Genomic DNA, 72,089 nt, shown 5'->3' on the forward strand with positions numbered 1-72,089 from the left:
CCTCGAGGTCATCTCGTAATCCACACGGTCGTCAGAGGAAAGGGCAACTCTTCCCCATAAGCAATTTGAGCAAGGGCCCCTGGCATACCCTCTAATAGGCAGGACAGCCCAGGGACTGGAGAAGGGGCTTCACGAGAATTATAAGAATTGTAAAAACCGGGGAGGAGAGAGCACAGCCAACAGATTAGAAGTCACAGCCAACAACGGTAGCATGACTCCCCCGTGCCTTTCCCCTGCAAGATGTGGCACGCTCTCTGCCCTGGAAGTTGCGTAGCAGCTGGCGTGCTGAGTGGGTGGCGAGGGACTGGAGAGTCACAGACTATTAGGATACTGTGGCAAGAGTTTCAGGCAGTGGTGCTGAAATGGAGAAGCGTGTGTGACTGTTGAGGAGGAAATCTAGGAGTCTGATGGGCCTTGAGATCTGGGACTTCATACAAGTGCAGAGAGCCAACACAAGAAAAGGCCTCAGCGGAAGCAGTGTGAGCTGTGCCCCAGAAATCAGATACCCAGTTTGGCCAGGGTATAGGTTAGCTGAAGACACAGTAAAAGAAAGCCCTGGAAAGGTAAGTGGGCCGTGCCATGTGCCAGCGCTACATTTTGCATGTGGCTGTGGCCATCGTAGATTTTGGAGTGAGCACAGGCTTCTACAGTTCATGAAGGTTTAAGAGCCCATGATGAATGCGTCATGACAGGGCCGGTAGGACTACCAGTAAATCGCACATTTTACTGTCAGTTACTCCACTGTCCGAGAATTGGCTTCCTCCTCCTTCTCTTCCCTTCAACCATCCCCAGTCCAGGGACTTGATAATACCTGATAAGACAAGGTCTCAACTCCCGGTTTTGGTAAAGTTGCTTACAGCAGAGGGGAAGCTGAAATAAATTACATGTACATGAAACCTCCCGAACTTGACAAACAGTGGTCTCTGGTCTCCGGCCCAGTGGAAAGGTCAAGGGAATGCTCAGTAGGCAGCAGCTCGAGGGTTTTCTGGAGGCAACCAGCCTTAGGCCACGTGACTCTTTGGTGTTTTCAGTTAGTCCGTATGAAAAATATGACTAAATACCAAGCGCCTGGCTTACAAGTGAGGCAATGTTTACACTGCTTGTCGGGATGCTTGGGCAAAAGCTGCTGGTCCACACGGGAGGCCTGATGACCACAGGGGTCAAGGAGGTGGCGGAAGGATGTTGGGAAAACCTCCAGTCCCCACCCACAGGATTCTCGCCTCCTTAGTAACCTGCTCACGGTCCAGGCTTGCCTTTTGGCCAACTTCAGCAGAGTTGTTCAGTTGAAAGTACTGTCAGGAACATGTACAGAAAAACTGGCATTTTACAATCCCGGGTAGAATAGTGGGAGATGAGAAAACAGGCCTATCAGACAAGGGTATGTATCACAGATCACATGCACTATTTTAAATGTCTCGTATCACCAAATAATAAGCCTTTGAGGCAGAAATTATTTTTCCTCCACCATATAATACTTAGCTTTTAAATTTAGCTACCACATTAGTGTCAGTCACCTTGCAGTCTTAAGTAATTATTACTTCCAAGTTAGTTTTATAAAGTGAGAAACTATAGACCAATCTCTCCCATGAATGTTGTTGCAAAATTCAAAGTTTTAGCAAACTGAGTCCAGTGACACATAGTAAGTGGTCTGTTGTATTATTTTCCACAAAATATTGTGGTGCCTATCCCTTTGCAGTGCCCTCCTCTATGAGAAGATTATATATCCCTGCTTTGAACTTAGGTGTCACCCTGTGGCTTGTTTTGGCCAATGAATTTGTGAGTGGAAGTGACAGGCAAGACTTCTGAGTAGAAGCTTTAAGTGCCAGCCCTTGGTTCCCCATGTCCTCTTTTCCCTCTTCCCTAAAATCAGTAATGTTCTGGACTGCAGCTACTTCAGGGGCTTAGGTCCTGGAGTGAAGATACGTATGTAAAAGAGCTTATAGCTGACGCACAGTGAGACAGGCAGCATGAACGAGAAATAACCATCATAAGCCCCTAAAATCAGGGGCCATTTCTGCATCAGCTTAATCTAGCCTATTGTAATTGTTAACATTGACTAAGAGAGATTTATTTCAGGAATGCAAGATGGTTCAATAGATTAATAGAGCTAAGGAGGAAAATTATGATACTTTTATAGATATGGGAAGGCACTGACATAGTAAAAACAATTAAATGAGAATCGAGAGTTCCTCTCGCAAAGGGGAATGCATGCACATACGCGTATTCCCCAAAGCCAGCATCTTACTCAATTGGAAAACAACCAGAGGTTTTTTCCATTCAAGTCAGAAACAAGATAAGGATACACCATATCCCCTATTGTTTAACATTGTGTTGTATCCAATGTAGTTAGGCAAAAAATAAATGAAAAAAGCAAGAGGCCTAAAAACTAGGAAGAGTAAAGCAGGTGCTGTTTTTGTAGATGAGATGATTATGTATCTGCAAAACCCAAAAGAATCTGTGGAAAACTACAGAGTATTTAGTAGAGGATGTAAGATTAATATATAGAAACAATCTTCTTCACATATACAAATAATAACCAGTTAGAAGAAATAATGGAGATCAGACCCTATCTATGGTAGCAAAAACCAAATTATTTAGGAAAAAAACTTAGCAAGAAATCTGCCAAATTTACATGAGAAGTGCTAGAACACTACTGACAGATACAAAAGTACAACTGGACAGGTGGAAAGACCCTACCACATTCATGGATAGCAAGGTTCTTCATCAGAAAGATGCCAGTCCTCTCGGAGTAAAATTTTAATGTGATACTGATAAAAATAACATTAGGGATTTTTTAAAGTTAGATAAGCTAGTTAGTTGTAAACGCATTAGGAAGAATAAGCAAGGTAGCCAGGAAATCCCTGCAAAGAGCAAGAGCAAGGAGGGAGGGCTTGTCTTGTCAGACAAAACATACTTAGAAATGAATAATGCAATCCTGACACACGAAGAGACGGTGCGGTCCAAGTGCACATGGAAACCTGGTTATGATAATAGGTAGCATCCAAGTCAGGGGAGGAGTGGAAGACATCTGAAAAATGATGATAGTTGATAGCTAGATGCAAAAGATAAAAACCTGATCGCTATGCAAAAAGATAACCTCAGATCCGTTGTTCACCATACAAATTCCAATTAGATCAAAGATCTAAATGTAAAAATGAAACCATCTAGATACTAGCAAAAATACAGGTAACTCTTAGAACCTGGAAGTAGAGAAACTTTTCCAACCATGAGTCACCATCTACAGGTGATAAGGGAAATTAATAAACTTGACTATATAAAAACAGATTTCTGCATGTCTAGAAATAAAACAAAAAGCAAGTGATAAACTGGGGGAAATATTTACATTTTTTTAAAAGATGTATTTATTTGAGAGAGGGAGAGTGGGGGGGGTTAGGGGCAGAAGGAGAGGGAGAGAGAATCTCAAGCAGACTCCCCGGTAAGCACGGAGCCTGAAACGGGGCTCCATCCTGCGACCCCACGTGACCTGAGGGGAAACCAAGAGCCAGACACTCAACCAACTGAGCCACCCAGGTGCCCCAATATTTACAATTTAAATCACAAAAGTTAATATCCCTAATTTGTAAAGAGCAAAAGTAGAGAAAAACAGTAACCCAGTAGAAAAAGGAGCAAAGGATACTAATGAATTCACAGAAAAGAAACAAATGAATTTTAAACATATTAAAAAAAAATGCTCAACCTCATTCTTAAAAAGAATGCAAATTAAAACTAATGATACCATTTTTCTTCGAGCAAATTGGCAATAATCCCTAAGTTTGAGAACCTACTTTCTTGAAAGGCTGTGAGGAAACAGGCTCTCTTAAATTGCTGGTGGGAACACAGTGATACGAGTCTGTGGAGGGGAGCTTGACAATATCTAGAAAAACGTTACGTGCCTTCACCATTCGACCCCCAACCCCCTTTCTGAGACCGTATGCTAAAACGAAGCTGGCAAAAATACAAAATGCTATTTACATCCTATTATTTAATGAATACGATTTGTAATAGCAAAAAACTATAGCGACAAATCTAACCAAATATAACCAGAATATCCACCAACAAACTTTGAAACCTTTGATACTTTCACGTAATTGAGTATATATGTATATGCATATTGTAAATGTGTGTTTATGTTTACATTAGCTTCTACTTTAAAAGAAACAGTGGAGGGCGCCTCGGTGGCTCAGTCGTTAAGCGTCTGCCTTCGGCTCAGGTCATGATCCCAGGGTCCTGGGATCGAGCCCTGCATCGGGCTCCCTGCTCAGCGGGAAGCCTGCATCTCCCTCTCCCACTCCCCCTGCTTGTGTTCCTGCTCTTGCTATCCCTCTGTCAAATAAATAAATAAAATCTTTAAAAAAAAAAAAAAGAAACAGTGGAGGGGCGGCTTTTTTTTTTTATTTAAAGATTTTATTTATTTATTTAACAGAGAGAGACACAGTGAGAGAGGGAACACAAGCAGGGGGAGTGGCAGAGGGAGAAGCAGGCTTCCCGCTGAGCAGGGAGTCCAATGCGGGGCTCGATCCCAGGATGCTGGGATCATGACCTGAGCCGAATGCAGACGCTTAATGACTGAGCCACCCAGGCGCCCCTCAAGTGACTTTTAAGACACTTCTGACTCAGCATCCTTGGTGGGATATATTGTAATGGCAAAAAGTAACCCCAAGAAATCTTCAATTGCATTCAGTGGGCTATGTTAGCACACATACATAGGTACATTTTATTCACACACACACACACACACAAACATACTTGAGACTTCTTCCTTTCCACATCTGTAACTTCCATCTCCAGCAGAAAGAAACTGGGCTCTCATTATCCTGGTATATTTACTAATTTGCTCAAGTCTAGAGCATACAAAGGGAGTTCCAGTATTGCTAACTTTAAAAAGCAAAAAAATCCCTACTAACTACAGAGTTTCACTTTTTTTTTTTTTTACATTTATAAAGGTAAGTTTTACAGTGAGATGCACACATCTTAAAGTGTACAATTCCATGGATTTTTACAAATGCGTGCACTCATGTAATCCATATTCTGTGAAATAGTGATCATTTCCATCACCTGGGAAAATTCCCTTGGGCTCCCCTCTAGTCAATTTCCTGCTTCTGCTGTGACCCCAGAGAAAGCCATGTATTGATTTTTTCACATAAATTTATTTTGGGTGCTTGAGATGTGCTTTAAAATACCCCAGTCATCAATGAATCTAGATTACAAAATTGTGATTGTTGAATGTTATTGGTTGATGAGTACATAGGGCTTTATTTTACCGTTTTTTCTATTTTTATGAATTTTTGAAATTGTCAATTTTTATGTTAAGTAGTATTTCAGTGTTTGTTCAGGGGTAGTCTCTTTTCCTGAATATTAAGGCCACTAAAACTCTCTTTATGCTCTTTCATGAATGCTTACCATAAACCATGAGTTTTCAAAGTAAGTGATAAATTAGGTATCATAACATCTCAGGCAAAACACCTTTCTTCTCCCAGTATCCACTGTCCCTCCCTAGTTTTCTCATAAAGCAAGTGATTTCATCTAAGTCAGGGTGGACATTATGGCAGGGATTTGCTTTAATATGGTGTTTATACAAAATATTAGAGACATTAGATCAGCAAGATTTACTCGTAACAGCTCAAAGGAAGAGGCTTTTAATATTGACCATTTCATTTCTAGTATACTAAAACCAAACTACTGTCCCAAAAGTCTACACTTGTTTACCAAAGAATCCCTTATCAAGCTGGGGGGCAGATTTTTTACATAGGGCAGTTTTTTAGGTCCCAATTTCAGTGGGATGATTTAAATGGAGGTAAGAAACAACATAATCAAGGATACTTTAAAAGGAAACATCTAAGAGAATTATCCCACTCTGAAAAGATAACTTAAAGGCCGTGAGCATCTCAAAGGGAAAGGCAGTGTTGCTTGCTGCTTCTATTAAACACGGGGGATAAGCAAGACAGCTAAGTTCATCGCAAAATTAAAACTGTTAAAACTTCCCTCGGTCCCTAGAAAAGGAACTTGGAAGCAAAGTAGAGTGAAGTACTTGACTGAAATTTTAATATTAAAGATGATCCTATTGTGTTGGGTTTCTTTATCTACACAAAGAATTCACTGTGGAGAAAACGAAGCAAAAGCTGAAAGCTTTGGGAGCGCATCAAGGGTTCTGTATTCGGGACGCATGTTGCGAGGCAGTCCAGGGACCTTGCTCTGGAAAGCCCTAGTTATTTAAGACCTCACATGGGGCCTGGTGGGAAAGTCTTGTAGGATGGTTGTTAGAATCTTGTGTTGGTTTTGTTTAACCAGCAAAAAAGCATTTTTAAAAAGTGAAATCACTGAATTTCTCTTCCATTGCTGTATTGGTTGGCATAAAAGTTACATTACTTGCATTCTAATTTCATTCCCCACATGAAACTAGAAACTTAAGTGTCTTCCTTGAAAAAGATTCATGAAGTTTTCACTATGTAATATTAAGAAGCTGAAAGAAGGAAAATCTCGGATTTGTCTATTGCCATCCAACTGGGAAAAAAATAATGTACTCTTTTCTATAATATATTTAATGCACTTTTTGCTAATTTTATATCTCATTTGTGTGGTCCTCATTGATTTAGTTTTTATAGCCCAGTTAGCATCTTTCTTTGCCATTTACTGATTCTACTAGCAAACCACCTCCCAAATTCTCCCATTTTGCGAATGTAAATGTTGGCTATGCAAGAGCATGGTGGCACTATGAAACATCTGTTCTACTGATGGTGGTCCGGGAATTATGGCTTTGTGAAAAAGTTGCTCTTGTTGAGTAAAGAGTTAGCAGATGAGAAGACAAGACTTAATTCCTAGGCCTGGTCCTGACATTGACTTCAGTATCTCGAGGGCTCTATATTTGCCCAAGTAAAGACCACGAGTGCAAATTTAGCTGAGAGAAAGAAATAGGTACAGTATTATAACCATCACTGTAAATTGTAGCCAAAGATCTTCTTGTGTAACTTTAAAAGTTTAGAGATTTTTATTTTATTTTATTATTTTTTTTTAAGATTTTTTTTTTTTTTTTTTTTATTCATGAGAGACAGAGCGAGAGAGAAAGGCAGAGGGAGAAACAGGCTCCCAAGGAGCAGGGAGCCCGATGCGGGACTCGATCCCAGGACCCTGAGATCATGACCTGAGCCGAAGGCAGATGCTTAACCATCTGAGCCACCCAGGCGCCCAAGTTTAGAGATTTTTAAAGCCTTGGTTTTACTCTGCTCTTGCTTAAGGTATGACCTTCCAAGATCCGTGTCATTCGGACCTGCATCCTTTACTCCCGCGGCTACCGCATCCTACAGTTCCGGGTACGGGAAGGGGCTCCAGGATGTGTCCTCAGGTGTGTGCCTCAACTCAAAAGCCTTGTCTGTGTTAAACGATACTTAAATCCCGCTCCCATTTTATAGACTAGGTGTAAACAAAGCCACTTCCTAGGACATTTTCAGAAAATTCATTATTCAAAACAAAGTCGGAGGGACAAGATGGAGTACATATGCTTCTTCTTGGGGTTCTTCCCACTAAGTACAGCTAAAAGCCCTGGACACATATAAAATAAAAATAAGACAATTCTGAAAGATGAAGGGAAGCATGCAGATTGGCTAAGGACCTTGGGAATAACACAGTAGTGGGTTCCCTGGGGTGGGTTGGTTGTTTTGGTGGTGGTGGTGGTGGGTTTTTGTTTTTGCCTACAAATCTCAGGGTGTGAGTAGAATGAGCCACCCAGAAATACCAATGGGAGCAGACAACAAAAGCCAAAAGCCAGCTCTCTCAAGCCAAAGGACCAGAAAAGGCAAAGAACTATAAAGGCAAAGAATTTTTAGACAGTAATTGCCCAATTCTAGCCAAACACCATGGAAAAAAACCCTGGCTTCGGTGCCACCCTGTCAGCAAAGGCCATGTGGAGAGCCTAGACTTCCTCCCTTGCCTGGCTGTAATGTGGTCTCCCCAACCCGGGCCCCTGTTGGGCTGGGGGTACAGAAGATCTAGTGGGGAGTTGGGACTTTCACTCCTGCCCCATGGAGTCAGTGGAGGCCACATGGGGAGCCTACACTTTTACCCCCCCCAAAAGGAATAAGCCCTTGCACCCCCACAGTATCAGTTAAGCCGTGTCCTCCAGGAAGAAGCAGTAATGCGGCACCCTATCCCCTGCCTGGTGTCAAAGGAGGCTGAGGGTGAGCCTGAACCTTCACCTCCACCTGGCAGTAGTGAGGCGATAGAGGTACCCCCACTTGGCCCCCCTGTGTGATGCCAGAGACGACGGTCTGCTAGAACAGACTGAAATAAGGTCCAGAGTCCACCTAGATGTCCAGTACAAAAAGTCAAACTTTCATACCAAGAGTGAGGAAAATCTCACCCTGAATGAGAAGGGAGAACAGATACCAACACAGAGATGACAGAGATGTTGGAATTACCAGCAAGGATATTAAAGCAGCCATCAAGACATTTTAAAAAAACCTTCAAAGAAAAATTATGAACATGCTTGAAACATGAAAAAAGTCTCCGCAAAGGAATGGAAGAATCAAATGGAAATCTGAGAGGTGAAAAATAAAAATCTCACTGGATGGGCTGACAGCAGAGTGGAGGAAAAGAATCGGGGACTCAAAGATAAAATTGAAATGACCCAATATGAATGGAAACAACAGCCCAAAAGTAGTACCTGTGGGTCTGTAACAAAAAGATCTAACATTCATGTCATCAGAGTCCCAGAAAGAGGAGAGAAGGTAGAGCTAAAGAAGTATTTTAAAAAAATAACGGCTGAAAAGTTTCCAAATTGGCAAAAGGCATAAACCTATCTATGCAAGAAGCAAAGTGAACTCCAAACAGCATAAACCCAAAGAAATCTAGGAAAAGACAATCTTCTGAAAACTAAAGACAAAAAGGCTTGAAAACGGCAACACAGAAACAACACCTTACCAATAAGGGAAAGGTAATTCAGATCATAGATTTCTCCTAGGGAAACCATGGAGGCCAGTGAAATGAACAAAAGTTTTCAAGTGCTTTAAGAACTGTCTATTCCGAATACATCTGGTGAAATTATCCTTCAGGATAATTTCCTTCCTTTCACCATAATATCCTTCAGGATAAAAGGGAAATGAAGACATCCCCACATTACGGCAAACTAAGATTGTGGTTTAAACAGACTTACCCTGAAAGGACAAAAGGAAGTTCTTAAAACAAAATGAGTATTTAAAAAAAGAAAAAAATAAGTCTTGGAACATCAAGGAGGAACAATGAAAAGAGCAAAAAATATGGGTAAAAATAATAGACTTTCCTTCTCCTGAATTTTCTGAATTGTTTGATGGTAGAAACAAAATGTGTAACATTGTCTGATGTAATACTTTACTCAAACTGGAAAAATGTTGACCTCACTGATCTTTGTGATAAAACAGTTCTGTATTTTTTTTTTTAAGATTTTATTTATTTTTTTGACAGAGAGAGACATAGCGAGAGCAGGAACACAAGCAGGGGGAGCAGGAGAGGGAGAAGCAGGCCTCCCACCGAGCAGGGAGCCCGACGCGGGGCTCGATCCGAGGACCCTGGGATCATGACCTGAGCCGAAGGCAGACGCTTAACTGACTGAGCCCCCCAGGCGCCCCGTAACAGTTCTGCATCTTAATTGTGATGGTGGTTACAGGAATCTACACACGATAAAATGGCACAGAACCAGACACACACATTGTACCACTGTCAACTTCCCAGTTTTGATATTGTATTATAGTTACCTGAGATATACTGTACTATCTTTCCACGTCCCTGTGTCACCAGCTAGAGACCCCAAGACCTGGTCTTTACTGCCCACAGCTTGTACCTGCTAGCGTTTGCCTTACATCTCTGCCCAAGCTCTTCTTTCCAGCTTTGCCCTTAACTCACGCAAATGAAACCCGGGAGCACCCCCCAGGTGATGGGGGCTGCCTGGACATAATCTCCGACCCGCCCTGACCACCCAGACTATTTGAGCTAAACCTGGCTCGTACTTGAGCAGATGGACCGTGCAGTGACCTCTGGAATGACCTATTACCTTTACCTCATTATAATACTAAAATCTCCTTCCAAGGAGAAGACTCGGCCTCATTTACATAACCTACAATGTATGTGTAGGCATGTTTCCTTAAGGCACGCGCACGACCTTGTGCCCGCCTCTACGTAGGGTGACAAGGCCTCCCTATCTAAGTATCCGTCCTAACCCTAGACCACAAGAACCCATCCACCCTCTCTTGGGGAAGTCACGGCTTTGGGAGCCATTCTCCATGTTCTCAGTTGCTCCAAATAAAGGCTTCTTTGTGTGACAACTCAACCTGGGACGGGTTCTGACTCACCACGGGGTGAACTCCTGTTGGTTCAGTGACACCTGAAAATATGTAAGTATTTCAAAATAAGAAGTTTTTAGAGGTGTAGGATAAGGACATTGAACATGCTGCTTTGAAAGGGGCAGGGATGAGGTAATAATCCTCCCATCCTGAATAATCTCCAGCTCTCAGAGGATTAAACCTGTATCTTCTCAAATATCTTCATTTATTTTTCTACTGGGTACATTTCTGTCACAATTTATTAGAAAGCTGGTTATTTTAATAATGGAGATAACTAAAGAGATACTAACTGTAGTGAAAACCCATCATAGTGTATTGAAATTAAGAGTATTCTTATGTAAAAAATCGTTAAAATACTGCTAATGTATTTAGGAAAAATAGTGTACTTTTAGTAAATAAAACCTGTATCTTAATAAAATGTATGAGAAGGAATGGAACCAGAGTTGTGAGATTATTCTGCCATGTAACATAAACTGCTCCCCAAAGGACTGTATCAGTATCAGTTTTAAAAAGGAAACATCCCGTATTTCAACTATGTTTAGATTACAACAGCCCGGGGTTGGCAGACGGTTTCTGTAAAGGGCCCAGGAGTAACTGCTGTGGGCTGTGTAGGTCATAAGGTCTCTGTCGCAACGACTCCACCCTGCAGTTGCAGTTTGAAAGTAGCCACAGCCAAATAGCAGTGAATGGGCACGGCTGTGTTCCAGTAAACTTCAAGTAACAAACAGGCCACAAGGGCCACAGTATGCTCACCTCGCACTGGCTAATCTCAGGTGACGCATCCTCCGGTTCTTTAGAAAAAACTATCCAAAGCCAGGTGACACAAAAATAATTGTTAAAAATTGTTGTTAGGGACATGAACTAAAACATAGCCAAAGGTAGAATCCACTGAGGTAAAAGCCCTTCACTAGCAGGAAAGCTCAGTGATTCTAGCCTTTGTTCTGCCTGTAGCTGTAACATTTTGGGCAAATCACGTTCTTCCTGAGACCCCATTACCTCATCTCTTTTCAAAAAATTTTTTTAAGTAATTTCTAACATTGGTCTAAGCACAATGAGCTAAAAATGACCATTGGAAGATTAAGTATCAGCCTCCCCTCTCCTGAAAAAAGAGTATCCAGAACAGTAGCATCCAGCAACAAAGCGCACAGGGATAAAATTAACAGGATGTGCAAGATCTCTACATTACAATATATAAAACGATGCTGGGAAAAAATGAAATAAATGGAAACACTATGTTCATAGATTTGGAAGACTCTGTTAAAATGTTAAATTCTACAGATTTAAGAAATCTCAAGTCAAAATCCCATGAGGCTTTTTTAGGGAGTAATTTTGGTAGAAATTGCCAAGCCAGGCGCCTGGGTGGCTCAGTTGGTTAAGCGTCTTGCCTTCGGCTCAGGTCATGATCCTGGGGTTCTGGGATCGAGTCCCGCATCGGGCTCCCTGCTCAGCAGGAAGTCTGTTTCTCCCTCTCCCTTTGTGCGCTCTCTCTCTAGTAAATAAAATCTTAAAAAAAAAAAAAAAATCGGCAAGCCAATTCGAAAATTTACCTCGAAATGCAAAGGACCTAGAATAAACAACAATCTTGAAAAAGAAGGAATTGGAAGTCCTATTTTATGTCACATCAAGGCAAAGCTCTGACAAACGTATAAGCAAACAGATTAATGGAACAGAAGAATGTCCAGAAGTAGGTCCACAGAAATGACTTTACTTTATAAAAACAGCAAAATAATTTAATGGGGAAAGGAAAATCTGACGAATGGTGCTGGAACAACTGAATATTCTTATGGAAAACAAAGATACTTGGTCCCTTCCTAACCTCCCTCAGGCAAACAGTAATTCACAGTGGATCACAGACCTAAGCATAAAAGCTAAAACTAGAAGGTTAAAAAAAGAAAAAAAGATATCTTCATGACTTGGGGTAGGTAAGGACTTCTTAAAAGAAGATACAGAAAGCAAAAACTGATAAATTGAACTTCACCAAAATGAAAACCACCTTCTGCTCAAAAGGCACTATGGAGAAAATAGATAAGCCAGAGTGGGAGAAAATATTTAATACATAAATCTGACAGAGGACTTTTATCCAGACTGTATAAAGGACTATCAAAAGAATGGTTCAACAAGCACACGAGGTAGTGTTCCTCATTAGTCAGCAGGGAAATGCAGGTTAAGCCAGCGCACGCCCACGAGAGCGGCTACCATGAATCAGACGGCCAGGCGGAACTCCGGCATTGCTGGCAGGGATGGAAAATGGTGCAGTCACTTAGGAAAACATTGGGGGGTTTCTTACAAAGTTCGGTACCCATCTATCCCATTATGACCCAGCCTTCTACTCATTGAATCTGAGAGAAATGACAGTGTGTCCACAAAAATTCTTGGACAAGAGTATCTAAAGCAGCTGCATTCACAACAGCCCAAACCCGAAACAGCCCAGGGCTCCTCGGACAGAGACACGGACACATAAACTGCTATGTACAGAGTACGGCCCTGCAATAAAAAGGCACAAACTACCCACAGAAGCCCCAACATGGGTGAGTCTCAAAAGGATCATGCTAAGGACAAGACAAACTCTTAACAACGGAGCCGAGTTAACAGGGTGCGTGCACCCGCCCGACGCTGTCCAGTGTGGATGTAGGTCTGCACGTTTTCCTCTCTGCAAATTATATCCCCGCCTCGCACAACAAAAACAGTAGTTGGAGATTAAGGCTCCTGAGGTTAAGATGAAGGTTTTTAACCTAGTTTTTAAATTCTGCAACTAAATGAAGGTACTAGGTGGTAAAGGACCTTGAACAATTTTGACTAGTTTCATCAATCCAATTTAAATTCTTACAAGTGTGTGTGAGTTTAAAATGTATTTAGGATGAGTTTGTTAATACGCTGGCCGAAGACCTTTACCCCTACGTAAAACGGTCTACGTTGGTGCCAAGATCGATCGTGCTAATCGTGGACTGAGCTACCATACATACACCAGGCGTTACGTTACTAGGACTGTAACTCAACCTTTATGACGTCCTCTCTATTCAATTTTCTTCCCAACTGAGGTCACTTGTAAAAGTTTGGGAGTTTGCGGTATCTCTTAATTAGCACCCAACCTTCTCTATTAAATTTTCTTCCCAACTGAGTTGACTTGTAAAAGTTTGGGAGTTTGCGGTATCTCTTAATTAGCACCCAACCTTCCCCTGTAACTACGAGGGTGTGGCGTTTTCTCCTACTTTTCATGTGAGAACAACAAAACATTAAAACACCATTTCTGACCAACTGACTAAAACCACTAATACACTTTGCATGTTTCATAAACTTCTCATCAGGTTAAAATACGACAATGTTGAATTTTATTATTATTCAACATGGGCTTATAAATTCTATGAGCAAATTCAATAATACTGGCTTGGGTCTTTGTAAACTTGTTAAAAGAAAACGTGAGCAGCATTAGGTAAGTACAGGGCTACTGGGTAAGTCATTACTGGACAGACTTTATTTGGCCCAATTCTGTGAAGGCTCTTCATGCTCTACTTACATCATCTGAGTCAGAAGATGTCCGTAGACCTTTACAGGCGCTTACAAAAGCCGCTCAGGAGAAGCAGCGAACCGTAGACGGCAAAGCGGCCAGCTACGAGAAAAGAGGTCTTTTTTTTTTTAAACAAATACAGCAACTATATTAAAGGTATTTATTTTGAGTGTAATATAAAATGGCTTACAAAAAAATCTAAATGTTATCTAAATGATTCTGGTTTTAAAATGCGACAAATCTATCGAGTGTGAAAGTGTGTCACTCGAGAGTGGGTATTTTTTTTTCTCACCCCCCCTCCTATTTTTGCCGGAGAGATGTTTACAAAAAGGTGCCTAAACTTGTGTTTCACTCAACTCTTCCAAGACTTACCTGAGGCTTAACATAGTGGTCCTGGGTTTTTCACAGAAAACCCTGCCACTGTGGCAGAATTTCCTCTTCTTCCGTCTACAGCTTGGTTGGAAATGCTGGTTTCCAAGAAACTGTACAAACGAAGCGAACTGACGTCTGGAGCTGCCTCATCAGGTTCAGCTGGTGATGCGTGCACGCCATCGGGGCTCCAACCCCCGCAGGGCAGGGCTGGGGCTGATGACAGACCAGGGGGGTCAGGGTCCCACACACTACACGGCTCACGCGCCACAGCAGGTGGTCAGGGGCTGTCCCGGTCACGGCTCTTGGCACCTGAGAACTCACGCGGCAGAGCGCATCGCGTGAGCCCCCGAGAGCCCCCGCTCGGGGGACAGACCCACTGTATTCACAAGTGCCTTAACGCCCCGAGCCTAATAAAAGGTAAATAAGGACACTACTCAGACGTTTTCGTGTGAGAAGGATATTTAGTTGTTTAAGTTACACGGCGTACACTTGTACGTTTCCACTGTTTAATAGGAATGTATTGTTCACTGTGGGGCCTACATACATCCTAATCAACTTAAATTCTTGTAAGTCTTCTGGGAACGTGGCTGCTCCCCTGATGACAAAGTATCCAAGGTCCAATTTTTTATGAACAAAACAAAGTTTATAAATATTGTGGCTTTTTATAACGTTTCCCAGTATAGTCTGAGGGCACATAAACTCCACAGAAGTGGAGGCTCAATGGCTAGGACGAAGATGCTCCACCTCTTACCCTCTCTGGGGGGTTTTATTAACAAAAACAATGCAACAGCGTCCTTCACTGACCAAAGCAACCACCGTGTTGATCAGATCACACTGACACTTGCAAGTGACCCAAATTAGGTGACAAGCACGTGAGAAGGTGGCATGGGTCCGTCTCCTGAGAGCACGCAGACGGGTAAGGCGTGCTGAGGGAAACGGCGAGAGGTCAGCACTTGGGTTAACCTTGACCTTAAAACCAGAATAGTTTGAGGTGAAAAATCAACACCACTCTTACTAGTGACACTGAAGAAAAAAGAAATTAGCCAGGGCTTTTCACTGATAGGTTACAAGCATTAGGCAAAAACAAGGACGACAGAAGTCGAATCAAGTCAATATAAAGCAGTAATAAAATATAAAAATAAGACATTATCAAACTCTAGCGGATGTTATTCTAGGACTCAAAATTTGGAAGATACCTAATTAAAAAGCTTACTCCCCTCAAAAAATCCAAAGTGAAAAGGTATCAGTTTTAGCAAAGATATCAACATACAAATATGCAGATACAGATACACATGAATACTGCAAAATAGATTTACAAAGATGTTAATTTGGCACTTTTACTTAGATTTTTAAAGAAAGTAAATACAGGTATCTTTGCATAACAAATTCTCATTCTGGAGAAACAAGATTTAGAAACAAAAGGTTCAAACATCTCCCTTCTTAAAAAAATAACATTGACACAGATAAAACTTTACCCGTTAAAACTCCTGGTTGGCAGCTTTATAAATCTGTCTTGATATATCTAACTCCACAAGTTTGACAAAGTTATTTGAGTTTCTATCAGTGATACCTGGTTTATCCACTTTCAGTACATGTACCATTTGGCCAGAAGTCCATAAATAATAATAATGGTTTCAATGTAGAAATCTTAAAGTTCTAAAGGGAAGTACTGCTCAGTAGATAAATTCTCCTGGAATTTCTTGTAGCAAAGGTTCCTCAAATTTAAATCGTTTGGAAATGGCCTTTTGCTCCATTTTCTCTTTTTCAGACTGTCTGCATTGTCCTAAAGTATATGAAGTAAATACAATTAACTCCTCTGTTACAACTGATTCCTCGGTTTCTGGTTTCTGAGTATCTGAATTAATTTCAGGCACAGAATCACCTTCTTGGAGCGCATTTGCTTCTTCTAATGCCCCTTTCACCTTGAAAGAAGGATCCTGAATACTGCTCTCTGTCAACCACGGATGTTTTAGACATTCTTCGGCTGTGGCTCGATCTCTTTAAAAAGAAACACATTTCACCCTTAAGACAAGATAGTTTAAAACTTCAATTACAGAGGCGCCTGGGTGGCTCAGGTAAGCGTCTGCCTTCGGCTCAGGTCATGATCTCAGGGTCCCGGGATGGAGCCCCTCATTGGGCTCCCTGCTCAGCGGGGAGTCTGCTCCTCCCTCTGCCTCTGCCCTCGACTCGTTCTCTCTCTTTCTCAAATAAATACAATCTTAAAAAAATAAAAATAAAAAATAAAACTTCAATTATAAATTAGAGCATATTGGGGGACACCTGGCTGGCTGTCGGGAGAGCGTGCGACTCTTGATCTCAGGGTTGAGTTTGAGCCCCATACTGGGTTGTAGACATTACTTAAAAAATAAAATCTTAAAAATATGTAAGTTAGAGCATAAGGTATATTTATTGTATTATATTTGGGGAAGTATGAAGAGTTGACAAGAATCTTATTGTGATCCCGGAATAAGACTAGAAGTTTTGGCATTTGTGTGCAAATGCCATTCCCACAATGTTGAACAATAGTTTTAAGTAAGATATCTCTGAAAAGCCCTTTTGGAAGACCAAAAACAGATAGACAGTATCTGTCAGACTGAGATGCAGCTCACTGTTTTCTAAGAAACGTTTTCATTTTTGACATTTTCTTTCAACAGATATAATAAGCTCAAGGTTTCATCTAGTTTAATGGCTACATTTTCCTGCCTTCATTTTGGTGTTTCAGTTTAACCTGCTTTTGTTCAGAGCAGATCACTCAAAAATTGACAAAGATCAATATTAACTAAATACTTACTCAGGTTTCTTAACTAAAAGTGTCTTGATGAAGTCAACAGCTGACTCAGACACAACATCAAACTCTTCCTCAGAATAACTTAAACTCATCCGAGAGATGTTTAGGAATGTTTCTTGTTTATTATCACCTAAGAAAGGTGACACTCCAGTGAGCATGACATATGTTAGCACTCCAATGCTCCTAAATTAGAATGAAAATGTAAGAAAAATTAGTATCATACTCATTTCTTGAAACCCATCTGATCAATTTTTCGTAAGTAACTTACCACATATCCGTCGCCATGCTGATAGGATCATAACTAAGAATCTCGGGAGCTAGTATTAGAAACAAGAAAACATTCAGCTGTGTGAAAAAAAATTCCTAATTTGCTCTTTGAAATGAGTATTTTTTTAAAATACTCATCAGAAACTCTATTAAGACACCATCAAGATTTGGGCTAACGTGAAATAACATTTATATAAGTTATTATGAATTACTGTAAAGTCTGACTAGATGTAATTAACTTATTTTCCCACCAGCACCCTCCATTGTTGGGTCTTAATATTTTAAAAAATATCTGAATGCTTAAGTGCTGTAATAGAAACTGACAACTGTGACACCTTCCTCTTCCCATACCCGCTAAAATCAAGCATCCTATCTAACAGATAACTGCTTTTAAATCTTTCTCGATGCCATCCACGACTCTGCTTCCCTACCGCCCCCACCGAGTCCGTGGCACCTTCCCCTCCTGACCTCCACTCATTCCACCTCCCTGATCTGTTCTCCATACTGGAGCCAGAGGGGGCTTATTAAAATGTCTGCCCACTGATAGAAAGTCCGTCAACAGGGTTAAAGAAAAACAGCATTCTCATTTGACATGCACTATACACAAAGACAACAAAGTTGCCTCTGTAGAGTCCTGAAAAACAGCATGCTTTGATAACATTTAACTAAACTGCTGTCACACATAAAGCAATACAAAAGGCATTCTCAAATGTGCAAGAACTTAGGAGAAATTCACGAAAATCCTCCTTGAAAGAAAAACTCACTCATTGATACAATCCAGTCAACCAAATGAGTTTTTTCAAAAGTAGGAAGAAAAGACAGGCAATCAAGTATTGAATCCATTTAAAAACAGATCAAAGACTAAACAACTGTGGTAATTAAAAAAAAGGGGGGGGATGAAGATGTTCTAATCCTAAGAAAAAACAAAACACTCGAGTCACATACTCAACACTGGTTGGGGACCCCCCCCCCCAACACACGACACACAATATGAGGAAGAAAAGGTTGGGAGAAAATGCTAGGTAGGCTAATTTCCTCAACTTCAACCTCTGATACTGAGTTGTGAAACAGAGGTTATGAACATCATTCTAAGGTTTTAAAAGAAACTACTAGGAAATTTAAAATGAAATGCACAGCACCCAAACTACTCGAGGAGAAAGTGAAATAAGAGACCAAAGAGTAAAAGATGCTGGGAGGAGGGAGCAGGAAGTAACAGTAGCTTCCTTTCCTGTGTTTATTATAAGCTGAACATGGATCTAAGAGCTTGACAGAGCAAATCCAGTAAAGCAGTACTATGACAGCCCCATTTTAGGGACAGAGGAATGGGAGGTATAAAGAGATTTCGGGACTGAGGTCACATGCACAGTTGGCAGAGGAAGCAGACGGAGCCCAGACAGATGATTCTGTGAGGAAAACAAGCTGCGAGGCTTACACTCACCTCTGCAAGTGCAGGAAAGAATGAGAGGAGAGGCCCCTTTGTTTTTCTCTATTATATAGTTCTGAATTATTTTTAGTTTTCTTGGATTGGGAATTACTTTTATAATAAAGATAGTTCTGTTTTTTGGAGGGAAAATATAAAGTTCTTGGTAGAAAACAGAATTTACCCAGAGAATAGAAAGCATAAAACATAACAAAACTCCTTCAGGGCAATAACTCCTACAGGGTTCTCAACTCACAGCCCATCATTCCGCTTTCCCTCTCGTTGACAAAGCTCTCAAGCGACCGGCTGAAGGACCCGGGCTTTCCAAGAGGAGGCCCCGTTAAGCCCCATCCTCAAAGCTTACTGAGTGGTCATGACGCGCACTGAAATTTAAGTATTCTAGCCCACGAAAAGCGCATCAACGTTTTGAAGGTGGTTTTCCTGCCCACCGTGCTATCTTTTATTACCTAATTAAGGATCTGTTTCAAATCGTAGGACTTACTTTAAAAGCTTTGAGTTAGATTTTGTCCCATCACTGCCGAACAGCTTTGTTTTCCTCAACCCTATCTGTCCCCTGGAATTGACTCTCCCTTGTAAACGAAGTCCCACCAGAGCTGCCCCAGTCCCGTCTCCCCTCTGAAAGGAGGCCGAGGCTGCCGCACGCCCTAGTCTAGAATGCAGACAGCCTGTCCGTCCACTTCACACCTCTAACCTCAGGTAAATATTCTTCCCTTGGGGCCCAGGCCTTCTCTACAGCCTCCTCACCCGCCTGCCGCCCCCTGGACAACGTCCACACTCGTGTCTATGACCCGGGCAGCCTGGCGTCCGCGCTTCTGGACCTACAGGTCTACACAGCCCTTCCACAGCTACATCGCAGGCCTAGTAATTACGAAGAACTGTTTCATCTCTGAAATTTTAAATGTTAATATTGTAAACTCCTGGTCACAGCCTTTAGATTATTTCACCGCCTTGTTCTGCTTACAGATATCTTTTCTTATTTTTTTTTTTTTAAACCTCATTCAGGCCACGAATCCCTTAGCATCCTGTTGTTCTTCCGGTCTATCAAAAAAGTCATGGTTTACTTATTTTTGTACCAAACCTAAAAGCCACGGTTCATCACTTCAGCTGCTCTTTTACTAGTACCTTCAAGGCATAGCGCTTTTTTCTTTCTTCCAGAAGCTCCCAACCTTGCATTAATCCAACAGAATGCCCTCTGTTTCACAGGGCTTGCCATTACTTTAACAATGTTTATGATGAACTTAAAGTTCTTCAGAGGTCCTTACTTGTTAAATATCCTCCCACCTTCAGATAACCTGGTATCCTACACTTTGTTAAGGAAAATCCTCTTTGATTCCTCTTAGAAGCAATCCCTTCAAATTCTCTTGATTCCCTTCAGGAAAGGGATCATCAGTTTGGTACTTTACTCTTTAATGTTAACCATTTTTAAATTTTTATACAAAAGAAGGGCTCTCTGATGGCAGAATTTTAACACAGCAGATGGCTGGCCCCACTATTCCCACGCCACAGGTGAGTTCCCTAACGAAGACGATGCTTGACCCCAAACACAGAACATAACCCACTCTTACGAGTACTTACCCACATATTCAGGAGTACCCATAATTTCTCGGAGCTCTTCACTGTTCTTCATTATTCTTGAAAGACCAAAATCAACTATCTTAATGTCACCCAGTGGAGATTCACTTGTCAGCAGAATATTCTGAGGCTAAAAAAATAATACAGAAAGAGCAAGTAGCCCTTAAAACACATACAGCTTGCCTGTGAAACTAAGATTGACAAATTTAACAGTAAGCAGTCATTCATTAAACAAGTATTTTTACAATATATTTACGATGTGTAAGACAACAGGCCTTACACAGTCTCTTCCCTTATACTGGCTCCTGCTCAGCACAGAAATGTGCATCTACCCCATCTTAAAAACAAAACCAAGCCACTCATACAAAAATATCCTCTAAGACTCTGCATTTCTTTCTAGCCAACACACTCACTCCCTGCTACTCCCTCAAAGCTCAGCTTCTAGAAGGCACGGTCTTGTACACTTGCGAGCACTTCTCAGTGCAGCTGAATCTGGATTTTGCCCCCTCTCTTAGATCTAGCTGTTCTCAATAAGATCGCAAAATCTTTAATAATCAAAGACCCACCAAATCTAATGAATGTCTTTCAAGGCACCATTTTGTAGGCACTGACTGCTGTATAATTTGGCCTGGCAAACCACCCTTCTATGTGCTCTTGGATACTTTCCTCCTCGAGAGCTCTCTCACCATTTTCTCGAGATTTTTTTCCTTTTTCCCTCCTTTTAAATATTGCTGTGACCCCAGATCTCTCGCTGGCTGGCCTCTACTATCTCATCTACTATCAAAGCTTCAACCACCACTTACTTGCTGATGACTTCCATCCTGAGCCCTTCGCTGACTCATAGATCCAATTAAAATCAGATCTTTTCATTTGGCTGAAATGGGCCACACTTTCAACTCCCACTAATGAGCAAGGCCATCAGTTCAGTAAACAGCTCAGGCAAGGGCTCTTCCTTCGACCCCACCGACCCCACGCCTCTCCTTCTATACTCCCAATGTCAATGCCCAGGTCAGGCACTTGGGGGAATCCTCCTAAAGTATTCTGTCTCCTTCCTTTTCAACCATGTCTCAACCTAGTGAAGTCACCGGCATGCCAATGCTATGTCCTAAATCTCAAAACCCCCACTGCTTCAAGTTTGGGCTTTCATCATTTCTTACCTGGACCACTACCCTCCTGCCTCTAGTTTTCCCCCACCTTCAACCCACCCTTCACTGTACAGTGATCTTGCCATAATGTAAGTCTGATGATGATCCTCACCAATGGACACACTCTCAAATGGGACGTATCTGAGGACAGGCCAAGAGAGAGCTACCCAAGGCCACAGAATCAATAAGGTTCATCTTCCTGGGGTCATTTTTTTCTTTTACCCAAATAACCTAAGGCACTTTTACATAAAAAGTCAAACATATATTATGCACTAGAATATAAAATTCATTTCCATTTTTTAAAATAAAATGACCTTTGAAAGAAAAGTTTATGTTGCTTCAGAAAGGGTCTGTACTTACTGTCTTCTGCCATTAAGAATATTTCCAAAGATAAACTGAGAACCACTGGTACCAATAAAGTATAAATACCTCACTACAGCACCCCAGATGTTTTTATGATCTGGCTTCCGCCTCCTCTTCACGATTAACTTCCTGCCCCCATCCCACAGGCAATCTGCGTTCCAATTCCAACAAGCTATAATCCCTACACAAGACATGCACGCCCATGTCTCACACCTTTGCCTTCTGTATTCCCTCTGCTCAGGAAGCCCTCTCCCCTTCTCTGCCTGGCAAATTTAGTTTCATCGTTCACTCCATCCACGGCAGGTCTCAACAAAGCACTGGTGCCTCAAGAAAGCCTTCTGTGACGCCCCCTCTGGCCCTCCAGGGAGGGTCTGATGCCTGCCCCCTCTCTCTACTCCACAACATCTTGTACATGACAGACCTGTTCCACTGTTGGGTTATTGTATCTTCCTGTCCCCTCCGTCACACTGTGGTTCTCCCGCCAGAGGTTTACAATGAACGCTAGCACTGCCTTTCCTTCCACGCATATCCAACCCCTCCATCTGACTTCTGTCTCCTCCTCCCTCTGCCGCAGGTCACTAGGTCACTGCGATCTAATGACCTGATTCCACGCTTTCCCGACCACCACCTTAGCAGTGCCTGACACTGTGGCTGCTCGTTCCTTGTTTATAGACGCTTTTTCTCTTGGCTTCCACAACAAACCACTATCCTGGTTTTCCTCCTAACTCTCTGGCTACTGCTTCTGTCTCCTTTGTTGGTTCATCTTCCTTTAGCAGGCCCACTCAGTGGGTTTCCCACGGCCTGATCTTGAGGCTCTTCGCTCTTTACACGCCACACTCTCACCTGACACAGTGTATCTGCACCCAGGACTTAATTATCACCTAGACATTATGAGTCACAGATTTTTATCTCTGGCTCAGACCTCTTCAACCAACTGCTTACCTAACCTCTCCCCTTTGATGTCTCACAGCTACTCAAATTCAGCATGCCCAAACCAGACTATTTTCCCTCCCGAATCAGATTCCCCGTATGCCAATGACTGTCACCTCAGGGAATGCCACTCTCACCCAGCAAGGTAGAAGAAAACACCAAGAATCACCTTGGTCATTCCTCTCTCCCCACTTTCTCCTCATTTAGCTAAGGTTTCACTACATCCTACTGAGTTTAAATCACAAATGTAAGCATTTCTAGACTTTATTTCTCTCCAACTATAGAACACCCATTCAAGGTACCATCAGTTTTGTGCTCAATTGCCACAGCCTCTAAATGGTTTGCTAGGCTCTATTTTGCCCATACTGTAGACAGAAGGATCTTTTGCACCATATAAATCCGATCTGTCACCCCCCTGCCTAAACCCTTCAGTAGCTTCCCATTAGTCTTAACTTCCAAACACCTTAACGGGGCATACAAACCCCGGCTGGTTCGAGCTCCTGCCTGGCTCTCCAGACTCATCATAAACCTGTTCCCCTTGGCTCGGCGACAGTGGAGACCGTCTCAGCAGACACTGTTCAGTCTCTCCTACCTGCCATGCTCGCTCTCTCACAACAGTTATCTTTGTGTACTCTTTCCCCCATTCTTCTTCGCCTAGAGTCAGCTTGCTGAGAAGACCTAGGATGGCAGTGAAGAAGCTTCTAACAACGTTCAACAGTGAAGAGCTGCAATATGAAACAGGAAGTTGAGGTCTAGGTGGTCCCTCTCTTTTAAAAGGGTTACTGTCAACCCAACCATCCATCCTGCTCTTCTCTATTATGAAAACGCTTGTAGGCTGCCCAAAGTCTGGATTCAGACACACAGAAGGAAGACTGTGGCTCCACGCGTCACACAGCACTGGGCACGGTGACAGCACCGGGATCAGGGCCAGCCCACAGGAGGCACACAGAAGGTGCTGCTTGAATGGAAGGGACATAACTGACTATAAAAAAGAATCCTAAAATGTCTACTTCGTGTCCGCAGTGGAGGCACTGTAAATCGGAGCAACCACAAGTCTCTAGTGACAGTTCGTCATCAGAAGAGAAAACAGAGGGGAGGACCATCAGGCTCGACAAGTGCTGCCGTGGACAAAGCACTCAGGCAATCAATAAATAAGAGGGAATAATGCAGCCTTGGAGAATTATACAGGAGGAGAGTGAGCAGGCCCTGGAGAAGAGAAAGGTTTCTGTCGCTTATTCAAAAAAATTGTATTGACTGCCTACTGGGAAAATAACAGAAAAGAAGACGTTAAGTCCCATGTTCTTTTTGGAGCCTTACATTCCCATGGGGACAAGCAAGTGCGAATAAGTAGTAACTCCTCGGGTGCTCTGAAGCACTAAGGAGAACTGGGAGTAGGGAAATGGATGAGAGAGTGTCTGCTGGGTGTCGTCTGTGTGCATGTGTGTGTGATGTTCACCGTAGTCAGGGAAGGTTCCTCTGAGGAGGCGGTATTGGAGCCATGAAGGAGCCAGTCACGGCAGAATACTTTGGGGCTGGGGTGGGCAGGGAGCATCCCAGAGAGAGGAAAGACCTCGCCAGAGGCAAGGACAAGCTACGAGTGGAGGAACTGCAAACTGGAGGACAGCACGAAGGTGGAAGGGACAAGTGGGGTGGCAGGCACAAGACTGGTAAGCAAATGGGGGGGGAGGAACGGGAATCGGAGGGCTTTGTGAGCCATTCTGGAAGAACTGGCAGAAGGCAGACCAGAGGGGAGGACAAGAGGACATTCCAGGGAAAGAACAGGCCACACGCCAAAGTATACACAGGTGAGCTAATATACAGCATGATGTGTGCGAGGGGTTATCAAATACAAGAACAGGTCTTTGAAGAATGTGCCTCTACCCTGTTTTTAAAGTCTTGAAAGGGAGAGAGAGACAGAGTGCGGAAGCTATGATGAAGCATGGAATAAAAAAAAAAAGAAGACGACACGTTACACATTACAGTGGCAAAATCCACAGCCCACTGTGACTGATGCTGTGTAGAAGCAGGAACAATAAGGTGCTTTCATCAGTGACTAATACAGTCAGGTCAGCAAGCGAAGACCATTGGTTCGATTCGGATTCTCAGACCCAGAATCTGAGGTGCCTGCAGAACCGCCCAGGACAGTTGGAAATTCAGTCTGGAGAGAATACAAGGCTGAGGATACTGCTCTGGAGGACAAGGACACAGAGGCAAGACTAAAACCATGGAAGTAAACGAGAGGAAGAGAAGTGGCCAAGATGAGTTTTGGCCGGTAACTACATCTATAACGGAAAGCAACAAGAGTGACGAGGGCGCTCAGAAATAGTCTGAGAAGTGAGGCTAAGGACCTAGGCACCATGTTGTAGTAAGAAAGTCAGGAAGGAAAGGGTCAAACAGGACACGGGGAAGAATGAGGACCAAGAAGAGGCCACTGAATACAGCAAATAAACCACCTCTGAAAGACTTCTGAAGAAGTAATTCTTAGTAAAACCGTGCGAGAAAAACCTAGATTATAATAGGTTGAAAAATAAGTTGAGAGGCTAAGTGATCTTTATATTACACGTCATTCTGGCTTAATTATCTGTGGATGTCCTCAAACCAGTGCTGTCCTATGGAAAGGTAATGCAAGTCACAGAAAATAATTTAAAATTTTCTAGTAGACATATTATAAAAAATAACATGAAACAGGTGAAACTAATTTTAATATTTCTTTAATTCAATATGTAATATGTAAAATGTAAAATTATTGAGCTATTTTACTTTTTCCCCCCCATACTAAGTCCTTGAAATCTGGCATGGAGTTCACACTTTGAGCACATCTCTGTTCTCAAGGGCTCAACAGCCACAAACGGCCAGTGTTACTGGATTGAACAGTGCAGCTATAAACTCCCTTAGTTCAAAAAAAACAAAAAAAAATCCAAATGATACCCTAATAAATGTTCAGGAAATTCTTAACATCTCTTGCATAATGTCCTAATTTGTTACCACTATACAATTATGGAATGGTAGTTCATCTTGAAAACTTACTCATAAAAACTCAGACTTTCTGTCTAAAGTGAAAACCACCACCCTGTGGCTCAGTGTAATCTGTAATTTTGTACAAAAAACTGTTTTCTTAATCATAGAAAGTTCTGGCTACAGTAAAACTTAGAACTGAACAGAAAGACAAAAACAACCAATTGCTGTCACTACAGAAGTCTGCACTGCAGCGGTGAGCTAAATTGTTATAAATTAATCCAAACCAGATAAAGCACCCCTCCTGCCACAAACGCAGAAGGGTTGAAAATGCGCAACTGATCAGTGTTAGAATCAATTTCTCTTCTCAATGATAAAATAAAGAGAGGTTTTGGTAATGTGTATAAACAAACTCCATTATAAAGCTATATTCTCTTTGTTAATTGGCTTCTAGCTATATCTTCAGGAAAAAACCTAGGATTAGGAGTCCCAAGACTTCTCAAGGCAATTTTAGTGTTACTACATTAATGAAATCCTATAGTAAAATCAAACGTCATTATTCAGACAAATTAGATAAGTGAAGTTGCCTCTGTGATATATATTCATCACTGAACATGTTTTGCCCTTCCCAGTACCTAAAAAATTCCGAGAGAAATATTGCTAAGTGGAAATCTTCACCACATCATGAGGGCCGTCTGTGATTACTACAACATGCACAGTCTGTATATGGTCTTAAATACCATTTGTTCCCTTAAAATAGCGGAAATGTTTTCCCCTTACATTTTGTTTACACTGTACACTCCCTGGGAAATGCTTTCTTTAGTAATCATGTAAAACCTAGTTGGTGTGGTGGTAATGTAGTAAATTCTAAATTAATGTGATCAAATTATTAAAATGTTACTGTGTCTGAAATCTAGGCCCCGTCACTTGCATCATCTACCAAAGTGAGAGACATTAAATAGATGACAGAGGGACTGCTAGGAAATAACATAGCTCACAATCAGAGCTCTTTTCATGGGATTTCACAGGTAATGCTTCTTACGCAGCTTCTGCCAACTGTGCCCTGGTGTGACCACAGATACGTTTCAGAAACAGACCGTACTCTTCTAAATAAAACATAAGTACAATCACAGGACTATAATCCGTCAGTCTTTGATGGCAAAATATACCCACTTCAAGGAAGTGAAGCATCTGTGCTGAAAACAAAGAAAAGTACACCGGCATTACAGCTTAGTTAGACCTCCTTTCTAGGGAATCCAGTTCATGATAAAGAAGTTGTGGCTCGGGGCGCCTGGGTGGCTCAGACGGTTGGGCATCTGCCTTCGGCTCAGGTCATGATCCCGGGGTACTGGGATCAAGCCCCGTGTCAGGCTCCCTGCTTGGTGGGGAACCTGCTTCTCCCTCTCCCTCTGCCTGCTTCTTCCCCAGCTTGTACACCCTCTCTCTGTCAAAAATAAATAAAATCTTAAAAAAAAAAAAAAAAAAGAAGTTGTGGCTCATGATACCTAATTCTGTTGAGGATGCATGAAATCCAGGTGGTAAGAGAAAACAAGAAGGTCAATGGAGAGACAATGACAGTGGAAGAAACAGGAAACACACAAACTGTCCTCAAACAGACAAAGGCCGTAGGGAGATCTTTGTAAAATCGTATTTCTCTGCTTCATCGGGAAATCCTTTCTTCCTATATATATAGCCCACTGAACAGTCACTGAACAATCACCCCGGGATAAGATCACTGTAAAGTTGAGGCTACCTTGCTTAATTAGCCTTAAGGTACCATGAACAAAATTTTCAGGAACATTTTTATCAGGCAATGAAAATTCAAGTGGATTTTTTAATTTATTAACACCCAGGTACAGAAAGAGGTTAATACTACTGTCCAACTTAGTTTGGGAGTCTGTTTAGAAATGTCACCCCTCTTTCAAGTAATACACTGATGCTCAAACTGTCAGTGACCAACTTAAATCTCAAAAGGGAAAGTTCCAGCTCCTAGTTCCTGGTCTGCTCCCCTGCTTCTCATCATATACATGTAACAGGGTGGACAAGCTAATGACTGAGTACCTAGCACAGAACTGCTAAAAGATCTAACCAACAAAGAGACTGGATTTCTGTGTGTTCTTTCTGGTCAAGTCCATCCCTGACTGAAGTAAAAGCAGGCCACTATGCCAATGACTAAGTCACCAACTGAGATTATTTTGAGGCTTTTAGCTCTGTCCTGACTTTGGTAGAGTTATTGTTTCTCAGATTTGTCAATCCTGCCACGATGTACATGAAATAAATGGGCTTTCCCTTAATCACAGTTTAGTGTCTTTTCTATTTTTGTAGTCCTCTAAACAGTCCAAGATCCGCATCTGCTACCGCTCAAAGCATTTGCCATGTTCAATTTAAGATATCTGGCTGAGAGTCATCAGTGAATCAGTCTTTTGGCAAACTGCCCATCTGGGGTCTGACCTGAAACCAAGTAGCATATTTCCCATTGTGACAATTATCTCTTTTATAGGAGCAACTACAATAGTTATTCTAACTTCTAACTACTTCTTGTCTCTGGGAGAAGAATTTCCCATTTTAACCATAATGGGAGAATAAAGAGTCTACTAACTCAAAGTTACCCTAGACATGGGGATTGTCAATTTGCACAGAATTAAAACTTTAGGAAACATATTTAGCTTTGTAGCTTCCCAGCTCTTATGGAGACTCAAGAGTCAACATTATAAGCATAAACTGTCACGGGGCAGACGGCTATTAAAAGGTGTGGGACAGGAGACTCTCTGTCCAGACTCAGAGAGGTCACAGAAAGTCAACTGGAGAGGACCTTGCGGTAAAAATCATTCCCATCTGCACGGCTGCCACACCAACTCCGTCTGCAACCTTCCCCCTTCAGCGGTTCACATAGGGACACATGTGACTGCACCTGTGACCACTATGAGGCAGAGGGACGGCTGAGAACTCACCAGGCCACCCAGTCTTCTAGCTCCTCTGGGCCTAGGACATATGAAGAGTCCAGGGTCTAACATCAAAGGCCCATCATCAAAGCCTCTATTAAATCCAGAAAGAATTTTACACCAAGTGTACTCGGGAGAAAGGAATATGATTTATACTGAGGGTACTGGGGAGAAGGGGATATAATTTCCTTGAGTAAATACAGAGTTAATTTTCACCTTCAGCTGCTTTCAAGTAACATCAAAGACCCATGACACATGGTGCTGGCAACCTGTCTGACCTGCTACTTAATTAGTTCCTGAATAATAGTTAAAGGTTGAGCTGTCATAAATCGAAAGCGTATTTCCTATAAGTGCAATGTTATTTAAATTGGGGTTCATTCCTGGAAGTCCTTTTTACATCACAAAACTAGCAAAACATCATAAAAAATAAATATAGGACTTTCTAAAGTTAAGTGTGTAAAACCCAACATAAAAAAAAAAAAAGCTCAGTACAAACATTACTTGTGGGAACTCTTCTGCATGGCTGACACTAACTGAGTCTTCTTAAAGTCTGAGTCCACTGAAGTCTGGACTGCAGAGACCATCTCTTCCGGCTGGCTAAGTGTCCCCGAGGGAGGCAGAGATGGGTATTTCTTTCTTTTTTTTTTTTTTTCTTTTTTTTATTCTTATGTTAATCCCCATACATTACATCATTAGTTTTAGATGAAGTGTTCCATGATTCATTGTTTGTGCATAACAGCCAGTGCTCCATGCAGAACGTGCCTTCTTTAATACCCATCATCAGGCCAACCCATCCTCCCACCCCCCTCCCCTCTAGAACCCTGTTTGTTTTTCAGAGTCCATCATCTCTCATGGTTCGTCTACCCATCCGATTTCCCGAGATGGGTATTTCTTGTAGTAAGGATCTTTGAATTTCGAAGCATATGACAGACTCAAGGGAAAAAAACAAAGGCCCAGTTCCCTCAGCTAGCTGTGAGGGTTTTACCTAGGTGACCTCTACAGCCACTTCAGCTTTCACATCCTGGGACTCCACTCACATGACCACACGTGCCTTCCAAAAATGCCACTTCACCTACCACAGTCTACAGTGTTCTAACCATGCGTTTTAGCCACTGTATTAAAAAATTAATATCCTTGAGAAAAATATCTGTTTACAAGACGAATGTAAACTGGCATTTTTCAGAAAAGAACAAGAAAGTTTCCAAATTGTTTTCTTTCCCCAGTATTTTTCTGTACGAAACTAGTATTTGAAGGAATACCTATTGCCCTTCTACCTTATTTCAGATGGACTTTTATCAAGTTTACTTTAGGAGTCAGCCTCCGAAGTACACACTATACATTCCTGTACACTCTTCCTTGAGCGTGTCCTTCATGCAGTGAAGATTAAACACTGCTATTCACGCTGTGGGATATCTTTTTTTTTTTTTTAAATAAAATAAACCTTTATTATGTGAAACATAGTCTCCTTCTGTCTCAGTCTGCTTGGCTAGCCTGCTATAACAAAATTCCATAAACTGTGTGGCTTAAGCAACTGACATTTATTGCTCTTAGATCTGGAGGTTGGGAAGTCCAAGATCAAGGTGACAGCAGATTATCTGATTCTTAGCGAGGGCTCGCTTCCTTTCTTATAGACGGCCACCTTCTTGCTGTATCTTCACGTGGCAGTGAGAAAGGGAGCTCTGCTGTCTCTTCCTCTTCTTACGAGAGCACTGATCCCATCATGGGGGCTCCACCTTCCTGACCTCATCTAAATCTATTTGCTTCTCAAGGCTCTCCCCCTCCTAAGACCATAATGCGGAGGGTTAGGGCCTCGTGTGCTGTGGGCTATCTACTGGGTGTCCCAGCGCACCTGACTGCAGCAGTTCTCAAAATGGTGCCTGGACCCCAAGTACCAGTCTCCCATGGCCCTACTGTGAATCAGAAACTCTGGAACTGGGGCCTAGCCTTTGCTTTAACAAGCCTCTCCTGGTGATCCTGATCCCTGTCACAGCCGGAGAGCCACTGCCGTGAGCGTCTCCTTTCTGCCAGAAGGCAAACTACAGCAGGAGTCAAGATAGATTGGCAGATGCTGAGTAAAATGAAGCTGCGGAAGTCCAGGAGAGGAAAGCCTTTTTTGGGTCCAGGGGTCCAGTCTCCTCAGGTTACCTTCCTTCTTTAACCCTATCTCCTCTGGCTGAGAAAGAACCGGAGTCACTGGTGTGTTCCTTGAGGAATGTGTCCTTTCCCCACAGCCGTACCTGGACTCAATATGGAAGCAACCATCAACAGGGATCTTAGACTCCTCTCCCCCAGATGCCTGAAGGAATCTGCTAAGGATACTTGTCGTGGGCATTCACTGTCTGTCTCCTGAGCACCCACCCACCCTCTGTTCTTCTAGAAACAGAACTGGTCTGAGAATCCAACCCTTCCCCACTCTTGGTCCGAAAAACAAGTGGGATGGGAGAAGGAATTTACCCCTCCAGGGTTAGAGCAAATGACACTGGTCATGCTGGCCTGGCCAGTCAGAACCCTGCACCATCCCCCCTGCACACTTCTTAGTTCCGGATCAATCGAAGTTGGTTTGGTGACAGTGAATCTCAGGACTTCTGAAAGAGCTAATAAAAGTAGAACCTGACTCTTTCCTGCTGCATCTCTGGACAATTCCAAGGCTAAAATGGCGGCATCTAACTTACCGTCTTCTTGCCATTTTGAGAAGGCAGAGCTGGAGACTGAAGAAAAACCAACTACTTGTAATATCTGAATCAATGAATAGTGTCATACCTTAAGTTAGAATTATACCTGGACTTTTTAGCCAATAAAATTTCCTTTTTTGCTTCCCCGACTCTCAGCCAGCATTCTGATTACCTGAAAGCATCATAACTGATATGCTGCCCTTTGTGTATTCTTTCTTCCCTCCTCCCTTTCCTTCTTTGATAATTTTAAATTCTGTATCTACCTGCCTTGAATCTCTTTAGTTCTCTATTTTATTTATTGCTGCCTGCCTAATTTTCTACAACACTGTTTTTCAGATATTCCTGCTAAAAGGTCATCTTCCTCTTCATGACATTCGAAACCCCTAGAATCTGGCCTTTTCTCAATTGTCAATATCTCCTATTTCATTTCTCAATTCCAGTGACGCTATTCCATTTATGTTTGCCCAGCAAGTTTTCCTAACTCTTGTGATAGAATTTTATCTTCTATTTTCTACATTCCTGTATTTTCTCTATCTAAATCCTAATTTTTTAAGGTCTAGCTTAAACCCTGTCTCTTATCGGGAAGAGTTCACCTATCCTACCAATATCCTCTAAGCTTCATTTTTTGGGGCAATGTATTATTATTTACCTTTCTATGTACACACATGTACTTTACCTCCTTGATAAAACTAACTGGCAAGAGGATAAGAATAGACTCAACCTTTATTTCCGTATTACCTTATAAAACACACAAACTTGTGTTTTAAATGTTTGAATTAATCACTGCTAAATACTTTAGACCTGGAGGGTCATTCTCTAGCCATTTCAAAACTGTAAAGTAATTCAGATCTTACCTTCAAGTCAAGATGAACTACATCATGAGCATGTAAAAAGTGGACACCTTCTAATATCTGCCTCATGAGTCTTTGAACATCCTTTTCTTTAAAGGCTTCTTCTCTGTCTGCAACACACTGGTCAAAGATTTCACCCCCAGCAGCACTAGAGAAGGACAGAAGCACGCTTTAATTATAAAGGGAAAGGGCTCATAAAAAATATTTAGCCTTTTTTTGTTCTTAATATTTTACACATTAAGTATCTTTATTTAGATAAACTATAATTTGAGTGTGTGTAAATGTCTGTCTACTTGCCTAAATCCATTTTTCTTTTTTAAATAAAAATATGAAGCTTCTAATATGAGGTAAGATTAACATTTCCAAAGCTAAATAAAAACATCACTTTAAGAACTTCAAGAATTAAACTTTAATAGTAAAATATATTAACATACTTTCAAGTGAAAATTTCTCTTTTTAAGATTTTATTTATTTATTTGAGAGACAGAGAGATAACGAGAGAGAGAGAGAGAGCATGAGCAGGGAGGAGAGGGAGAAACAAAACCCCTTTAAAGGACATTTACTTTCTTCCTAATTATTCACAATTATAAACAATGTTGTGATGAGAAGGCACATCACAGTTTCTCACACATTTGTTCATGTGCCAAGAGCTCCCAAGTGTAGACACCTAGAACGAACCAGCTGGAGTGAAGGGAATGTGCATTTAAAATTTTAATAGGAAGAGCCTATCCTCACCAAAAGTGCAATACTGATTTCAACTTTCTTCTAACCTCTGAGCAAAGCATCTCAGTTTGTTTGTTTTCCTCCAAATAATTTTGCCAATAAGAGGAAAAAAAATAATCAACATTTAAAAATTTTTATTTCTCTTTGGCAGAAAGTCCATACTTAAACACTTTGTTCATACCATAAATGACAGCTCATGTCATATCTCAAAATTTCTTGTATGTGTTTAAAAAAAAAATAGACTGGGTTGCTTTCATAAAGTTGTTACAAAATTGACATGAAATATATAACTCCAAACAGCCATGCTGCTCTCAGACCAGAGCTACTTATTAATTTCCTTTCAGTATGATAATTTAGTTCTTTTTTTCTTTCCTTTTCTGTTAAGCAACCTATTTCCAAATTCTGCCCATATAAGGAAAGACAATTTGTCACCAAAATTAGATAAGAACATATTTAAGTTTAGCTGAACAGTTGCAGGTGATCATTGGCTGATAAGGTTTTCATTTTGGCTAAACCTATACAACTGATTTTTTATTATATTTTGATTATAGTATTAAGAAACAAATATGGGGGCGCCTGGGTGGCTCAGTCGTTAAGCGTCTGCCTTCGGCTCAGGTCATGATCCCAGGATCCTGGGATCAAGCCCCGCATTGGGCTCCCTGCTCCTTGGGAAGCCTGCTTCTCCCTCTCCCGCTCCTCCTGCTTGTGTTCCCTCTCTCGCTGTGTCTCTCTCTATCAAATAAATAAATAAAATCTTTAAAAAAAAAAAAAAGAAACAAATATGAAAGCATTAAAATCATTTTTATGTATTTAACTGTAAAATGCCCATCACATATTCAGGCACGGTTAAAGTAATATACAAGTCATAAGAAAAGAAATGGTGAACATTCACAACATAATTACAGAGTAAATTAATTGCAGCCTGCCAATACCGTATACTGTTAATATGGATTTGATGACCTAAAGCAAAAGTCAGTATGAGCTGGGTCAACTCAGTCCCAAGCAGCTAGAGATACACCAGGACGTAACATATGGCCCTCTGCACGCACACACCACAATTTGCCAGTTACAACTCAGAACTGTCCGTGTTCCTCAACTAAAACAAAGAACTGTATCTTGGTTGAAGAAAGTCTCCCAGCAATGTCTCTCAGCTCATTACCACCATTCACAATAAAATTCAATAAAGGTCCATTTACGTAAGTGAGAAGATTTATTTACTTAAACTTTAAGAGCAATTTATTATAACTTCTTTCCACTATAAGGTGTACCCATCCTTGCTTTAACGTAAGGGTTTCCTTTGTTTTCCCAACAAGTTAAGTAGTTTACATAAGCACAGAATATGAAGTATAAAACTACAGTTTTCTGAAAATTTCCAAGGATGTATTTCAAATGAGACTATTAAAGAAGCTGCAAAGGCTAGCCTAGCCTTCAGTGACCAGCAAGACTTGCACACCCTCTGATACAGTCTGCAATCATCCCAGTTTACATCTGCTTAAATGTAAGCTTGACCCCATTAACTGTCATATTAATGAGTAGAACTAAACAAAATTATCCTAAAGAACAGTGTGCAACATTTAAAAGCATCTGTTAAGTACTGTTAACAGGAAGTATAAGAACATTACCAACCACTTCACATGAAGTATCTTTCTTCACATAGAAGCCAGAGAAATGCTACAAGTTTTGTTGTGCCCTATCTTTTAGCTACAGCAAGACTTCCACGGTTGTATTATAGTATATTTACTTTAGTGCTTATTTTCCACTACACAGACATGTGTTGGCAAAGATGTGGAGAAAAGGGAATCCTTGGGCACTGCTAGTGGGAATGTAGAGTGGTGCAGCCAGTACGGAAAACAGTATGGGGGCGCCTGGGTGGCTCAGTCCGGTAAGCGTCTGCCTTCGGCTCAGGTCATAATCCCAGGGTTCTGGGATAGAGTCCTGCATGGGGCTCCCTGCTCAGTGGGGAGCCTGCTTCTCCCTCTCCTTCTATTGCTCCCCCTGCTTTTGCTCTCTTGCTCTGTCAAATAAGTAAAATCTTTAAAAAAGAAAACAGTATGGAGTTCATCGAAGAATTAAGAACAGAACTTCCATATGATCTAGCAATCCCACTTCTGGTATATATACAAAAGAAATGAAAACAGAATCTCAAAAAGATTTACACTCCCATGTTCACTGAAGCATTAATCACAATAGCCAAGATATGAAAACACCTAAGCGTCCATGAATGGATGAATGGAAGAATGGACAAAGAAGAAGTTATACATATAATGGGATATTATTCAGCCACAGAAACATATTCCACTTACATGTGGAATCTAAAAAAGCAAAGCTCCTAGCAACAGAGACTAGAATGGTGGTTACCAGTGGGTGGGGAGGTGGAGGAAAAGGAGAGATACTGGTCAAAGGGAACAAACTTCCAGTTACAAGACAAGTAAATTCTGGAGATTTAATGTACAGCAGAGTGGTGATAGTTAATAATACTATATTATATACTTGAAAGTTGCTAAGAGAGTAAATCTTAAATGTTCTTACCACACACACACACACACACACACAAAGTAATTATATGACCTGATGCAGGTGTTAAGCTAATGCTCTGGTGGTAATCATTACACAATACATAACTTACAAAATGCTTTATGTCAACTATATCTCAATAAAGCTAGAAAAAATTTTAAAAATAAAACAAATAATGTATATAAAGCATATAAATAATTTACATAAAGCTGGCTGAAAGACTTAGCATAGTGCCTGGCACACAGTAAATTCTTAACACGAATATTATACTTTGTGTTCCCACAGCAACTAGCAAGCATTTCTAGTAAACACCAACACTGCTGCAATCATTCTTCTCTCCTTCACTAAACCTGTAGCACCTGGAAGGAAGAGGCTATGCTGTTTTTACTTTTATACCACCAGCACCTATTAGCACCTAGTGCATATGGAGGATACTTAAGTGTATGTGAAATGCATTAGTGACACGGTCAACATAAACCTGCCTGTTTCCCTAACAATAATCTATGGATGTGGCCAAGAATTTTGATATCTCAGTATCTAAAAATTTATTTCTAAGACTTTACCTTCCAACAAAAAGTAGAACACATTTTTAGCCAAATCATATTGATCTGTGGTTCTAAAACCATGATCACTGAATCAAAAGAAGCCACCAAAGATTTCTAAGCAAGGGAATAGTATCACCACATCTACGTCTTAGTTACCTAACAGAAGCCTGCGGAACATCCTAGAATTGAAGCCAGGGTGATCAGCCAAGAAGCTACTGAGAGTCCATGGGAGAGACGATGAGGACCCAAAACAGAGGAGAAACAGCAAGTACCAAGAAAAAGGGATGCAGGGGTGAGGCTTACGTGGAAGACTTGGTAATTTATTATATACATGCTTTTAAAGGAGATAAGGGAAATGAGGATAGAGTCAAGGTTTCTAGCCTGAGCTATGAAATTAATGGGGTAACAATGGAAATGGGGAACAAGAGAAAAACAGGCATTATCAGGGCAATGCAGGAGTGCACACATATTGATCCTGAATTGATAATGATGTGTGGTTGGATACAGAGATACGCAGTAGGCAGTTAGAACTTAGAAGGTCCAAGGTTGGAGACAAAGATTTGGAAAAAATCACATGTAAATAATAGCTGAAGCCACAAACATAAATTGTTATCAGAGTAAATGTACAGAATATAAATATATGACAAGAACAACACTAAGGAACTCTGGGGAGCACTTGTGTTCATACAGTAGAAGCAGGGTAAAAGGCTGTGACAGATTTAAAAAAAAAAAAGAGGACCCTGAAAGCCAAGAAAGGACATCATTTCAAGAAAGGTATAATAAAGTGTTTAGAGAGAGTGAGAAGTGGAGTGAACACTAAAAAGAGGAGACAGATTTTGGCAAATGGTTTGAGAAGAGCAGGTGCGGCAGAATGAGAGTAATGGCGGATGCATGGAACAGCGAAGAACAAAATGGACTAGAAGGTGAGGAAAGCTGTAAAGTCAGCCTGCTCCTTTAAAAAGTACAGCAGTAAAGGAAAGAGCAAGCCAGGACCATGGTTTAAAGACAGTCAAAGCTGAGGAAAAGGAATTTTAGGATAAGAGAGACAGCAACACTGGAAGACAAAGGAAAAGAACCGCCTTGGAAGAGGGGCTGAAGAGCTGACAGAGGTCAGCGAACTGATTTAAAGACAAAACAATGGCCCTAGAAAAGGAAGGAAGAGAATTAAAGAGCCCAAGTTAAGGTCTCAGCCTCAGAGTTAAGCAGTGGAAACTTCGAACAAAAGGGAAAGGGTGAAGGATGCCAAGGGAGGGTGCCTGCTGGTAGGTATCTGAGAAAAGATGGAAAGTGGTGATGTAGGAAGTGTGTTAAAAGTTTTGAGTAGATCCTGGCAGGGGAGGCGGGGGGTGGGGGGTGGGGGTGGGGACGACACATTAAAAGAATGAGAGATTAGGTAAAGAATGACCCAACGACAGCGAAAGCCCATCTGAGGACCCTTCACGCTTGTAACAAGCAGGTCAAAGATGACACAAATCTTCCCCGAGTGTGCAGGAGGAAGCACAGGCTGGGGTTCCAAACTGGCCAAAGGACTTGCCGAGGAAGACTAGGAGGAAGAAGGAAATAATGCGAGGTGCTGGCGAGAGGTCAGCCAAACTAACTACTGAAGAAGAAAGGGAATCACGGGAAAGAAAAAAGGCAGGGGCTGGCTGAAAGACAGGGGACCTGAGAAGAGCTCAGGATTAAAGGCTGAAGAGCAGGTTTGGTGAGAACAGGAGAGGAATCTGGTCAGAGAATAATACTTCACAAAGTCTTTTCTAGAATCAACTTCTAATTCTGCCTTGATCCTCTCCAAAACAAACTGGAAACCAAAAACCTAGGTAGGCAGGGCATTTATATATGAGATTCCTAAACCAGCTTTTTTTTTTTTTCTAAGTTGGAAAACAACTTTATTCAGGTATGATCCACATATACTACATTTGTTACCCATCCCATTTTTAATATTTTTCCGATTATAATTAAAAATACCCTGTGTGAAACACTTTTGTACTTCTCACTGTTCACGTTTTATAATTCCTTTAGAAGGGATTCCTAGAAGTGAAATTATGGAATTAAAATTTATGAACACGATGCTCTTGAGTTAATTATCAAGAGGAAACCACTATTTTAGCCATCCAGAATTTGCTTTCTACAAATTTTTAAATTTTTTAAAAACAACACTACACATTTTTTAACTTTTTTCTTTTTAACAATATTAAAAAAAAAATCCATGTCGAAACATTTGGATCCACCTTAGCTTTTTTTAAATGACTGCACAGTAATTCACTTTGTGACATTATCACTTACTTAACCAACCAACCCCTCTCTATTGAACAATTAGGTTATTTCTTTTTTGCTACATTAAAAAAAAAAATTCACTAAATATTTTCTAACACATCTTTGCCCAACTGCCTGATTATTGCCTTGTGAAAAAATATGTAAGTGAAATTGCTGGATTAAAGAGTGTTGTGGGTTGTTTTTTTTTTTTAAGTTTTTGATACATAACTCCAGTCTGTCCTCCAGGAAAGTTGCACCAATGAATACTCCCACCTGTAGTATAAATCTGATGGTTCAGCCCATGAATATCATTTTCTCTTTATGATTTTTGCCACTCTTATAAGGGGAAATTGAAAACTTATTTTCAAATTTACATTATAAAAATCGTAAGAATCAATATTTTTCATGTACATATAGGCCATTTATATATACGTATGTCTATGTGGAATTTCTCTTCATATCTGTTAAAAAGAAAAGCACAGGCCCAAAATGGTATCACTTAGACCAAATCCCCAAACTGGGGCTTAATTAATACCTACGCTCACTGCAGTTTCAACCGCCCCCAGAAGTGTAAGTCTTAACCAGTCAGTCAGAAAATTTCTGACCAACATCAGTGAGGAATCTCACATGGGCCCTCTCCATCCCCCCAAAAGAAGATGAGGTAATCCCACCTAGTAAGACCCCCTGCCCTTCCCACAAGGGAAGGCGATCTTGCCTGAAACAATCCTTTCTTTTCTTTTGCTAATAGCTTTTTGCCACACCCTCCTTCCTAGAAAAACTGTCCATTTTGTACAACTCCCTGGAGCTGCCCTCCGCTAGAGGAAAACAGGATTTCTTAAGAGGAAAAAACTTCATTTTCCAAAGCTGTTTCCTACACACTCTCTACTTACTCAAATGAAAACATGGTATGAATCAAAACAATCGTTTCTGAAAGAAGGGAGATTAACAACTCAGACTATATGAACATGTAAGGGATTGTAACATGTCTCTTATTTTAGTATTACCGTGTTACCACTTACTTTCTGAAGAATGCCTCTAATAAGAACATAAGAGAACTTTACTGTCAGAAGGATTTCATTAAAGAATGAAAATAAAAAGTCTAATATACATGCATTCTTATTAATCTGGTGTTTTCCGAATTAAAAAGAGAAACACATGAAAAAGTTCTGGAAAGTCTTCAGATTTCCAGAGCCAGGCTGCAACAACATATCACAGATGACTAGCATCCTATGAAGTGTGGACTATCAAACAAACTTTATCTAAGGAAAACAATACTTACTATTCCAGAACTAAGATCATTTCTGATGGAGTTTCATAGACTTCATGTAAATTAATGACCCATGGATTGTCCTGTGCTAGTTCAAGAACTGCAATCTCATGAATTATTTCCATCCGACAATCTTGACCTTTTCTTCTTTTTCTCATGAACTTTGCTGCAAATTCTTTTCCAGAATCTTTCTTTATACATTTCCTCACCACTGCAAATTTCCCCCTAGAATTAAACAAAAACATTCACTGTTAAACTCGACAACTTTCTAGAAATGGTAAATTTTAATAAAATTTCCAAATATTCATCAGTGGATATTCAAATTTAGACCATAATTCAAACACAAATGCAGCACTATCACTTAGGAATTTAATAGGTACATCTATAACCAAATAAAATGTAACTGGTAAACCTGCAAAATTCCTTCTGAATAGAGAATAACCAAATATTAAAGTCAATATTTTTTGCAGTTATACATAAACTTTTTTTTTTACACATTTATACAGAAGAATGATTTAAATCTTGAAAACAGGCATTTGACTTGTTAAGAGAAACTGGTTATCAGAATTCCTAAAAGAACTGAATTGACTCTAATACTAGATCGCCTTTCAAAACTATAAAAGTTAGGGATCTCATTTATGTATTTCAACTACAGCATCAGCTGGAAAGGTCTAGTTTTCCTATAAAGACAGATACAACAAGCATTATTTTGATACACTACACTATCATTTGTTATTAAACTAATAAGTGAGTCACAGGGGAGTCAGTATAACAAACTAAGCAAATTAAGGCTATGAGCTCTAGAATTAGATGTGAGTTTGAATCCCACAAATAGTTCTGCAGCTCACTTGGGCAATTCATTTAACATTTTTAAATCTCATCGTCCTTATCTGTAAAAGAGGACACCCCAGAATCCACTTCATAGGGTTGTGTGAGAATTCAAGTATATAATACATATCAATTGCTTAACATGGGACTTGCCACATAAGTGCTAAATGAAATATTATTAATCAAACAAATCATTAATTTGCAATAGTCATCACCCAAAAATACCCAATCTTTAAGTTGGAAGGCAGCTTAGAAATCAGTTTGGTTTTTTTTTATTCTTATGTTAATCCCCATACATTACATCATTAGTTTTAGATGTAGTGTCCCATGATTCATTGTTTGTGCATAACACCCAGTGCTCCATGCAGAATGTGCCCTCCTCAACACCCACCACCAGGCTAACCCATCCTCCCACCTCCCTCCCCTCTAGAACCCTGTTTGTTTTTCAGAGTCCATCGTCTCTCATGGTTCGTCTACCCCTCCGATTTCCCCCGCTTCATTCTTCCCCTCCCGCTACCTTCTTCTTTTTTTTTTCTTAACATATATTGCATTATTTGTTTCAGAGGTACAGATCTGAGATTCAACAGTCTTGCACAATTCACAGCGCTTACCAGAGCACATACCCTCCCCAGGGTCTATCACCCAGCCACCCCATCCCTCCCACCCCACCCCCCACTCCAGCAACCCTCAGTTTGTTTCCTGAGATTAAGAATTCCTTATATCAGTGAGGTCATATGATACATGTCTTTCTCTGATTGACTTATTTCGCTCAGCATAACACCCTCCAGTTCCATCCATGTCATTGCAAATGGCGAGATCTCATTCCTTTTGATGGCTGCATAATATTCCATGGTACATATATACCACATCTTCTTTATCCATTCATCTGTCGATGGACATCTTGGCTCTTTCCACAGTTTGGCTATTGTGGACATTGCTGCTATAAACATCGGGGTGCACGTACCCCTTCGGATCCCTACTTTTGTATCTTTGGGGTAAATACCCAGTAGTGCAATTGCTGGATCGTCTGGGTGCATATTATTTTAATACGATTTTCATTACAAGCCTAAAGTGAAGGGCTGTGAAGTCTGGGCCTTTTGCTGAGCAGTACACAAAGACCTTTCTCTTCCAAATACCAATCTGTCAGGTATTGACCGAAGCTAAGGATCTGGTAACTGCCACTCCCTCGTCCCATTTTTTTTTTTTTTAAGATTTTTATTTATTTAACAGAGAGAGAGAGCACAAGTAAGCAGAGCGGCAGGCAGAGGGAGAGGGAGAAGCAGGCTCTCCACTGAGCAGGGAGTCCGATGCAGGGCTCGATCCCAGGACCCTGGGATCATGACCTGAGCCGAAGGCAGCCGCTTAACCGACCGAGCCACCCAGGTGCTCCTCCCATTTTTTTTTTTTTTTTAAGATTTTATTTATTTGAGAGAGAGGGAGAGAGAAAGTACAAGTGGGGAGGGGGGAGGGGCAGGACCCAGGACCCTGGGATCATGACCTGAGCCAAAGGCAGACGCTTAACCGACTGAGTCACCCAGGTGCCCCTCCTTTTTCCAATTTCAATCATTCCTCATCCCCATGAAGGTTTTGAACACTTTGTCATTATTACAGCTCATCAGAACTGCTGATAAGATTGTGTCAACCAAATCTGAAGCAACTCCCCCAAGTATAATCAGATCAAAGGGTTACATCATTATTATTTTGTTGATCTTGGTACAATACAACCTAATATTTGCTTTTAAAAAAAACCTGACAGGTTTTTCATATTTCATATTGAGCTGGTAAATAAACCATCTAGATCTTTTTCCTTTTGAATTTTTTCAAGCCAGCATCCTCATATTTTTAAAATACGGTTTTTGTTTCTTTGGTTTTTTAAGACTTATTTGAGAAAGAGAGAGAGAGAGAGAGAGAGAGAGTGCACAGGGAAGGGGCAGAGGGAGAGGGAGAGGGAATTCCAAGCAGACTCCACACTGAGCACAGAGTGCTACACGATGCTTAATCCCACCATCCTGAGATCACGACCTGAGCAGAAACCAAGAGTTGCACGCTTAACCAACTGAGTCATCCAGGTGCCCCAATTTTTAAAATGTTTTAAAAAAATTAAAAGCAAGGCTTTCATGTTCTGTTAAATTTTAATTTTTAGGTTCGGACCCAGCATTCTAGACTACTAATGTAATTTTGATTACTAATTCTTCCTTCCTAGCTACTGTTAACCATAAATATATTTTTCATGCACTCTATACTTTTGTAACCACACTAATAAAAATGTTAAAGGATATATCCTTAGGCATATCTGTGAACATAGTTACTCACATTAGTAACAATCTACCTAACAGCACCCTTGTTCAGATCAAAGTTCTTCTTGTTCACAAAAATGTGAAAGACTCCTATAGATGCTTAGAGGGATTAAATCATAAACCTATTCATCGCAGACTAATGCCTTTTATTTTACCCCACAAAATCATTAGACTAATATCTCCATCAAGTTTTAAAAGGTTCCTAACGACCACTGGGTTCTTTTGAGAACAAAAATCACAGATATTAAAAGAATCAGGGGCGCCTGGGTGGCTCAGTCAGTTAAGCGTCTGCCTTCAGCTCAGGTCATGATCTCAGGGTCCTGGGATCAAGCCCCACATTGGGCTCCCCTGCTCAGTAGGGAGTCTGCTTCTCCCTCTCCCTCTGCCCCTCACTTTTGCTTGCTCTCTCTTTCTCTCAAATAAATAAAATCTTTTTTTAAAAAATAAAAGGATCAAATTATTAATATGTCAGAAGTTTCAAAAGAAGAGAAAAAAAGAGGAAGTTTCATTTATAAAAAACTGACCAACATATCTAATTGACAGCAAGCATGTTCCTGGTAAATTAGAAATGACTCCGCTGAACTGCTTTCAAAATATTCCCCCATCAAACACACAAATGTTTACTGTTCACACACTTAACATTCCAGGCAATACAGTACTCTGCACTAAGTAAAATACTACTTAATATCTGGCCTGAATGCGTATTTTTGAAAAGATGGGAAGACAAATGACTCAAAAGAGAAAGGGATTCATACACATTGCAAACCTACAAACTCTGGGAGCCCTTGTTACAGAAAAGCTATTGCTAAACTCAGGAACCAGAGACAAATACAGGAAAGAGCCCCATACTTATTAATTCAACATCTGGGGCCATACAACCATTTCTTAGGGTCATCAGCACAATTCCCCTGGCTCTCCACCCACACCAATGACTACTACTCTTAACACCGCCTTTGTTTTTGTGGAAGCACTCCTCACAGTTTTAGGTTTATTCTTTCTTTCCACCCTGTCATGCACTGTATTGGGAGTCAGCAAACTTTTCTGTAGAGGGGCAGATAGCAAATATTTTCAGTCTTGCTGGTCTCTGTCGCCACTAGGCAAGTCTGCTTTGTAAAATGAAAGCAGAGACAAAAGGTAAATGAATGGGTGGATCTGGGTTTTAAAAAACAAAACAAAGCTTTATGGACACTGAAATATGAATTTCATATAATTTCCATGTTATTAAACATTACTCTTCTGATCTTTTCAGCCATTTACCAATATAAAAATCATTCTGTATAGCTCATGAGCCTTACAAAAATAGGTGGCCAGCAGCAGTCTGTCAACCCCTGCCTTATCCCACGCCGAAGCAAGTCGTCCATCATTCTGATACCGAAACTGACAGCAAGAGCAGCAGATCATGATGGTTTTGAGGAAACTTGCATTGCCTTCATCTCTAAGTGACTGGTGCAATGGGCGGAGAACGCTTGAAACTGCTCAAGACTCCAAAGGAGATGAAAAGAGATTTCTGAAACTGTTCCTTCTGTAGAGCAACAGAGTATTCAAGGGGCCGAGTCTAAATTCCACACCCCACAAGGATTCCAATATGCATGTTTTACCACAGCTTCAGGGCAAAAATCCTGATTGTATCTAAACCCTGAATTTTAGGTTACTCAGGCAAAAACATAAAGTTTTCTCCAGACACTAGTGGCCACAGTCAATATACAGACTTGAGGCTGATGAGGTTCAAAGGGCATAAGATGTTTGTTTAACATCTACTTTCTTTACTGATTTAGCCAAAATTCTTCCTGGACTACACAGTTATTACATTTTTCTGAGTTCTTCATCCATTTCACAAAAATCTATAGTTCACTATTACACACTAAACTGACAACTCAGGTCTGCATTAAACAGTTTTGGGGGGGATATCAAAAATCAATTTCAGAACTACTCAATGATAATACATTGCAGAGCAGTGGGAAAGTAAGATATATCAACAAATAAGAGGAAGAACATCTGAGTTAGACCCAACAGTCCAAGTCTCCTAAGAACAAAGACTAGATTTTAGTCATCTTCGCATTGCCAAGGCCCAACTTATAAAGCTTAGGAAGGTGTGGTGAGCATCTTTAAGAAGTATGACATGCTAAGGAGTTTGGGCTTTCTCAGGGTAAAAATGGGTACTTGTTAGAATTTTTAAAATAATTGTTTTTAAAAGATAATTCTGATAGTGTTATGAAGAATATATTGCAAAATCTTAACTAGAAACTAGGGAAACCCATAAAATAATTCAGGGTAGTGGGTCTCAACCAAAACAGCAGTGTAGAGGCTACGAAAAGATGATGCATTTAAAAGAGGGTCAAGGTTCATTAGCACTCCTTGGCAGATGGAATTTTAGGCAGAGATGAGGGGAAAAGGGAAAAGTAGAAGCAGAGGATGACTTGTAGTACTGGATAAATGTGGTACCATCAACTGACAGACTGATTATAAGAACGGTAACAAGTTTGGATGGGTTTATACATGTATTATATTGTTTAAATTGGTCTGACATAGTACAATTTGCTGCACTATGCCTGTCTCCCTAGCTAGGCTATGAGTTCCCTAGCTAGACCTCACTTATCATTCATCTTTGTATCTCCATAGTGCCCCGCACATGGCCGGTGCTCAAAAAGGATATCAGATAAGCACCCTGAATATATACAACTGTTCCTGTTATCTAGTAAGTTAAAGTTCTATGGCAACTTAACCTCATGAAGTTTAATATTTTAACCACATCACACTACTTGCTATTCACTCTTTCACTGAATTTTTCGGCCACTGTGCTTATTTGTATTATTGCCAATGGCTGGAGGAGTATCTTTCATCACTACTACTGAAATTCCATCCATTCCTTAAGGCTCAGCTCAAATGTTATTTTCCCCATAAAACTTTCCCATGTGACATGTCACCCTGTTGATAAAGGGAGTAGTGACTGATTTGTTACATTTGAGAATAACTGCCAGATCCTAGCAAAGTGCCTTACATGCTTATAACATTTACTTAAGAGCACCAGAGTGTTATTAAATATAAGACCTTCCATGCAAGAAAGACCTAGAACAGATTTTACCTGTCTTCCTTACCTCTGAGAGGAAAACAGCAAAACCCAAAATATCTGTTGACCCTAAGTGTAAAAATCAGTAAGTCCATCAGATCAGCTATCAGCATGAGTGACAAGAACAGGCAGGGCTTTAAAAGACAGACTATTCTGAATTCTGGCTAGTAACTGCATAATCTTAGGCAATTTACTCAACCTTTCTGAGCCTGAATTCCTCGTCTGTAAGATTAGGTTGATGGCACTTACCCTTGCAAGAAGACAGTAAATACTAAAAAAATTACATCTCTACAGCATATAGCATTCAGCAAATGATCAGTAATCAGTAGCTATTTTTATTGTTTGAGGCACAAACTTCAGATCTATGATAATGACAGTAATTTGTAAAAAAGAATCCTAGAACAGAGGAGTTTTGAAGGTGGTCTAACTTGAACTCTCTACCTGATGCAAAATTTCCCTCAATATATGTAGTTCCTTCTTCTTCACCTGAATAAGTAAATCAATGGCTATAGCTACTTAGCTTTCTAATGCACTTGGTTCAATAATCCGATTTTATAAAATTGTTACATATAGCTTTATAAAGAGGCTGAAACTCATTAAATCCTTAAGTTTATGTATTTTATTTTTTTATACTTGATCTTAGCCCAAAGGCTGAGAAGCGATTGTATTTTATTTTTTTTAAAGATTTTGAGAGATGGCGTGCACGCATGTGGGCGTGCGCACAAATGGGGGGAGGGGCAGAGGGAGAGGGTGATATAGACTCCCCGCTGAGTGGACAGCCTGATGCAGGGCTCCATCCCAGGACCCTGGGATCATGACCTGAGCCAAAGGCAGACACTTAACTGACTGAGCCACCCAGGCACACCAAGTTTATGTATATTTTAAATTAAGATTTAAATAAGTCCCAACTTTTCAAAATTAAAACAGTTGACTCAATGAATTATCTGCCTTAGAACTTCCTAAGTAACCCTATTGCTGAACCACAAACATAGCCAATTTTTTTTTAATCCAAAAATACCAGATTACACACAACTGTTGGTAAATACTCTTCAAAGAAATCTTAAATAATATCCATCCTAAAACAAGGCAATTTCTACATGGACAATATTACTTACCAAGGGTCTTATTTATTTTTTTAAATTTATTTATATGAGAGAGAGGGTGGGGGGCTGGGGGGGTGGGCAGAGGAAGAGGAGCGAGAGAATCCTCAAGCAGACGCCCCACTGAGCGTAGCGCCCTATGCAGGGCTGGATCTCAAGACCCTGAGATCATGACCTGAGTGGAAATCAAGAGTCAGCAGCTCAACCGTCTGAGCCAACCACATGCCCCAGAAGGGTCTTAATTTCCAAAGAAACTATGAATTACAATTTATGACACATGCTCAAGTAGTTGTAAGGTACAAAAACCTGAGGCCATTATTTACAGCCATGAATCCAGGTAAAGAACATACAGTTCCTGAAATATACCTGCCCTCCTTCAGCTTGAACATTCTCTTATTGTCTGATAAAAATCCTTCCTTGTTCCTGTTACTCTCAACTGCTCTGAAGAGAAAGAGATGAAACATCCCTATCTACCAAAAGGCCCAACTGAAGAGGCAACTATAGGACACAGAAGTTTCATAGGGTTTGTCCCAACATGGAACTCATGTCCTCTCATAAAAACTATGAGAAATTGCTTCAGCTACAAGACAGACTGCAGATTATTCTTTGAGAAGTATCTGACATATAATAGAAAGGATTTCAAAGAGTTCCAGCTCAGCAGTCTTTCATAAGACTCAATCAATCTCTGCCTTGGTTTTCTCATTGAAAGTGGGACTTCCCAGGGCCACCTGGGTGGCTCAGTCAGTTAAGTGTCTGCCTTAGGCTCAGGTCAGGATCCCAGGGTCTTGGGATTGAGCCTCATGTCCAGCTCCCTGATCAGCTGGGAGCCTGCTTCTTCCTCTCCCTCTGCAGCTCCCCCTGCTTGAGCTCTCTCAATACATAAATAAAATCTTAAAAAAAGAGAGAGAGAGAGAGAGAGAAAGAAAATGGGACTCCCCAAACATGCATTTGAGGAGAATTAAATAATACATGTGAAAGCACTTGTATAACTGTAAAGTATTTATGAAATACTCGTTCAGCAGAGAATTCATATTTTTTTGTCTCATACGGAAATTCAACTATCAGCACGTAATAATTTAGCAAACAAAAGATGCTCTTTTGGCTTTAAAAATCCTTTTTTTCTTAAGATAAAGTTTATATATGCATTAAAAAATGTTTAAGTTGAGTACTAGATAATGAAAACACATGTAAAGCAAATCAGTCAATGTGAAATTAGTATTATTTTAAATTTCTAGAAACATTTTTGTTCCTGTACTTTCAAACTCAAGGGAAATCAACATTATGAAAAAATTCTCAGAACCCAAGGTCATGTCTCCCGTACCTATAATCATTAATGTGGTTTACACTGGCACTTATCCTGACTCAAAGAAAGGTAACAAGCTTTAGGAATAACAAGTCAAGCTTCAAGCAAAAGAAAATTTTACATCACATATTTACCCACATTTAAGTTGCTATGGACCTGCTGGAGACATGAAAGAATATGACATGACATTTCTTAAAAATAATCAACCTCACATCCTGTCATTACTATAGAACCAAAATTGACCATTTCAAAAATTCTCTTCAACCATTTCACTGAAAGCTTTCATTTTTCTATAAGATAAAATAATGGTAACTTCTTAAAGAACTCAGTTTCTTCATTTGAACAGTTAGCTCTTCACACCTCTTCAACATTTTTGACTAAATGAAAGGCCACAGAATATAACAAATAGATCTTCTGTTTTTCCTACTACATCATTAGAATGTAACATAGGTAATTTTGTAAATTCTATATCAGAGTGAGATCAATTAGTTATATGAGAAATGCAACCACAGTTCGTAGTTGGAAAAAAAGAACTTTCTTATTACAGAAAAGGTTATGAATAAACTACTATGTCAGAACCGTAATATACAGGCAAAATTTATAAACCTTCAACAAAGACTGCTAATAACACAAACAGAACTTTTGCTTCCTAAGAGTTCTAAATAGTTCCTGTGTGTTTTGCAATGAGATTTCATCACTTTTGCCACAGATAGAAGCATAAGGTTGTACAGATTTTCTTATTTTTGCTTTCTGGTTACATGTAAAAGAACATTTACTGTTAAACAAGGAGTTGTATTTTTGGAGTGCTCCCCCTAAGAAAGGCACAGCCTTAATGCTATAGATGTGTTCTATTTAATTCTCTCCACAACTATGAGACAATAAATGGTTAGGTAAGTTACTCAAGTACTAGTAAGTAGAGAACTAAGATTCAGCCAGAGCCTGACTCCAAAGCCCATGGTTTTCACCACTGCATTAAACTTCTCCGTGCCCCCCCACCCCCGCCCCGCAAAAGGAACCAAAAAGAAACAAGTACATTAATTTTGTTTTCAGTTTTAGGCTCTTATATCAAGTAGCTATCTAATTGCATTGTTATGCTGCTTCAGGAGTTATTATTTTTGTAAGCAAATTTATGTAAGCATATAAATATATGTAACATATATGTAAAAGATGAAACAAATACCTACAGGCAAGTGAATTTTATAATAGATAAAAACAAGAATTGAAAAGAACATTCCCGGAGGAATTAGTATCAACACCTGGTAGGGTATAAATCAGTTTTTTCAGATCAAATCATTATTATTATAAACTCTACAAGACAGTGCTTGCCACCTGAAGATATTTCAGCTTTGTAAGACCAGTTTTCCTTTTGTGGAATGAAGCCAGACAACCAAATAACAGACAGTCTTAGTTGTCCTTTTTCGAGAGATCAGGGCTACTGCAGAATGTCTGGAATTTCGATGATTTAGAATACCTAGCTGAGTCAGTAGCTCTCTAGGCCTTCTTGGTCATATTTAGATTGTATACAGATCGAGTTAATTAGTGCCCACTATAGGGAAGCGTATCTTGTTCTGAAAGATATTTTTCCTTTCGTTAACATTTGGAGTAAGTGTGACACGTTTAAGGTAGGTTCCCCTCCAAAAAAATAAACAAACAAAACACCAACCCCTATTTCTAAAAGCCAGCTTAATACACAGAGAGCATTTTTAATACTGTTTGCAACCAATGTTACAAGACCCTCCTTTTCCAAGACCCCAGATGAAGGCAGTCATAACTGCCAGGCCCGTTCCCCATTATTTTGCAGCCCTGACAACTGTTTGCGACCACAGCTAACCTTCACTGGATGCTACGTGCCAGGCCCCGCAGCATGGGCTTTTCGGGCAGGTCAGCTGCACGACACCCCCATGAGATAGGTAGGCACTGTCATTGTACTGATTTTATAGGTGAGAAACATGAGGCTGGGGAGTCGAAGGCACCCACCCGAAGGCACACAGAGCAAGCAGGCCGGGCTTATGCGCTCGCGTCCGACTCCAAAACCGGTGCTTCGGACTTCTCCTCCCAACTGCTCGTAAGGAAAAGGGGAGTCAGTCCCCCAACCCCTATCGCTCTACCACCCCTCTTCAACATGCTAACTGTAAAGGAGCCAAACTGCCTTTGCCTTTTACAGTTTTACAGAGACCAAATGAAGGGCGGCGTGGGGAGGAGAGGACAAGGGCCAGCTCACAGCAGAGTAGAAGGAGCGATGCAAGGGCCAAGAGCCTCCGAATAAAGCCAGTCTGAACGTGAGCCCCAGACACCTAAATATTTTAGAACTAAAACCGCGCAAAACCAAGAAACCGAAAATGAAGTCGGCCCAAGGCTGAGAAGTTCACACAGCACTGCGGCAACGGAAGCTGTCACGCCTGATGTTCTCCCTTCTTGCAGCCAGAGGAGGCGGCGGAGAACACACGCGCCTCGAAGGGCCAAGCTGCCTCTGCAGCTCCGGGTTTCCTTCGGACTCACTAGCTCGGGGAATACAGGCAGCTTGGCTCACACGCCCCCCGCGCTACCCTGCCGTGTAAAAACCTCAGAGGCTGAAAGGGCCTTACGGGCTCGGTAACCCGCCGTTGGGGACTTCCTCACACCCGCCGCCAAGTGAAAGCCACACGCCGGGGAGCGCCTCGCCGGCTCTGGGAACAAGCCCCGGCGCGCGGAGGGCTGGCTGGTGCGACTCGGCCGCCCCGATCGCCGCCCGCACCCACGTTTGTGCCAAGTCACCGCGCGCGCCACCGGCCCGGCCCCGCCACCCCCACCGCGCTCGCCCGCCTCCGGCACTTATCGGCCGCCGGTCCCCCGCCCCCCTCACCTGCCCAGCTCTCGGCCCGGGCTCAGGCTGTAGCCGTCCTGGAAGGGCTCGGTGCGCACGGCCGTGCGGATCTCCGTCAGCAGCCCGCGGGCCTGAGGTGGGGGCGGCGGCCGGCGCGGCGCGCCCAGACTCCTGCCCGCCCGGCCCGACCCGGAGGCGGCGGCCGAGGGGGGGCCGCGGCTGCCGGGCTTCTCCAGGGGGATCATGGTGGACAGGCACGCTTCCTTTCCGGCCGCTCCGCTCGCTCCCAGCTGCGGGCGGGTAACGGTCCCACCTGCGGCTGCCTCGCGCGGCTCCAAAAGCTTCCAGGAACCCGCTCTCCCCCTCGGCGCGCTTAAACTGCGGCGCGCGGACTCCCGGCGTCCCGCCCCGCGCCCCGCCCCGCGCCCCGCCCCGCGCCCCGCCCCGCGTCCCGCCCCACGCCCCGTCCCACGTCCCGCCCCACGCCCCGCCCCACGCCCCGCCCCACGTCCCGCCCCACTCCCTGGCCCTGCCCTGCCCCACGCCCCGCCCCATGTCCCGCCCCACGCCCCGCCCCACGTCCCGCCCCACGCCCCGTCCCACGTCCCGCCCCACGTCCCGCCCCACTCCCTGGCCCTGCCCCGCCCCGCCCCGCCCCTAGCCCCGCCCCCTCGCTCGTTCCGTTGGCGTCGGGAGCGCAGGGTACCTCCCGTGCTCCCTCTGCAGCCGAGAGGGAGAGAGTGCTGCCTGGGGGGCCGCCCTGGCCTCGGGGAGAAGAAAAGCCGCAGGCGCCTGGCCTCCGTCATTTACACACCTGTTGAGCATCTGAGGGCTCCAAAACTTGATCCCTCCGTCAGTGAAAGGCATAAGAGTTGCCAGCTGGAACTTTACCTTGGGCGTGTGTGTGGGGGGGGGCGGGTAATGAGACTCTGTGCAGCACGGGGGGTTGACCAGGGCACCTGGTTCCTTCGTACACTGGGAGGAAATCTGGAAGCAGAAGTTGGATAAATATTATTAACCCCTCACTCTAGCCCTATGCAATATGTCTGTAGTCTTCTCTGTGTTTAACGTGGTGCTCTCGTCTGGGCTTTTTTTTTCTTCTTTTTTTAATATTAGGTTGTTTTTTTAAAATAGAATTTTTTCTTTTAGAGAAATTTTAGGTTCACAGCAAAACTACGTGAAAGGTACAGAGATTTCCCACATACCTTCTCCCTCCACCCCCTCATCTGGTCTTTTCTTAATTGAATTATAGTTGACACACAATATTGTATTAGTTTCAGGTGTACGAGATAGTACCTGTATTTTTATACATTACGAAATGATCAGCGCCGTAGGTCTAGTTGCCATCTATCACTATACGAAGTTATTACAGTACTATTCATCTATTCCCTATGTTGTACATTACATCCTCATGTCTTATTTATTTTATAATTAGAACTTAGTGCCTCTCTTTCCCTTACACCTGTTTTGCCCCCTCCCCACACCTGCCTCCCCTCTGGCAACCACCTGTTCTCTGTATCTGTAAGGCTGTTTATGTTTTGTTTTATTTATTTTTTTTAGATTCCATATATAAATGAAATTATATGGTATTTGTCTTTCTCTGACCTATTTCACTTAACATAATACCCTCTAGGTCCATCCATGTTATTGAAAATGGCTACATTTCATGCTGAGTAATATTATACACACACACACACACACACACACACACACACACACACACTGAATCTTCTTTACCCATGCATCTATCATCTATCAGTGGACACTTAGGTTCCTTTCATATCTTGGGTATTGTAAATAATGCCACAACAAACTTAGGGGTACATATAGCTTTTTTTTTTAATTTTTATTTTTTTTAAAGATTTTATTTATTTATTTGAGACAGAGAACATGAGAGGGAGGAGGGTCAGAGGGAGAAGCAGACTCCCTGCGGAGCAGGGAGCCCGATGCGGGACTCGATCCAGGGAGTCCAGGATCATGACCTGCGCCGAAGGCAGTCGCTTAACCAACTGAGCCACCCAGGCGCCCACATATAGCTTTTTGAATTAGTGTTTCTGTTGTCTTCAGATAAGTATGCAGAAGTGGAATTTCTGGAACATATGGTAGTTCTGTTTTTAATTTTTGGGGGAACTCTCATACTGTTTTCCATAATGGCTGCATCAATTTACATTCCCACCAACAGTTCACACCCTCACCAACACTTGTCATTTCTTCTCTTTTTGATAATAGCCATTCTAACAGGTGTGGGGTGGGTATCTCATTATTGTTTTGATTTGCATTTCACTGATGATTAGTGATGCTGAGCATCTTTTCATATGTCTGTTGACCATCTGTGTGTCTTCTTTGGAAAAACGTCTATTCAGGTCCTCTGCCCATTTTTTTTTTTTTAATTGAGTTGTTTGCTTTTTGTTATTGAGTTGTATGAGTTCTTTATAGATTTTGGATGTCAACCCCTTATCAGGTATATAATTTGCAAGTATCTTTTCCCATTTGGTAGGTTATATTTTGTTTTATTGATGGTTTCCTTCACTATGCCAAAACTTTTTATTTTTTTTATTTTTATTTTTTTAAAGATTTTATTTATTTATTTGAGAGAGAGAATGAGATAGAGTCAGAGAGAGCATGAGATGGGGGAGTGTCAGAGGGAGAAGCAGACTCCCTGCCGAGCAGGGAGCCCAATGCGGGACTCGATCCAGGGACTCCAGGATCATGACCTGAGCCGAAGGCAGTCGCTTAACCAACTGAGCCACTCAGGCGCCCGTGCCAAAACTTTTTAGTTTGAAGTAGACCCATTTGTTTATTTTGGGTTTTTTTGCCCTTGCCTGAGGAGACATATCCAAAAAATATTGAGAGTGATAAGGAGCTTACTGCCTGTGTTTTCTAGGATTTTTATGGTTTCAGGTTTACATTTAAGTTTGTAATCCTCTTTGAGTTTATCTTTGAATATGGTGTAAGAATGTGGTCCAGTTTCATTCTTTTGCATGTAGCTGCCCAGTTTTCCCAAACTGTTTTTTTAGAAATTTTTAAAAAGATTTTATTTATTTATTTGACACAGAGAGAAAGAGAAGACAAGCAGGCAGAGCGGCAGGCAGAGGGAGAGGGAGAGGCAGGCTCCGCAATGAGCAGAGAGCCTGATGTGGGGCTCGATCCCAGCACTGTGGGATCATGACCTGAGCCAAAGACAGTTGCTTAACTGGAGGAGCTACCCAGGCATCCCTCCCAAACCGCTTTTTAAAGATATTACCTTTTCCACATTGTATGTTCTTGCCTCCTTTGCTATAGATTGGCCATAGAAGCATGGCTTTATTTCTAGACTCCCTATTCTGTTCTATTGATCTATGTGTCTGTTTTTGTGCAAGTAACATACTGTATTCATTACTCTAGCTTTGTAGTATAGTTTCATCTAGAAGCATGATACCTCCAACTTCATTCTGTCTCAAGATTGCTTTGCTGTTCTGGGTCTTTGGCAGTTCCACACAAATGTTAGGATTATTTGTTCTAGTTCTGTGAAAAATACTATTGGTATTTTGGTAGGGATTGCATTGAATCTGTAGATTGCTTTGAGTAGTATGGGCATTTAAATAATAATAATTCTTCCAACCTATGAGTATGGTATGTCTTTTCATTTATTTGTGTCATCTTCAATTTCTTTCATCAATGTCTCATAATTTTCAGCATATAGATCTTTCACTGGGGCACCTGGGTAGGCTCAGTTGGTTCAGCATCTGACTCTTGGTTTCAGCTCAGGGCATATTCTCAGGGTCATGAGATCAAGCCCTTGAGATCAAACCCCATGTCAGGCTTCATGCTCAGCACAGAGTCTGCTTGTCCCTCTCCCTTTGCTCCTCCCCCTGCTCATGCTCTCTCTCTCTCTCTCTGTCAAATAAATAAATAAATAAAATCTTTTTAAAAAATGTGTTCCTAGGTATTTCATTCTGTTTGATGCAATTGTAAATGGGATTTTTTTTCTTAATTTTTTTTAGTTTGTTATTAGTCTACAGAAATGCAACAGATTTCTGCATATTAATTTTGTATCCGGCAACATTACTGAATTCATTTGTTCTGATAGTTTTTTGGTGAAGGCTTTAGGGTTTTCTATATATAGTATCATGTCATCTTTAAATAGTGACAGTTTTACTTCTTCCTTTCTAATTTGTATATTTTTATTTGTTTTTCTTGCCTAATTGCTGTGGCGAGGACTTCCAAAACTATGTTGAATAAAAGTGGGGAGAGTGGCCATCCTTGTCCTCTCCTGATCTGAGAGTAAACCTTTCAGCTTTTCATGTTGACTACCATGTCAGCTGTGGGTTTGCCATATATGGCCTTTATTATGTTGAAGTACATTTCCTCTATACAGACTTTGTTCAGAATTTTTATTGTCAAATACTTTTTCTGACTCTATTAAGATAATATGTGATTTTTTTATCCTTCATTTTGTTGATATGTTGTATCACATTTATTTGCAGATATTAAACTATCCTTGCATCCCTGGATGAATCCCATTTGATGATGGTGTATGATCCTTTTTTTTAAGATTTTATTTATTTATTTGACAGAAAGAGAGAGAGCACAAGTAGGGGGGGCAGCAGAGGGAGAGGGAGAAGCAGGCTCCCCGCTGAACAGGGAGCCCGATGTGGGGCTCGATCCCAGGACCCTGGGATCATAACCTGAGCTGAAGGCAGCCACTTAACCAACTGAGCCATCCAGGCACCCTGGTGTATGATCCTTTTAATGCATTGTTGAATTTGGTGTGCTAATTAATACTTCGTTGAAGATTTTTGCATCTATGTTATCAGGGATATTGGCCTGTACTTCTTTTTTTTCTTGTACCATCTTTTGTTTTTGTATCAGGGGAAAATGAGTTTAGAAGGATCCCTTCCTCTTTAATTTTTTTTTGGAATAACTTGAGAAGGATAGGTGTTCACTTGTCTTTAAATGTGTGGTTAAATTCACCTGTGAAGCCATCTGGACCTGGACTTTTGCTGTTTGTTTGGTTTTTTTTTTGTAATTATTCAATTTTATTACCAGCTATCAGTTTATTCAGATTTTTTTTATTTCTTCATGATTCAGTCTTGGAAGATTATATGTTTCTAGGACTTTACTGACTTTTATCTAGGTTGTCAAATTTGTTGACATATAATTGTCCATAGTATTCTCTTATGATCCTTTGTATTTCTGTGGTACAGTTGTCATTTCTCCTTTCATTTATGTTATTTACCAGGTTCTCTCTTTTTTCTTGATGAGCCTAGTTAAAGGTTTGTCAATTTTATTTTTTCTTTTTAAGGAACAAAATCCTCACTGATGATTTGTTGTTTTAATTTTTTTAATTCAATTAATTAACATATAATGTATTATTAGTTTCAGAGGTAGAGTTTAGTGATTCATCAGTTGCATATAACATTCAGTACTCATTACATCAGGTGTCCTCCTTAATGGCCATTACCTAGTTACCCCATCCCCCCACCCACCTCCCATCCTGCAACCCTCAGTTTTTTTTTCTATAGTTAAGAGTCTCTTATGGTTTGTCTCCCTCTGTGATTTCATCTGATTTTATTTTTCCCTCCCTTCCCCTATGTTCATCTGTTTTGGTTCTTAAATTCCACATATGAGTGAAATTACACGATAACTGTCTTTCTCTGATTGACTTATTTCACTTAGCATAATATCCCCTAGTTCCACCCACATTGTTGTAAATGGTAGGATTCCATTTTTTCTTATTGCTGAGTAATATTCTAATCTATCTATCTATCTATCTATCTATCTATCTATCTATCTATAGATAGATAGATAGATAGATATATGCCACATCTATATCCTTTCATCTGTCCATGGACATCTGGGCTGTTTCCATAGTTTGGCTATTGTGGACATTGCTGCTATAAACACTGGGGGGCATGTGCAACTTCAAATCACTATGTTTGAATCCTTTGGATAAATATCTAGTAGTGCAATGGGTCATGGGGTAGCTCTATTTTTAACTTTTTGAGGAACCTCCATACTGTTTTCCAGAGTGGCTGTACCAGCTTGCATTCCCACCAAAAGTGTAAGAGGGTTCCCCTTTCTCCACATCCTTGGCAACATCTGCTGTTTCCTGACTTGTTAATGTTAGCCATTCTGACTGGTGAGGTAGTATCTCATTGTGGTTTTGGTTTGTATTTCCCTGATGTTGAGTGATGTTGAGCATTTTTTTATGTGTCTGTTGGTCATTTATACGTCTTCTTTGGAGAAACGTCTGTTCATGTCTTCTGTCCATTTCTTGACTGGATTATTTGAGGGTTTTTTTAGGTGTTGAGTTTGAGAAATTCTCCATAGATTTTGGGTACTAGCTCTTTATCTGAGAGGACATTTGCAAATATCTTCTCCTATTCCATAGGTTGTCTTTTAGTTTTATCAACTGTTCCTTTGGTTTAAAATCTAGTTTTTTTGATATAAGGATTGTTACACTAGCTTTCTTTTGATGTCCATTAGCATGATAAATGGTTCTCTACCCCCTCACCTTCAATATGGAGGTGACTTTGGGTCTAAAACGAGTCTCTTGTAGACAGCATATCAATGAGTCTTGTTTTTTTAATCCAATCTGCTACCCTATGTCTTTTGATTGGAGCATTTAGTCTATTTACATTCAGAGTAATTACTGCAAGATATGAAGTTAGTGCCATTGTATTACCTGTGAAGTCACTGTTTCAGTAGATTGTCTCTGTTCCTTTCTGGTCTTTGTTACTTTTGGGCTCTCTCTGTGCTCAAAGATCCCCTTTAATATTTCTTGCAGGGCTGGTTTAGTGTTCATGAATTCCTTTAGTTTTTGTTTGTCCTGGAAACTATCTCTCTGTCTATTCTGAAGGACAGCATTGCTGGATAAAGTATTCTTGGCTGCATTATTTTCCCTTTCTGCATATTGAATATATCATGCCAGTCCTTTCTGGCCTGCCAGGTCTCTGGACAGGTCTGCTGCTAGCGTTATGTGTCTACCCCTGTAGGTTAAGGACCTCTTGTCCCGAGCTGCTTTCAGGATTTTCTCTTTATCTCTGAAATTTGCAAGTTTCACTATTATATGTTGAGGTGTTGACCTATTTTTATTGATTTTTGAGGGGGGTTCTTTGTGCCTCTTGGGTTTGAATGCTTGTTTCTTTCCCCAGATTAAGAAGTTCTCTGCTATAATTTGTTCAAATATACCTTCTGCCCCCCTATTATCAGGATATTATTTCGCTTTATGGTATGGCTTTTTTTTTTTAAAGATTTTATTTATTTATTTGACACAGAGAGAGAGACAGTGAGAGAGGGGAGTGGGAGAGGGAGAAGCAGGCTTCCTGCTGAGCAGGGAGCCCAATGCGGGGCTCGATCCCAGGACCCTGGGATCATGACCTGAGCCGAAGGCAGACACTTAACGACTGAGCCACCCAGGTGCCCTGGTATTGCTGATTCCTCAACGTCTCCCTTGGTGATCCAGTAGTTGTCTTCCTCTCTTTTTCTCAGCTTCCTTATTTTCTATCATTTTATCTTTTATATCACTGACTCTCTCTTCTGCCTCATTTATCCTTGCTGCTAGAGCTTCCATTTTTGGCTGCATCTCAGTAATAGCATTTTTAATTTCAGCCTGACTAGATTTTAGTTCTTTTGGTTCTCCAGTAAGGGATTCTCTAGTGTCTTCTATGCTTTTTTCAAGCCCAGCTAGTATCTTTATAATTGTTGTTTGAATTCTAGTTCTGACATCTTACTTATATCCATATTGATTAAATCATTGGCAGTGAGTACGTCCTCCTGTTCTTTCTTTTGGGGTGAGTTTCTCCATCTGGTCATCATGTCCAGAAAAGAATAAAAGAGAGAGAAAAGAGAAAAATAACACCACCACCAGAAATCAATAAACAAACCAGAAGAAATAAAAAACAAAACAAAATAAAAAAAAAATCAAACAAGAGGTAAAATAGAACAAAACAATGAACAAGATCCTGGGTGTATTTTGGTCTGTTTATTAAAAGAAACTAGATCCCAATATAGGAAATAAAGAAAATCTTATATATAAAATACATTGAAAGGAAACCAAAAGTAAAAAAAAATAACATATATATGAAATTAAAATTATAAAAGAATAAAAGAAAAGAATTTAAAAATAAGAAAAGAGCTGAGAAAAAAAAACTGAGAGACTAAAGAATAATAGAAATCCACAAATGCTATATATTGTTTTCCCTGAGTGCTGAAGTTTTGCAGTTCTCTATAATCAGTAAACTTGGTGCTAGCTAGTTGTTCCTGCTGGTCTTCTGGGGGAGGGGCCTCTGCCACACTTTTTTTTTGGTGGGGGAGAGGGGATTATGTTTATTGTCTTGAGGTCACAGGTCAAGTCACTCATCCCCACCAGGAAGGGAGGCAGAAAACTGTGGAAGGAGCCGAGATGTCCTTGAACAGATGAATGGATAAAGAAGATATGGTTCATGTATACAACAGAATATTACTCAGCCATCAGAAAGGATGAATACCCACCATTTGTATCGACATAGATGGAACTGGAGGGTATTATGCTAAGTGAAATAAATCAATCAGAGAAAGACAATTATCATATAGTCTCACTCATATCTGGAATATAAGGAATAGTGCAGAGGACCATAGGGGAAGGGAGGGAAAACTGAATGGGAAGAAATCATAGAGGGAGACAAACCATGAGAGACCTTTGACTCCAGGAAACAAACTGAGGGTTGAGGAAGGGAGGGGGTTGAGGGGGTGGGGTAACTGGGTGATAGGAATTAAGGAGGGCATATGATGTGATGAGCACTGGGTGTTACGCACAACTAATAAATCTTTCAATGCTACATCAAAAACTAATGATGTACTATTTGTTGGCTAATTGAATTTAAATTAAAAAAAAAAAGGAAGGGAGACAGACAACCTGGGCAGGGGTGGGGGTGGGATGCCCAGGGTGGGCTAGCTCCTTTATTCCACTTTTGGAGGCCACTGGGGCCTGGAAACGTGACTGTGCCCTGCCCGCCCCTCGAGAGCAGGGCATGGAGCTCCACACGGTTCCTGCCCCCATGGTGAGGGTGAAGAGACTAGAGGGGCAGGCCTTGGTCCACCAGATGTCCTTGCCCTGGTGGAACTGTGCCTCCCTGCCAGGGGCCACGCTCATGTAAGTTGCTCTGGATTGCACTATGGGGCACTGTTTTGCTCCCTGAATGCTTTCAGCACTGATAGGGGGGATAAAAATGGTGGTACCCAGATCTCTAGCCCCAGAGCTGGAAGTTTCCATGCCCCATTCATCAGTGATCTCTGACAGAAAAGCAGTCAATCACTCTTCTGTCTCTGGTTTCCATTGGAACTCTGTGTTCATCTAGCCTGTGATGGAGCGTTTTCATCTCAGGCATGTGACCCAGTTTTGAGTCTCCAGACTTGACAAACTCCTATGGTGTGCACCCGCCCTGTTCCTCCCCAGGGAGGGAGGGAGGTCTTGCCACACTTCTGCCTTTTGTTGGGCCCCTGCCAGGAAAGTGGTTGTGCAACCATACAGCAGTTCTCAGTTTATGGCAACACCGAGCAGAAAGCTGGTGCTTAGACTGGCTGCAGATGACTTCCCCACTCTGATGCCTGGGAACTCTACCACACTGAGGCACCCCCATTCTTTTTGTTTACCCCAGGGATCCTAAGATCACACCATCCCACCTGGGATTCTGCCCCGCTTTACCACCTGAGCACCTTTAAGCCAGGGACATCCTCCACCATAGCAGACTTCTAAAAGTTCTGATTTTGGACTCCACTGCTTATAATACTTTGCAGTGGCCTCCTGAAGCAGGTTCCCTCCCTTCTGCCATAACCTCTGATATATCACCCCAGATTCGTGTCTCTGCACCTCCTACCTTCCAAAAAGTGGTTGCTTTTCTATTTGTAGAATTGCAGCATTTCTTTTCTCAGATCTCGGATTGATTTCACAGGTGTTCAGAATGATTTGATAACTATCTCGCTGAATTCCAGGGACCAGGGGAAACTAGGGTTCCCTATTCCTCCACCATCTTAACTGAAGAAGCAGACTCTTAATTATGGAAAACAAACTGATGGTTACAAGAGGGGAAGGGGATGGAGGATGGGTTAAATAGTTGATGGGGATTAAGGAGTGCACTTGTCGTGATGAGCACCAGGTATCAAATGGAAGTGTTGAATCACTATACTGTACACCTGAAACTAATGTAACACTGTATGTTAACTAACTGGAATTAAAACAAAAGCTGAAAAAAATAAAACATTACTCCCCCATGATTCTACAACTATTTAGAGTTCTGAGATCTGAAGGCACAACATTAGAAAAGAAGATTAATACATTTGCTTACAAAATCATTTCTGATGATATCCTCCAGGAAATGAGAGGAGAGTAAAGGTCAGCCTTTTTTTTTTTTTAAGATTTTATTTTTTTATTTGTCAGAGAGGGAGAAGCAGACTCCCCGCTGAGCAAGGAGTCAGATGCAGGACTCAGTCTCATGACCCTGGGATCATGACCTGAACCAAAGGCAGACGCTTAACGGATCGAGCCACCCAGGCATCCCAAGGTCAGCCTTTTTACGTTCTACAAAGAACAGATACAGAAATAATTGTTTTGTACTGGATTGTACTAACCTGATGCAGGAATGTTTTAATTCTTAAATTCTATCTCCTGTGCAAGATAAGGCTGTTCAAGCCAGAAATAACATTTATTAAATCCCTAGGATAAATATCTTCTAGGTGCTGTTTTTTAAGATTTACCTTGAGGCACTTTCTTGAGGGCTCAAAATAACACCGTCTTGATCTGTAGACTAAACACAATCCCAATAAAAATCACAATGAATTATTTTGTAGTTATTGATTCTAAAATTCATATGGAGAGGCAAAAAACCTGGAATATCCAACACAATATTGAAGGAAAAGAACAGAGCCAAAGGACTGACACTAACTAACCTCAAAACTTACCATAAAGCTGCAGGAATCAAGACAGTATGGTATTGGTTACATCAGCAATATGGTGGGAATGAGAATTTCCCAAATCACATCCCCCAAAGAAACAAATATTTGGTAGCTGCTACCCACAGACAAAAGTGAGTTTGTGAGAATTTTGGGATCTGGGAAGGAGGTTATGACACTTCAGTAAAGCCCAAGACTGAGGACGGCCACTTTGAGAAGGCAGGCTCATGAACCACTGGCAGGCCTGCTGACTATGGTCCTAGCTGTGGAAGAGAAGCAACCTTATCCCTCTGTGGACTTGGCTCAGTCTTTGCTTGAGATGATTCATGGTTCTGCTAAACAGCCCCTCCTGCCAAGGGACCCAGGAAGAGCCATGCCTGTCCAAGTCCTCAGTGACAAGGCCTGTTGACCTCAGTCCCTGAAGACGTCATGTGACCCAGTTCACTCCAGGGACCCAGCAGTAGACAAGCCCATGGGCATCTCTGCTAGCAGGCCCATCAGCTTCAGATCCACCTGGGTCCTTGAAGCGGTCCTATGATATCACTCCTGACCTGCTCTGCTGTAGTCCAGAGATAGTCCTGCCTATGCAGGGACCTGCCCAGGAATCCAGAAGGAGAATGCTTAGGGACCTGGCAGAAACGACACTCATTTTTTTGCTGCTGGTAACATGCCTGCCAATGACAGACCTGACTGCGGACCCACACCTTTTGTAATTGTCCCATAATGCTTGCATAGTCTGTTCTGCTTTTTTTTTTTTTTTTCCAGCCTTTGTTCTCTTTGCTTTTCAGTCTTGGGGTTACTATTGAGATAGCCTCAATTTTAGAAATTATTTCCCTATTTGTGTCCAGTCTGCTAATAAGCCCATAAAAAGCATTCTTCATTTCTGTTGCAGTGTGTTTGATCTCTAGCATTTCTTTTTGGCTCTGTCTTAGAATTTCCATCTCTCTGCTTACATTGCTCATCTGTTTTTGTATGTTGTCTACCTTATCCATTAGACCCTTAGCATATTAATCGTGGCTGCTTTATATTCCCAGTCTAGTAATCCCAACATCCCTGCCATTTCTGGTTCTGATGCTTGCTTGCTCTATCTCTTCAAATTGTGTGTTTCTTCTTTGCCTTTTGATATGCCTTGTAATTCTTTCTCAATAGCCAAACATGAGGTACTGCATTAAAGGAATTGCCGTACATAAGCCTTTTGTGATGTGGTGGTGCGACATGGGGGAGAGAAGTGTTCTCTAGTCCATGATTAGTTCTCAGTCTTACAGTGAGTCTGTGCCTTTGGACTATGAGCTCACAATGTTTCTAAGTCAGTTTTTTCTCTTTCCTTAGGTGGGAGAGTTGGGTATTTCTCTTCTCCCAAGTGGAATTCTAGAGTGGCCTGGAGTCTGGTATTTCCTTTCCTTTTTTTTTTTTTTTAAGATTTTATTTATTTATTTGAGAGAGAGAGAAAGAGAGCGAGGACAAGCAGGGGGAAGGCTAGAGGCAGAAGGAGAAGCAGACTCCCCACTGAGCAGGGAGCCCAATGCGGGGCTCCATCCCAGGATCCTGAGATCATGACCTGAGCCGAAGGCAGATGCTTAACCCAACTGAGCCACCCAGGTGCCCCTGGTATTTCCCTTCCCTGAAGTCAGTTAGACTCTGTTAACACCCCAGCAGGTTAGGGTCCGGTTAACTAGTTTCCCATGAGGACAGACCTTGTTAAGAGGAACAGAATGCTCTGGAATGTTTCAAAATGGTTCCCTTTCCCCTTCAAGCCAGAAGCTTGAAGAGATTGTTCTCTAATATTTACTGTGGGGACCTGGTTGAACACCTGGAAGTAAATCTCATAATATGGTGGAGGCTTCCCTGTGATTGGAGGTTTTAACTCTCAGATTTGTCCACACTGAGCTTCCAGCAATTTGTCAATTACAATTCAGGGTTTCTGACTCCGGCACAGGTTCCTATGACAATTTCTGCTCAAGAGTCTCTGCTCTGGGGGGCGCCTGGGTGGCTCAGTTGGTTAAGCATCTGCCTTTGGCTCAGGTCATGATCCTGGCGTCCTGGAATAGAGCCCCGAGTCGGGGTCCCTGCTCAGCACGGGAGCCTGCTTCTCCTTGTCCCACTCCCCCTGCTTGTGCGCTCACAAACACACACACACACACACACACACTCTCTCTCTCTCTCTCCTCTCTGTCAAATAAATAATAAAAAATCTTAAAAAAAAAAAAAAGAGTCTCTGCTCTGGTGTTCCAAACTCCCTGTATTTGCCTGTCTGTCTCTCCAATATTGAAGACCACAGTTTTCCCTGTGTCTTTCCCTCTCTTATGGTTCCAAGGAGAGTTGATTTTTCAGGTCAGTTCAGTTCAGTTTTCTATGTGTTGTTGGGAAGAGTGCAATTTATGAGCACCTTATGTGCAGACCTGGACACTCGAAGCCTCATTAGTTCTTTATACTCCGTATAAAATGAATATATTTATTTATTAAAGAAATATCCAATGAATATTTACTCAGACAGGAACTGCTCTGGGCCTTGGTGCTGTAAGGGTAAACCAAACATTATCCCCGATTTCCTGGAGTTTGCATTATTATGGAGGTGATATGATAAGAAAATAGATGACCCTTGAACAACATGGGTTTGAACTATGCAGGTCCTCTTATATATGACTTTTTTTCAATAAATGCAGTATGGCACTGTAAATATGTGTTCTCTTATGATTTTCTTAAAAACATTTTCTTGTCTCTAGCTTACTTTTTTGTAAGAATATATAGTATGTCATACATATACAAAATATGTGTTAATTGACTGTTTATATTATTGGTAAGGCTTTTGGTCTATAGCAGGCTATTAGTAATTAAGTTTTGGGCGGTCAAAAGTTATATATAGATTTTCAACTGCATGGGGAGTCAGCACTCCAAGCCTGGTATTGTTCAAGGGTTAACTATATAAGACAATGTCAGGTAGAGATAAATAGTATGAAAAAACATGAAGCAAAAGTAGGACATAGGGAGGGATTGGAGGTAGTACTTCAGATGCACTGGCTGGGAAATATCTCTGTGAGAAGGTGACATATAGAGAGAGACCTAAATAAAGACAGGAAGGGAATCTTGCAGACGTGCAGAAGAAGAGGATTTCAAGCAGAGCAAATCATGATTGCAAATGCTTTCAGGGGAAAATGTGTTTGGGGTGTGTGGCTAGGAGAGAGGTAAGAGATAAGAGACGTAACTAATGGCAAATCATGTAGGGATTTAAAAACCGATGGGAAACCAATTGAAGGATTTAAATGAAGAATGGCATGATTTAACACATGTTTTATAATGATTATTTGCTGCAGCGTGGAGGATAGACCATAGCGTTGCGAACTGGATACAGGAAGGCTGGCAGATGAGCAATTACTGTGGCTCAGACTTGGGATATGGCTATGGGATTGATGAAAAACAGTGGAATTCTCTTGAGCTAGGTCCAACGGGAATTGCTGACGGATTAGATGAAGAGTTGAGGAGAAGGATCTCTTTCTGCAGTTTCTCTGAGTCTTGGGTCAGAAATGTGCGCAGCTCCATGATGAAAGGAACCGTTGCTTTCGGAAGGTCACCAACCTGAGGAGGCTTCTAGTTTGTTCTCATGGGTTTCAGTTTATCTTAGTTCCTTATTGTGGTTCACATCTGCTCTACATCTGGCTCTTCCTCCTGATTCAGGTCAACCATTAGCTGCAGAGCTTCCATAGATTTATTCCCCAGCTCCCACAACTGTGTAAGGTCTGTCTCTGGAATAAATTCCTTATTCTGGATCAGAGTGACTATACTTTCCTGATCAAAACCCTGACTGATATAAGTATGATTTATTAGCCCACTGAATAGAGATGTTCATTGGCCAGTTGAATATGTAAGTGTAAGAGATGTTTTAGCTGTTTCCACGAGTTAGGGATAACTCCTGTTTTGTTATTATCCCGTGGTAAATAATTTTTTTAAGTATTGGCTTCCAATTATGTTGCATTGTAGTTAGAGAATTGGGGCTATCCTTTCTTTGGCATTTATTAAGACATTGTAGTCTTTTTGTTTTTGTTTTTGTTTTTAAATGTTTCGTGTGCTTGGGAAGAATGCATATTCTCCGTGTGTTAGTAAAAGATCTTACAGGTATCTACACAATAGGTGAATGTAGGTATTCACAGAACCCTTAATAACTCTTAATAACCAAGAGAGTAGAATTGTAGGTGAATATTGATGGGGACTAAGAAGGTCATTACATATTAGTAAAAGAAAGAAGCCACCAAGGAGACCTAACAATCATTAACTTATATACACATAATACATAGTCTCAAAATAAATGAAGCTTACTGAACTATAAATTCAAAGAATTTTGATTTATAAATTACACAAATTAGTAACAATAAGTAAAAACCCAAATCATATTTATGTACATGTATGTGTTGCCCTATGTCAGTGAAACAAATTATATTTACTATGACAAACAAATTTAAAAAACATTTATTAAACACCTATAAGTCTACTTTTTGAAAGTTGAAGTTCAGCATTCTTAGGGTAGAAGTTCAGCATCTGTGCATTCTTATCTCAACCTGAACTTAAATTTATAAAATAAAAACTAACAGAGCATTTATTTATTTTTACCATGCAACTATGATAAAAGTACATTTTGTAAACACATATATATGAAAAATATAGATTCGCTTATTTTAGAAACTACATCTTTCAAGTGCTGTGAGCTGCTACACATTTTCATATGAGTTAAATACTTAAAGAATTCAAGTGGCTGGTTCCAGATAAAAAGCAAAAAACACGATATTGCCCTTTTCAAACCTGCCTTTCTAGATTTATAATTTCCTGTTTCTGATTTATGTATTCTATTATTTCCTTGTCTGTTTGAACATTTCAAAGTACTTACCTTATACCTCTCTTAGATTGTGGTATATTTCGAGTTTCTCCTATTCGTTCTATCTGTGGATTCTCTTTCCTGGCACTGGAGTTCCTCATGCATTTTATAATTTTTTGTTGATAAGCTCATGTAAATATGCCAATTTCTCTTCTGTCTTCAGTATCATTATTAATTTAAATTAAACAGTGGCTACCATGCATAGTGGATGCATTCATACCATTAAAATAAACTTTCCGTGCTTGGTTTCAAAAGTTATCCCAGAAAGGAAAAGATGCCTAATGGTCTTTGAAGTGGTTATCCACTTGCCATAACAGTGATGTATAACAATCATAAAATTTAACTGGCATATAACTGTAAACTTATATTTCATGTTTCTGGAGTCAGCTGGAATTTGGCTTATGTGGCTTTCATAATCTTGGCTGCATTTACTCAAATACCTGGTGGCTCATCTGGCTGTTGATTGCTTGAGCCTGGTCTCACCACAGCTCCCCATGTGTTTATCCTATCCTTACTCTAGGCATGTACTTCCATGACAGTAGAGTATAAAGAGAGAGAGGTCAAGCTCAATTGTGCAAGTAATTTACATGCCTCTGGGCTTGGCTCCCAGTAAGAGGTGACTGGGTATGGCTATAGGGAGGGATGAAGAATTGAGGCCATTTAATGTGATCTATCACGATCTTAGAAAAGAGACACTCTTTATTGTCATTTAAATTTTCCTACTAAAATAATATGCTTAAAAGAAGAGTAGCCCTTTTTATAAGGACAAATATAAAAGTTTGGATATGATGAAAGTCATGACCCAATTTTTATTACATTAGAAAAATAATAGGGATTACATTAACTATAAAGGAAAAAAGAAAACTATAAGATATACTCTTTGGAAAAAGATGGAAAGAAATACAAATTCTTGGGCATATATAAGATGATTAATTTCAACAAGTTTTGACACTAATTCACTCAGAGGTTCCCGGCATTAAAATAAATCTCTTCATAGCTGTCATCTCCCAGGTCTTCAAAATATGAAGGTTCTTAGGCTGATTCAGTCATTTCTGGTCCCTTCTCTGTTTACTATTTCATTCCTGTCTGCCTTTCCCCTCCAATGGAGCCAATGGCTCCTGTTTTCTTTTCCCCATAGCATTTTGCTGATTTATTATTATTTTTTAATGACATCATATCTTACTCAGGAACTGGGGAGGGGTTGCAGGGGGAGGGACTATTCATATCAAAAACAGGGGCCAAATCTCACACGAAGCAGAAGAATGAATTGTATATTGCTAGACCATGAGCTCCTTGAGGCAAAGACTGCCATTCTCCCCCTGTACCCAGCACAGGACCCAGCATGTAATAAGTATTCAATAAATGGTTAATTCTAGGAAGGTAGTATGTGGCGGTGGTTGAGTGTTTGGGCTCTGGAGGGATCCCAGCTTCTCATTCAGATCATGGATATACCATTTACTTTGGGCAAATTATTTAACTTCTCTATGTTTCAGGTTTTTTAGTTATCTCATAGGGTTATTCATGAAAAGCACAAATTAGTTCTTTTTTAAAAAATTTTTTTTTAAGATTTTATTTATTTGCGAGAGAGAGAATGAGAGACAGAGAGCATGAGAGGGAGGAGGGTTAGAGGGAGAAGCAGACTCCCTGCTGAGCAGGGAGCCTGATGTGGGACTCGATCCCAGGACTCCAGGATCATGACCTGAGCCGAAGGCAGTTGTTAACCAACTGAGCCACCCAGGCGCCCACAAATTAGTTCTTCTTAAGTAGTGAAAAAATTTATTGTGGTCACAGTCATCTTCATTAATCCATTGATTAGATACCACAATGTTAATTATTGATTTACTATACTAAACTATTTTAAAAAGCAGTAAACTTAGAGGCAATGTTTTTATTCCTTCTGTGATTACTATTAGAACAATTAAAGAGCCTGGTGAACAGTGTGGTTCTAAATATAAGTTAGCTTTTGTTATTACTGTTGGGGCTGGTGAGAGGTATTTGTGTGGCAGGAAGGAGGATAGTATGGGATTGGATTGTGTCCCCCATAAAAAATACATCGGAGTCCTAACTCCCAGTACCTCAAGATGCGAACTTATTTGAAATTAGGGTCTTTACAGAGGTAACCAAGTTAAAATGAGTTCATAGAGTAGGCTCTAATCCAATATGACTGCTGTCCTTATAAAAAGGGAAAATTTGGACACACACACACACAGAATGTCACATGAAGATGAAGGGCTGAGGTCTCTAAGCCAAGGAAGGCCAAAGATTGCCAGCAAATCCCTGGGAGCTAGGAGAGAGGGATGGGACAGATTTTCTCTCCGAGGGAATCAACCCCACCATCACCTTGATCTTGGACTTCTAGCCTTGGTTAAGCCACCAGTTTGCGGTCCTTTGTTATAGCAGCCCCAGCGAACTCTTACAGAGAGGCTATTGCCATAGGCAAGCCTGCATCCTTCTTTGGTGAGCACACATTGACTGCATTCCTGGCATCCCCCATGGCACCCCAGATAGATAACCGCTTCCATCTCTCCCACCCTCCTGGCCAGTTTCTTCATGGTTATACCAGGTCCAGGAGCTCAGGACCCAAGGGATATTTTGCAGCAGGGCATACCTTTAGCCCTCAAGATAAAGCTTGGTGGCCTTGAGCAAATCATCTCTCCTGGTCTCAGATTCCTTATCTCCAAGATAAAATTAGTCAGACAAAAGTGTCTAAGTGTCTCTTCCCCGCTAAAAATGGGATGATTTCTGCAGCAGTGATAAAGGTTAACCTGACCTTCCATAACTCTCTCTTCATTTATTCTGTTAGAGAACCATCCTCTAAACATACCTAAACTGTGTCTGGACTATAAGGTATATGTGTCTTTTTTTTTTTTTTACAGTTGTCAGCACAGCGTATTGGAAAAGCATGGCCATAGAAATCAGGAAATCTGAAATCTAATCTTGACTTCAGAATAATGGTCAGATTAAAATATAAAATAATATTGTCTACTGTCTGTAAATTATGGTTTAGGCTAATTTTTTCTTTATGCCTTAAGAGAAAAATTATTTTCAGTTAGAATGAATCTAAAGTAAACCCAGAGTGTGCATAAAAGCGCAATATTGAGACTTCTCAGGTTTTTCTGTCTCTCAGTCCTACCCACGCTTTCTAATAAGTTTTTTTTTCCCCCTCAAAGAATAAGTCAGCTTCTGACTGCCCGGTGACAGCCACACGATTTGTCTTTTACAGGCTCCCAAGACCACTGTGATTTTGGGAGTTCTGATACGTGTCATTGGACATTTTTGCCTCGTGCTAACCCTTTTCCTAGGGTCACGTTGGGTGTTAGGCTGTAGCCTGAAGTCTTTGTGGAAGCATCTCAACATGTAGGAATTTAGTAAGTCTGTGTATGCCTGGTTCAACGTACAGGACACTCCCAAACGAAGCCCGCGTGGCTTGTGTGCAGACCTAATAGGCATACACAAGGAACTTGGTACAAAACCTGTTCCTTGATTCATGGATTTGGGAACACATACTCTGCCTTTTTGATAAATAATTTTTCCAGGGATTGTTTATCATAGCAGCCGGCAGACTTATGTGCTGTTTTATTTTTATTTATTTATTTATTAAAGATTTTATTTATTTATTTGACAGAGAGAGACACAGCGAGAGAGGGAACACAAGCAGGGGGAGTGGGAGAGGGAGAAGCAGGCTTCCCGCCGAGCAGGGAGCCCGATGCGGGGCTCGATCCCAGGACCCCGGGATCATGACCTGAGCCGAAGGCAGATGCTTAACGACTGAGCCAACCAGGAGCCCCTTCTGTGCTGTTTTATTGCTTACATCCAGTGAGAATATAGGCATAATACAAATTGTTATGCATTACCCTAGACTTCTGTTTGCAATAAGGAGCACACACAATGCCATACCAAAGTGAGTTTATTGACATTCCTTGAAGGTGGTATGATGGAAGAGAAAGCTCGGCCTGAGTATCACGTGACATTTTTCTTGTTGATGTAAGCAAAATCAGCCCAGTAATGTGGACTTCTCCTGCTATTGACTAGAACAAAGACTTTTAACAAAATCGTTATAGACATTTCCTTAGATAAATTGGAAGCTGCAGGAAGTAGGCTAATGGAACAATATTTACTCTATATACTACCTCTAGGCACCTTTTTTTTCTACTAGAACAAAGGGACTACATGTCACTAACAGGAAAATAACGTTTTCTCTTTTGGACCTTATGATGGCTAGAATATCCATCCCAGATTTTTATGATATAGTATTGCAGTAGTTTTAATAATGAACACTGAAGTACATAATAATAATAATAATAATAATAATAATAATAATAATAAAAGCACCACATTTTTCATGTAAAGTTCTAACTACTTTCATTTGAAAGTGTTTCATCTTGACTGGGAAAACACTTGTGGCAATTGAGAAATTTTTTGAACCCAAATTTTGGACACATGGACTGACAAATACCGTAGACGTAACATTAGATTTGTTCTGGAAAGTCTGGCTTTTCGACTTGCCACACAAGGTACTTACCATTAATGGACATAAAATCATGTATTAAAGAGAAAAAAAGATTTAGAAGTCTGCCAAAGGATCCTTTTTCTCTTTTTCTTAATTTCCTCATTGTCCTTCAAACAATTGTGCTACATTGGTGATGGTAGTAAAAAGTTCTCACAACTGCTGCTAACTTACATACACAGGAAGTTACAAAGAACTCCTGACCCAGCAGAGGCAATTTCTATTTTTAGGATTATCATCTTCATATGATCGAATAAAATGTCATATCCATGAAATTATTCTAATACTTCATAGCATTTTAAAGTATTTTTCTACTTGAAATGTAACTTTTCTCTTACTTACTGTTCTTGTTTGTTCCCCAATTAAGGGGAACAAACTTACTGTTCTTGTTTTACCGGAACTAGCTCTAAAAGGTCTTGTTTAAGGGGAATTGTGGTTTATAAGTGACTAATACTATAATATGCCTCCATGGAGAAAACTCATACTTTAAATTAAATACACATGGTAACAAACAGATCTACCTCACTCATTATGTCATCTGATTGGAGGACGTTTATACCTACAGCTGGTGGAATCAATAGCATAATTATACACACACAGAGACACATAATTTCCATGTATTCCAGCCTCATATATTAGGGAATAATAGCTAAGGAAACGTCACTTGGAAAATAAAGAAATCATAGGATCTTTCAGTAACAACTGTATGTACTCCTTTTCTCTTCGTTTACCTTCCTATAGGATTCTGTGCAAGGTGTAATAGAATCTGGAACCCTGTTAAGCAAGCTTTGCATCCTTTCAGCTGACTTTGACATCAGTACTTCTTTATGGAATTTTACACTTTTACGAAATACTGGTCCTGCAATGCTTGTGAGATACATTTAGATACATTTAGAGTCAGGGCATTGAGGTGGGGGGGGGAATAGGAAGAAGGAAAAGTTAGTTGAAAAACCAGTACCTTTATGACCAAGATATCTATCTCTATATATTTTCTAGG

At 40.9% G+C, this 72,089-nt stretch overlaps 1 protein-coding gene across 1 annotated transcript; it reads right to left on the minus strand.

The window, feature by feature from the left end:
• Window positions 1-14,625: 14,625 nt before the first annotated feature.
• Window positions 14,626-51,055, minus strand: STK17A (serine/threonine kinase 17a). Its single transcript, XM_035026499.1, has 7 exons — window positions 50,850-51,055; window positions 39,425-39,637; window positions 32,114-32,258; window positions 20,256-20,382; window positions 17,241-17,289; window positions 16,976-17,155; window positions 14,626-16,182 (listed from the first exon to the last, which is right to left on the minus strand). The coding sequence occupies exons 1-7, from the start codon at window positions 51,053-51,055 to the stop codon at window positions 15,858-15,860; spliced, it is 1,245 nt and encodes a 414-aa protein (XP_034882390.1). The 3' UTR covers window positions 14,626-15,857.
• Between the last annotated feature and the right edge of the window lie 21,034 nt (window positions 51,056-72,089).

This window comes from Mirounga leonina, unplaced genomic scaffold, assembly GCF_011800145.1.
Source record: "Mirounga leonina isolate KUSES-001 unplaced genomic scaffold, KU_Mleo_1.0 Mir_199, whole genome shotgun sequence".
Taxonomy (NCBI): Eukaryota; Metazoa; Chordata; class Mammalia; order Carnivora; family Phocidae; genus Mirounga; species Mirounga leonina.

Bases quoted from the DNA above. Each gene is read 5' to 3' on its own strand.
- STK17A (XM_035026499.1), bottom strand. From the start codon at position 51,055: ATGATCCCCCTGGAGAAGCCCGGCAGCCGCGGCCCCCCCTCGGCCGCC. The intron at 39,638-50,849 runs GTGAGGGGGGCG...GTTTAATTCTAG, and splicing joins CCGGGCCGAGAGCTGGGCAG to GGGGAAATTTGCAGTGGTGA. The intron at 17,290-20,255 runs GTAAGTACTCGT...TTCTAATACTAG, and splicing joins GGGTACTCCTGAATATGTGG to CTCCCGAGATTCTTAGTTAT.